General features: G+C 38.0%; 1 protein-coding gene across 1 annotated transcript; it reads right to left on the reverse strand.

Moving 5' to 3' along the window:
- Positions 1-27,103: 27,103 nt before the first annotated feature.
- On the reverse strand, positions 27,104-60,519 carry LOC148977474 (uncharacterized). The gene is given in 7 exon segments (XM_089135225.1): positions 27,104-28,425; positions 28,428-28,592; positions 34,358-34,436; positions 43,123-44,785; positions 44,787-45,771; positions 57,704-57,858; positions 60,515-60,519. Coding segments are annotated over 7 exon segments (4,374 nt in total).
- Positions 60,520-70,726: the final 10,207 nt, after the last annotated feature.

A 70,726-nucleotide genomic window follows, 5' to 3' on the forward strand; every position in this document is an offset into this window, starting at 1 on the left:
CTCCATTTTTGCACTTAGGTTAAAGTCTCATGGCCCTCTATCAGAATCCAGAGTTTTGAGAAGATTGGAGAAACTTAATTTTTCGCCCGAAAAAAAAAACACGAAAGGGGTACCACTGTGGGGTTTTTTTTTCGGGTCGAATTTTTGAGTTTCGATATCATAGCTCTGGAAGGGTCTAGAGCCTCCATTTTTGCACTCAGGTTAAAGTCTCATGGCCCTCTATCAGAATCCAGAGTTTTGAGAAGATTGGAGAAACTTAATTTTTCACCCAAAAAAAAAACAAAAAACGAAAGGGGTACCACTGTCGTTTTTTTTTTTTCGGGTCGAATTTTTGAGTTTCGATATCTCAGCTCTGGAAGGGTCTAGAGCCTCCATTTTTGCACTTAGGTTAAAGTCTCATGGCCCTCTATCAGAATCCAGAGTTTTGAGAAGATTGGAGAAACTTAATTTTTCGCCCGAAAAAAAAACAACACGAAAGGGGTACCACTGTCGTTTTTTTTTTTCGGGTCGAATTTTTGAGTTTCGATATCTCAGCTCTGGAAGGGTCTAGAGCCTCCATTTTTGCACTTAGGTTAAAGTCTCATGGCCCTCTATCAGAATCCAGAGTTTTGAGAAGATTGGAGAAACTTAATTTTTCGCCCGAAAAAAAAAACACGAAAGGGGTACCACTGTGGGGTTTTTTTTTCGGGTCGAATTTTTGAGTTTCGATATCATAGCTCTGGAAGGGTCTAGAGCCTCCATTTTTGCACTCAGGTTAAAGTCTCATGGCCCTCTATCAGAATCCAGAGTTTTGAGAAGATTGGAGAAACTTAATTTTTCACCCGAAAAAAAATAAACGAAAGGGGTACCACTGTCGTTTTTTTTTTTCGGGTCGAATTTTTGAGTTTCGATATCTCAGCTCTGGAAGGGTCTAGAGCCTCCATTTTTGCACTCAGGTTAAAGTCTCATGGCCCTCTATCAGAATCCAGAGTTTTGAGAAGATTGGAGAAACTTAATTTTTCACCCGAAAAAAAATAAACGAAAGGGGTACCACTGTCGTTTTATTTTTTTCGGGTCGAATTTTTGAGTTTCTATATCTCAGCTCTGGAAGGGTCTAGAGCCTCCATTTTTGCACTCAGGTTAAAGTCTCATGGCCCTCTATCAGAATCCAGAGTTTTGAGAAGATTGCAGAAACTTAATTTTTCGCCCGAAAAAAAACCAAAAAACGAAAGGGGTACCACTGTCGTTTTTTTTTTCGGGTCGAATTTTTGAGTTTCGATATCTCAGCTCTGGAAGGGTCTAGAGCCTCCATTTTTGCACTCAGGTTAAAGTCTCATGGCCCTCTATCAGAATCCAGAGTTTTGAGAAGATTGGAGAAACTTAATTTTTCGCCCAAAAAAAAAACGAAAGGGGTACCACTGTCGTTTTTTTTTTTCGGGTCGAATTTTTGAGTTTCGATATCTCAGCTCTGGAAGGGTCTAGAGTCTCCATTTTTGCACTCAGGTTAAAGTCTCATGGCCCTCTATCAGAATTCAGAGTTTTGAGAAGATTGGAGAAACTTAATTTTTCGCCCGAAAAAAAAAAAAAACGAAAGGGGTACCACTGTCGTTTTTTTTTCGGGTCGAATTTTTGAGTTTCGATATCTCAGCTCTGGAAGGGTCTAGAGCCTCCATTTTTGCACTCCGGTTAAAGTCTCATGGCCCTCTATCAGAATCCAGAGTTTTGAGAAGATTGGAGAAACTTAATTTTTCGCCCCAAAAAAAAAACGAAAGGGTTACCACTGTCGTTTTTTTTTTTTCGGTTCGAATTTTTGAGTTTCGATATCTCAGCTCTGGAAGGGTCTAGAGCCTCCATTTTTGCACTCAGGTTAAAGTCTCATGGCCCTCTATCAGAATCCAGAGTTTTGAGAAGATTGCAGAAACTTAATTTTTCGCCCGAAAAAAAACCAAAAAACGAAAGGGGTACCACTGTCGTTTTTTTTTTTCGGGTCGAATTTTTGAGTTTCGATATCTCAGCTCTGGAAGGATCTAGAGCCTCCATTTTTGCACTCAGGTTAAAGTCTCATGGCCCTCTATCAGAATCCAGAGTTTTGAGAAGATTGGAGAAACTTAATTTTTCGCCCGAAAAAAAAAAACGAAAGGGGTACCACTGTCGTTTTTTTTTTTCGGGTCGAATTTTTGAGTTTCGATATCTCAGCTCTGGAAGGGTCTAGAGTCTCCATTTTTGCACTCAGGTTAAAGTCTCATGGCCCTCTATCAGAATTCAGAGTTTTGAGAAGATTGGAGAAACTTAATTTTTCGCCCAAAAAAAAACAAAAAACGAAAGGGGTACCACTGTCGTTTTTTTTTTTCGGGTCGAATTTTTGAGTTTCGATATCTCAGCTCTGGAAGGGTCTAGAGCCTCCATTTTTGCACTCAGGTTAAAGTCTCATGGCCCTCTATCAGAATCCAGAGTTTTGAGAAGATTGGAGAAACTTAATTTTTCGCCCGAAAAAAAAACAACACGAAAGGGGTACCACTGTCGTTTTATTTTTTTCGGGTCGAATTTTTGAGTTTCGATATCTCAGCTCTGGAAGGGTCTAGAGCCTCCATTTTTGCACTCAGGTTAAAGTCTCATGGCCCTCTATCAGAATCCAGAGTTTTGAGAAGATTGGAGAAACTTAATTTTTCACCCGAAAAAAAATAAACGAAAGGGGTACCACTGTCGTTTTTTTTTTTCGGGTCGAATTTTTGAGTTTCGATATCTCAGCTCTGGAAGGGTCTAGAGCCTCCATTTTTGCACTCAGGTTAAAGTCTCATGGCCCTCTATCAGAATCCAGAGTTTTGAGAAGATTGGAGAAACTTAATTTTTCACCCGAAAAAAAATAAACGAAAGGGGTACCACTGTCGTTTTATTTTTTTCGGGTCGAATTTTTGAGTTTCGATATCTCAGCTCTGGAAGGGTCTAGAGCCTCCATTTTTGCACTCAGGTTAAAGTCTCATGGCCCTCTATCAGAATCCAGAGTTTTGAGAAGATTGCAGAAACTTAATTTTTCGCCCGAAAAAAAAAAAAAAAACGAAAGGGGTACAAATGTCGTTTTTTTTTTCGGGTCGAATTTTTGAGTTTCGATATCTCAGCTCTGGAAGGGTCTAGAGCCTCCATTTTTGCACTCAGGTTAAAGTCTCATGGCCCTCTATCAGAATCCAGAGTTTTGAGAAGATTGGAGAAACTTAATTTTTCGCCCGAAAAAAAAAACACGAAAGGGGTACCACTGTGGGGGTTTTTTTTCGGGTCGAATTTTTGAGTTTCGATATCTCAGCTCTGGAAGGGTCTAGAGCCTCCATTTTTGCACTCAGGTTAAAGTCTCATGGCCCTCTATCAGAATCCAGAGTTTTGAGAAGATTGGAGAAACTTAATTTTTCACCCGAAAAAAAATAAACGAAAGGGGTACCACTGTCGTTTTATTTTTTTCGGGTCGAATTTTTGAGTTTCGATATCTCAGCTCTGGAAGGGTCTAGAGCCTCCATTTTTGCACTCAGGTTAAAGTCTCATGGCCCTCTATCAGAATCCAGAGTTTTGAGAAGATTGGAGAAACTTAATTTTTCACCCGAAAAAAAATAAACGAAAGGGGTACCACTGTCGTTTTTTTTTTCGGGTCGAATTTTTGAGTTTCGATATCTCAGCTCTGGAAGGGTCTAGAGCCTCCATTTTTGCACTCAGGTTAAAGTCTCATGGCCCTCTATCAGAATCCAGAGTTTTGAGAAGATTGGAGAAACTTAATTTTTCACCCGAAAAAAAATAAACGAAAGGGGTACCACTGTCGTTTTATTTTTTTCGGGTCGAATTTTTGAGTTTCGATATCTCAGCTCTGGAAGGGTCTAGAGCCTCCATTTTTGCACTCAGGTTAAAGTCTCATGGCCCTCTATCAGAATCCAGAGTTTTGAGAAGATTGGAGAAACTTAATTTTTCACCCGAAAAAAAATAAACGAAAGGGGTACCACTGTCGTTTTTTTTTTTCGGGTCGAATTTTTGAGTTTCGATATCTCAGCTCTGGAAGGGTCTAGAGCCTCCATTTTTGCACTCAGGTTAAAGTCTCATGGCCCTCTATCAGAATCCAGAGTTTTGAGAAGATTGGAGAAACTTAATTTTTCACCCGAAAAAAAATAAACGAAAGGGGTACCACTGTCGTTTTATTTTTTTCGGGTCGAATTTTTGAGTTTCGATATCTCAGCTCTGGAAGGGTCTAGAGCCTCCATTTTTGCACTCAGGTTAAAGTCTCATGGCCCTCTATCAGAATCCAGAGTTTTGAGAAGATTGCAGAAACTTAATTTTTCGCCCGAAAAAAAAAAAAAAAACGAAAGGGGTACAAATGTCGTTTTTTTTTTTCGGGTCGAATTTTTGAGTTTCGATATCTCAGCTCTGGAAGGGTCTAGAGCCTCCATTTTTGCACTCAGGTTAAAGTCTCATGGCCCTCTATCAGAATCCAGAGTTTTGAGAAGATTGGAGAAACTTAATTTTTCGCCCGAAAAAAAAAACACGAAAGGGGTACCACTGTGGGGTTTTTTTTTCGGGTCGAATTTTTGAGTTTCGATATCTCAGCTCTGGAAGGGTCTAGAGCCTCCATTTTTGCACTCAGGTTAAAGTCTCATGGCCCTCTATCAGAATCCAGAGTTTTGAGAAGATTGGAGAAACTTAATTTTTCACCCGAAAAAAAATAAACTAAAGGGGTACCACTGTCGTTTTATTTTTTTCGGGTCGAATTTTTGAGTTTCGATATCTCAGCTCTGGAAGGGTCTAGAGCCTCCATTTTTGCACTCAGGTTAAAGTCTCATGGCCCTCTATCAGAATCCAGAGTTTTGAGAAGATTGGAGAAACTTAATTTTTCACCCGAAAAAAAATAAACGAAAGGGGTACCACTGTCGTTTTTTTTTTCGGGTCGAATTTTTGAGTTTCGATATCTCAGCTCTGGAAGGGTCTAGAGCCTCCATTTTTGCACTCAGGTTAAAGTCTCATGGCCCTCTATCAGAATCCAGAGTTTTGAGAAGATTGGAGAAACTTAATTTTTCGCCCCCCCCCCCAAAAAAAACGAAAGGGGTACTACTGTCGTTTTTTTTTTTCGGGTCGAATTTTTGAGTTTCGATATCTCAGCTCTGGAAGAGTCTAGAGCCTCCATTTTTGCACTCAGGTTAAAGTCTCATGGCCCTCTATCAGAATCCAGAGTTTTGAGAAGATTGGAGAAACTTAATTTTTCACCCGAAAAAAAATAAACGAAAGGGGTACCACTGTCGTTTTATTTTTTTCGGGTCGAATTTTTGAGTTTCGATATCTCAGCTCTGGAAGGGTCTAGAGCCTCCATTTTTGCACTCAGGTTAAAGTCTCATGGCCCTCTATCAGAATCCAGAGTTTTGAGAAGATTGTAGAAACTTAATTTTTCGCCCGAAAAAAAAAAAAAACCGAAAGGGGTACCACTGTCGTTTTATTTTTTTCGGGTCGAATTTTTGAGTTTCGATATCTCAGCTCTGGAAGGGTCTAGAGCCTCCATTTTTGCACTCAGGTTAAAGTCTCATGGCCCTCTACCAGAATCCAGAGTTTTGAGAAGATTGCAGAAACTTAATTTTTCACCCGAAAAAAAAAACAAAAACGAAAGGGGTACCACTGTCGTTTTTTTTTTTCGGGTCGAATTTTTGAGTTTCGATATCTCAGCTCTGGAAGGGTCTAGAGCCTCCATTTTTGCACTCAGGTTAAAGTCTCATGGCCCTCTATCAGAATCCAGAGTTTTGAGAAGATTGGAGAAACTTAATTTTTCGCCCAAAAAAAAACAAAAAACGAAAGGGGTACCACTGTCGGTTTTTTTTTTCGGGGCCAAATTTTTGAGTTTCGATATCTCAGCTCTGGAAGGGTCTAGAGCCTCCATTTTTGCACTCAGGTTAAAGTCTCATGGCCCTCTATCAGAATCCAGAGTTTTGAGAAGATTGGAGAAACTTAATTTTTCGCCCGAAAAAAAAAAAACGAAAGGGGTACCACTGTCGTTTTTTTTTTTTCGGGTCGAATTTTTGAGTTTCGATATCTCAGCTCTGGAAGGATCTAGAGCCTCAATTTTTGCACTCAGGTTAAAGTCTCATGGCCCTCTATCCGAATCCAGAGTTTTGAGAAGATTGGAGAAACTTAATTTTTCGCCCGAAAAAAAAAACACGAAAGGGGTACCACTGTGGTTTTTTTTTTTCGGGTCGAATTTTTGAGTTTCGATATCTCAGCTCTGGAAGGGTCTAGAGCCTCCATTTTTGCACTCAGGTTAAAGTCTCATGGCCCTCTATCAGAATCCAGAGTTTTGAGAAGATTGGAGAAACTTAATTTTTCACCCGAAAAAAATAAACGAAAGGGGTACCACTGTCGTTTTATTTTTTTCGGGTCGAATTTTTGAGTTTCGATATCTCAGCTCTGGAAGGGTCTAGAGCCTCCATTTTTGCACTCAGGTTAAAGTCTCATGGCCCTCTATCAGAATCCAGAGTTTTGAGAAGATTGCAGAAACTTAATTTTTCGCCCGAAAAAAAAACAAAAAACGAAAGGGGTACCACTGTCGTTTTTTTTTTTCGGGTCGAATTTTTTAGTTTCGATATCTCAGCTCTGGAAGGGTCTAGAGCCTCCATTTTTGCACTCAGGTTAAAGTCTCATGGCCCTCTATCAGAATCCAGAGTTTTGAGAAGATTGGAGAAACTTAATTTTTCGCACGAAAAAAAAAACACGAAAGGGGTACCACTGTGGGGTTTTTTTTTCGGGTCGAATTTTTGAGTTTCGATATCTCAGCTCTGGAAGGGTCTAGAGCCTCCATTTTTGCACTCAGGTTAAAGTCTCATGGCCCTCTATCAGAATCCAGAGTTTTGAGAAGATTGCAGAAACTTAATTTTTCGCCCGAAAAAAAAAAAAAACGAAAGGGGTACCACTGTCGTTTTTTTTTTTCGGGTCGAATTTTTGAGTTTCGATATCTCAGCTCTGGAAGGGTCTAGAGCCTCCATTTTTGCACTCAGGTTAAAGTCTCATGGCCCTCTATCAGAATCCAGAGTTTTGAGAAGATTGGAGAAACTTAATTTTTCGCCCCCCCCCCCCCCCCCCCCAAAAAAAAACGAAAGGGGTACTACTGTCGTTTTTTTTTTTCGGGTCGAATTTTTGAGTTTCGATATCTCAGCTCTGGAAGGGTCTAGAGCCTCCATTTTTGCACTCAGGTTAAAGTCTCATGGCCCTCTATCAGAATCCAGAGTTTTGAGAAGATTGCAGAAACTTAATTTTTCGCCCGAAAAAAAAAAAAAAACGAAAGGGGTACCACTGTCGTTTTTTTTTTTCGGGTCGAATTTTTGAGTTTCGATATCTCAGCTCTGGAAGGGTCTAGAGCCTCCATTTTTGCACTCAGGTTAAAGTCTCATGGCCCTCTATCAGAATCCAGAGTTTTGAGAAGATTGGAGAAACTTAATTTTTCGCCCAAAAAAAAAACAAAAAACGAAAGGGGTACCACTGTCGTTTTTTTTTTTTCGGGTCGAATTTTTGAGTTTCGATATCTCAGCTCTGGAAGGGTCTAGAGCCTCCATTTTTGCACTTAGGTTAAAGTCTCATGGCCCTCTATCAGAATCCAGAGTTTTGAGAAGATTGGAGAAACTTAATTTTTCGCCCGAAAAAAAAACAACACGAAAGGGGTACCACTGTCGTTTTTTTTTTTCGGGTCGAATTTTTGAGTTTCGATATCTCAGCTCTGGAAGGATCTAGAGCCTCCATTTTTGCACTTAGGTTAAAGTCTCATGGCCCTCTATCAGAATCCAGAGTTTTGAGAAGATTGGAGAAACTTAATTTTTCGCCCGAAAAAAAAAACACGAAAGGGGTACCACTGTGGGGTTTTTTTTTCGGGTCGAATTTTTGAGTTTCGATATCATAGCTCTGGAAGGGTCTAGAGCCTCCATTTTTGCACTCAGGTTAAAGTCTCATGGCCCTCTATCAGAATCCAGAGTTTTGAGAAGATTGGAGAAACTTAATTTTTCGCCCAAAAAAAAAACAAAAAACGAAAGGGGTACCACTGTCGTTTTTTTTTTTTCGGGTCGAATTTTTGAGTTTCGATATCTCAGCTCTGGAAGGGTCTAGAGCCTCCATTTTTGCACTTAGGTTAAAGTCTCATGGCCCTCTATCAGAATCCAGAGTTTTGAGAAGATTGGAGAAACTTAATTTTTCGCCCGAAAAAAAAACAACACGAAAGGGGTACCACTGTCGTTTTTTTTTTTCGGGTCGAATTTTTGAGTTTCGATATCTCAGCTCTGGAAGGATCTAGAGCCTCCATTTTTGCACTTAGGTTAAAGTCTCATGGCCCTCTATCAGAATCCAGAGTTTTGAGAAGATTGGAGAAACTTAATTTTTCGCCCGAAAAAAAAAACACGAAAGGGGTACCACTGTGGGGTTTTTTTTTCGGGTCGAATTTTTGAGTTTCGATATCATAGCTCTGGAAGGGTCTAGAGCCTCCATTTTTGCACTCAGGTTAAAGTCTCATGGCCCTCTATCAGAATCCAGAGTTTTGAGAAGATTGGAGAAACTTAATTTTTCACCCAAAAAAAAAACAAAAAACGAAAGGGGTACCACTGTCGTTTTTTTTTTTTCGGGTCGAATTTTTGAGTTTCGATATCTCAGCTCTGGAAGGGTCTAGAGCCTCCATTTTTGCACTTAGGTTAAAGTCTCATGGCCCTCTATCAGAATCCAGAGTTTTGAGAAGATTGGAGAAACTTAATTTTTCGCCCGAAAAAAAAACAACACGAAAGGGGTACCACTGTCGTTTTTTTTTTTCGGGTCGAATTTTTGAGTTTCGATATCTCAGCTCTGGAAGGGTCTAGAGCCTCCATTTTTGCACTTAGGTTAAAGTCTCATGGCCCTCTATCAGAATCCAGAGTTTTGAGAAGATTGGAGAAACTTAATTTTTCGCCCGAAAAAAAAAACACGAAAGGGGTACCACTGTGGGGTTTTTTTTTCGGGTCGAATTTTTGAGTTTCGATATCATAGCTCTGGAAGGGTCTAGAGCCTCCATTTTTGCACTCAGGTTAAAGTCTCATGGCCCTCTATCAGAATCCAGAGTTTTGAGAAGATTGGAGAAACTTAATTTTTCACCCGAAAAAAAATAAACGAAAGGGGTACCACTGTCGTTTTTTTTTTTCGGGTCGAATTTTTGAGTTTCGATATCTCAGCTCTGGAAGGGTCTAGAGCCTCCATTTTTGCACTCAGGTTAAAGTCTCATGGCCCTCTATCAGAATCCAGAGTTTTGAGAAGATTGGAGAAACTTAATTTTTCACCCGAAAAAAAATAAACGAAAGGGGTACCACTGTCGTTTTATTTTTTTCGGGTCGAATTTTTGAGTTTCGATATCTCAGCTCTGGAAGGGTCTAGAGCCTCCATTTTTGCACTCAGGTTAAAGTCTCATGGCCCTCTATCAGAATCCAGAGTTTTGAGAAGATTGCAGAAACTTAATTTTTCGCCCGAAAAAAAAAAAAAAAACGAAAGGGGTACAAATGTCGTTTTTTTTTTTCGGGTCGAATTTTTGAGTTTCGATATCTCAGCTCTGGAAGGGTCTAGAGCCTCCATTTTTGCACTCAGGTTAAAGTCTCATGGCCCTCTATCAGAATCCAGAGTTTTGAGAAGATTGGAGAAACTTAATTTTTCGCCCGAAAAAAAAAACACGAAAGGGGTACCACTGTGGGGTTTTTTTTTCGGGTCGAATTTTTGAGTTTCGATATCTCAGCTCTGGAAGGGTCTAGAGCCTCCATTTTTGCACTCAGGTTAAAGTCTCATGGCCCTCTATCAGAATCCAGAGTTTTGAGAAGATTGGAGAAACTTAATTTTTCACCCGAAAAAAAATAAACGAAAGGGGTACCACTGTCGTTTTATTTTTTTCGGGTCGAATTTTTGAGTTTCGATATCTCAGCTCTGGAAGGTTCTAGAGCCTCCATTTTTGCACTCAGGTTAAAGTCTCATGGCCCTCTATCAGAATCCAGAGTTTTGAGAAGATTGGAGAAACTTAATTTTTCACCCGAAAAAAAATAAACGAAAGGGGTACCACTGTCGTTTTTTTTTTCGGGTCGAATTTTTGAGTTTCGATATCTCAGCTCTGGAAGGGTCTAGAGCCTCCATTTTTGCACTCAGGTTAAAGTCTCATGGCCCTCTATCAGAATCCAGAGTTTTGAGAAGATTGGAGAAACTTAATTTTTCGCCCCCCCCCCCCCCAAAAAAAACGAAAGGGGTACTACTGTCGTTTTTTTTTTTCGGGTCGAATTTTTGAGTTTCGATATCTCAGCTCTGGAAGAGTCTAGAGCCTCCATTTTTGCACTCAGGTTAAAGTCTCATGGCCCTCTATCAGAATCCAGAGTTTTGAGAAGATTGGAGAAACTTAATTTTTCACCCGAAAAAAAATAAACGAAAGGGGTACCACTGTCGTTTTATTTTTTTCGAGTCGAATTTTTGAGTTTCGATATCTCAGCTCTGGAAGGGTCTAGAGCCTCCATTTTTGCACTCAGGTTAAAGTCTCATGGCCCTCTATCAAAATCCAGAGTTTTGAGAAGATTGGAGAAACTTAATTTTTCGCCCGAAAAAAAACAAAACGAAAGGGGTACCACTGTCGTTTTTTTTTTTTCGGGTCGAATTTTTGAGTTTCGATATCTCAGCTCTGGAAGAGTCTAGAGCCTCCATTTTTGCACTCAGGTTAAAGTCTCATGACCCTCTATCAGAATCCAGAGTTTTGAGAAGATTGGAGAAACTTAATTTTTCACCCGAAAAAAAATAAACGAAAGGGGTACCACTGTCGTTTTATTTTTTTCGGGTCGAATTTTTGAGTTTCTATATCTCAGCTCTGGAAGGGTCTAGAGCCTCCATTTTTGCACTCAGGTTAAAGTCTCATGGCCCTCTATCAGAATCCAGAGTTTTGAGAAGATTGCAGAAACTTAATTTTTCGCCCGAAAAAAAACCAAAAAACGAAAGGGGTACCACTGTCGTTTTTTTTTTTCGGGTCGAATTTTTGAGTTTCGATATCTCAGCTCTGGAAGGGTCTAGAGCCTCCATTTTTGCACTCAGGTTAAAGTCTCATGGCCCTCTATCAGAATCCAGAGTTTTGAGAAGATTGGAGAAACTTAATTTTTCGCCCAAAAAAAAAACGAAAGGGGTACCACTGTCGTTTTTTTTTTTCGGGTCGAATTTTTGAGTTTCGATATCTCAGCTCTGGAAGGGTCTAGAGTCTCCATTTTTGCACTCAGGTTAAAGTCTCATGGCCCTCTATCAGAATTCAGAGTTTTGAGAAGATTGGAGAAACTTAATTTTTCGCCCGAAAAAAAAAAAAAAAACGAAAGGGGTACCACTGTCGTTTTTTTTTCGGGTCGAATTTTTGAGTTTCGATATCTCAGCTCTGGAAGGGTCTAGAGCCTCCATTTTTGCACTCCGGTTAAAGTCTCATGGCCCTCTATCAGAATCCAGAGTTTTGAGAAGATTGGAGAAACTTAATTTTTCGCCCCAAAAAAAAAACGAAAGGGTTACCACTGTCGTTTTTTTTTTTTCGGTTCGAATTTTTGAGTTTCGATATCTCAGCTCTGGAAGGGTCTAGAGCCTCCATTTTTGCACTCAGGTTAAAGTCTCATGGCCCTCTATCAGAATCCAGAGTTTTGAGAAGATTGCAGAAACTTAATTTTTCGCCCGAAAAAAAACCAAAAAACGAAAGGGGTACCACTGTCGTTTTTTTTTTTCGGGTCGAATTTTTGAGTTTCGATATCTCAGCTCTGGAAGGATCTAGAGCCTCCATTTTTGCACTCAGGTTAAAGTCTCATGGCCCTCTATCAGAATCCAGAGTTTTGAGAAGATTGGAGAAACTTAATTTTTCGCCCGAAAAAAAAAAACGAAAGGGGTACCACTGTCGTTTTTTTTTTTCGGGTCGAATTTTTGAGTTTCGATATCTCAGCTCTGGAAGGGTCTAGAGTCTCCATTTTTGCACTCAGGTTAAAGTCTCATGGCCCTCTATCAGAATTCAGAGTTTTGAGAAGATTGGAGAAACTTAATTTTTCGCCCAAAAAAAAACAAAAAACAAAAGGGGTACCACTGTCGTTTTTTTTTTTCGGGTCGAATTTTTGAGTTTCGATATCTCAGCTCTGGAAGGGTCTAGAGCCTCCATTTTTGCACTCAGGTTAAAGTCTCATGGCCCTCTATCAGAATCCAGAGTTTTGAGAAGATTGGAGAAACTTAATTTTTCGCCCGAAAAAAAAACAACACGAAAGGGGTACCACTGTCGTTTTATTTTTTTCGGGTCGAATTTTTGAGTTTCGATATCTCAGCTCTGGAAGGGTCTAGAGCCTCCATTTTTGCACTCAGGTTAAAGTCTCATGGCCCTCTATCAGAATCCAGAGTTTTGAGAAGATTGGAGAAACTTAATTTTTCACCCGAAAAAAAATAAACGAAAGGGGTACCACTGTCGTTTTTTTTTTCGGGTCGAATTTTTGAGTTTCGATATCTCAGCTCTGGAAGGGTCTAGAGCCTCCATTTTTGCACTCAGGTTAAAGTCTCATGGCCCTCTATCAGAATCCAGAGTTTTGAGAAGATTGGAGAAACTTAATTTTTCACCCGAAAAAAAATAAACGAAAGGGGTACCACTGTCGTTTTATTTTTTTCGGGTCGAATTTTTGAGTTTCGATATCTCAGCTCTGGAAGGGTCTAGAGCCTCCATTTTTGCACTCAGGTTAAAGTCTCATGGCCCTCTATCAGAATCCAGAGTTTTGAGAAGATTGCAGAAACTTAATTTTTCGCCCGAAAAAAAAAAAAAAAACGAAAGGGGTACAAATGTCGTTTTTTTTTTCGGGTCGAATTTTTGAGTTTCGATATCTCAGCTCTGGAAGGGTCTAGAGCCTCCATTTTTGCACTCAGGTTAAAGTCTCATGGCCCTCTATCAGAATCCAGAGTTTTGAGAAGATTGGAGAAACTTAATTTTTCGCCCGAAAAAAAAAACACGAAAGGGGTACCACTGTGGGGTTTTTTTTTCGGGTCGAATTTTTGAGTTTCGATATCTCAGCTCTGGAAGGGTCTAGAGCCTCCATTTTTGCACTCAGGTTAAAGTCTCATGGCCCTCTATCAGAATCCAGAGTTTTGAGAAGATTGGAGAAACTTAATTTTTCACCCGAAAAAAAATAAACGAAAGGGGTACCACTGTCGTTTTATTTTTTTCGGGTCGAATTTTTGAGTTTCGATATCTCAGCTCTGGAAGGGTCTAGAGCCTCCATTTTTGCACTCAGGTTAAAGTCTCATGGCCCTCTATCAGAATCCAGAGTTTTGAGAAGATTGGAGAAACTTAATTTTTCACCCGAAAAAAAATAAACGAAAGGGGTACCACTGTCGTTTTTTTTTTCGGGTCGAATTTTTGAGTTTCGATATCTCAGCTCTGGAAGGGTCTAGAGCCTCCATTTTTGCACTCAGGTTAAAGTCTCATGGCCCTCTATCAGAATCCAGAGTTTTGAGAAGATTGGAGAAACTTAATTTTTCACCCGAAAAAAAATAAACGAAAGGGGTACCACTGTCGTTTTATTTTTTTCGGGTCGAATTTTTGAGTTTCGATATCTCAGCTCTGGAAGGGTCTAGAGCCTCCATTTTTGCACTCAGGTTAAAGTCTCATGGCCCTCTATCAGAATCCAGAGTTTTGAGAAGATTGGAGAAACTTAATTTTTCACCCGAAAAAAAATAAACGAAAGGGGTACCACTGTCGTTTTTTTTTTTCGGGTCGAATTTTTGAGTTTCGATATCTCAGCTCTGGAAGGGTCTAGAGCCTCCATTTTTGCACTCAGGTTAAAGTCTCATGGCCCTCTATCAGAATCCAGAGTTTTGAGAAGATTGGAGAAACTTAATTTTTCACCCGAAAAAAAATAAACGAAAGGGGTACCACTGTCGTTTTATTTTTTTCGGGTCGAATTTTTGAGTTTCGATATCTCAGCTCTGGAAGGGTCTAGAGCCTCCATTTTTGCACTCAGGTTAAAGTCTCATGGCCCTCTATCAGAATCCAGAGTTTTGAGAAGATTGCAGAAACTTAATTTTTCGCCCGAAAAAAAAAAAAAAAACGAAAGGGGTACAAATGTCGTTTTTTTTTTTCGGGTCGAATTTTTGAGTTTCGATATCTCAGCTCTGGAAGGGTCTAGAGCCTCCATTTTTGCACTCAGGTTAAAGTCTCATGGCCCTCTATCAGAATCCAGAGTTTTGAGAAGATTGGAGAAACTTAATTTTTCGCCCGAAAAAAAAAACACGAAAGGGGTACCACTGTGGGGTTTTTTTTTCGGGTCGAATTTTTGAGTTTCGATATCTCAGCTCTGGAAGGGTCTAGAGCCTCCATTTTTGCACTCAGGTTAAAGTCTCATGGCCCTCTATCAGAATCCAGAGTTTTGAGAAGATTGGAGAAACTTAATTTTTCACCCGAAAAAAAATAAACTAAAGGGGTACCACTGTCGTTTTATTTTTTTCGGGTCGAATTTTTGAGTTTCGATATCTCAGCTCTGGAAGGGTCTAGAGCCTCCATTTTTGCACTCAGGTTAAAGTCTCATGGCCCTCTATCAGAATCCAGAGTTTTGAGAAGATTGGAGAAACTTAATTTTTCACCCGAAAAAAAATAAACGAAAGGGGTACCACTGTCGTTTTTTTTTTCGGGTCGAATTTTTGAGTTTCGATATCTCAGCTCTGGAAGGGTCTAGAGCCTCCATTTTTGCACTCAGGTTAAAGTCTCATGGCCCTCTATCAGAATCCAGAGTTTTGAGAAGATTGGAGAAACTTAATTTTTCGCCCCCCCCCCCAAAAAAAACGAAAGGGGTACTACTGTCGTTTTTTTTTTTCGGGTCGAATTTTTGAGTTTCGATATCTCAGCTCTGGAAGAGTCTAGAGCCTCCATTTTTGCACTCAGGTTAAAGTCTCATGGCCCTCTATCAGAATCCAGAGTTTTGAGAAGATTGGAGAAACTTAATTTTTCACCCGAAAAAAAATAAACGAAAGGGGTACCACTGTCGTTTTATTTTTTTCGGGTCGAATTTTTGAGTTTCGATATCTCAGCTCTGGAAGGGTCTAGAGCCTCCATTTTTGCACTCAGGTTAAAGTCTCATGGCCCTCTATCAGAATCCAGAGTTTTGAGAAGATTGTAGAAACTTAATTTTTCGCCCGAAAAAAAAAAAAAACCGAAAGGGGTACCACTGTCGTTTTATTTTTTTCGGGTCGAATTTTTGAGTTTCGATATCTCAGCTCTGGAAGGGTCTAGAGCCTCCATTTTTGCACTCAGGTTAAAGTCTCATGGCCCTCTACCAGAATCCAGAGTTTTGAGAAGATTGCAGAAACTTAATTTTTCACCCGAAAAAAAAAACAAAAACGAAAGGGGTACCACTGTCGTTTTTTTTTTTCGGGTCGAATTTTTGAGTTTCGATATCTCAGCTCTGGAAGGGTCTAGAGCCTCCATTTTTGCACTCAGGTTAAAGTCTCATGGCCCTCTATCAGAATCCAGAGTTTTGAGAAGATTGGAGAAACTTAATTTTTCGCCCAAAAAAAAACAAAAAACGAAAGGGGTACCACTGTCGGTTTTTTTTTTCGGGGCCAAATTTTTGAGTTTCGATATCTCAGCTCTGGAAGGGTCTAGAGCCTCCATTTTTGCACTCAGGTTAAAGTCTCATGGCCCTCTATCAGAATCCAGAGTTTTGAGAAGATTGGAGAAACTTAATTTTTCGCCCGAAAAAAAAAAAACGAAAGGGGTACCACTGTCGTTTTTTTTTTTTCGGGTCGAATTTTTGAGTTTCGATATCTCAGCTCTGGAAGGATCTAGAGCCTCAATTTTTGCACTCAGGTTAAAGTCTCATGGCCCTCTATCCGAATCCAGAGTTTTGAGAAGATTGGAGAAACTTAATTTTTCGCCCGAAAAAAAAAACACGAAAGGGGTACCACTGTGGTTTTTTTTTTTCGGGTCGAATTTTTGAGTTTCGATATCTCAGCTCTGGAAGGGTCTAGAGCCTCCATTTTTGCACTCAGGTTAAAGTCTCATGGCCCTCTATCAGAATCCAGAGTTTTGAGAAGATTGGAGAAACTTAATTTTTCACCCGAAAAAAATAAACGAAAGGGGTACCACTGTCGTTTTATTTTTTTCGGGTCGAATTTTTGAGTTTCGATATCTCAGCTCTGGAAGGGTCTAGAGCCTCCATTTTTGCACTCAGGTTAAAGTCTCATGGCCCTCTATCAGAATCCAGAGTTTTGAGAAGATTGCAGAAACTTAATTTTTCGCCCGAAAAAAAAAAAAAAACGAAAGGGGTACCACTGTCGTTTTTTTTTTTCGGGTCGAATTTTTTAGTTTCGATATCTCAGCTCTGGAAGGGTCTAGAGCCTCCATTTTTGCACTCAGGTTAAAGTCTCATGGCCCTCTATCAGAATCCAGAGTTTTGAGAAGATTGGAGAAACTTAATTTTTCGCACGAAAAAAAAAACACGAAAGGGGTACCACTGTGGGGTTTTTTTTTCGGGTCGAATTTTTGAGTTTCGATATCTCAGCTCTGGAAGGGTCTAGAGCCTCCATTTTTGCACTCAGGTTAAAGTCTCATGGCCCTCTATCAGAATCCAGAGTTTTGAGAAGATTGCAGAAACTTAATTTTTCGCCCGAAAAAAAAAAAAACGAAAGGGGTACCACTGTCGTTTTTTTTTTTCGGGTCGAATTTTTGAGTTTCGATATCTCAGCTCTGGAAGGGTCTAGAGCCTCCATTTTTGCACTCAGGTTAAAGTCTCATGGCCCTCTATCAGAATCCAGAGTTTTGAGAAGATTGGAGAAACTTAATTTTTCGCCCCCCCCCCCCCCCCCAAAAAAAAACGAAAGGGGTACTACTGTCGTTTTTTTTTTTCGGGTCGAATTTTTGAGTTTCGATATCTCAGCTCTGGAAGGGTCTAGAGCCTCCATTTTTGCACTCAGGTTAAAGTCTCATGGCCCTCTATCAGAATCCAGAGTTTTGAGAAGATTGCAGAAACTTAATTTTTCGCCCGAAAAAAAAAAAAAAACGAAAGGGGTACCACTGTCGTTTTTTTTTTTCGGGTCGAATTTTTGAGTTTCGATATCTCAGCTCTGGAAGGGTCTAGAGCCTCCATTTTTGCACTCAGGTTAAAGTCTCATGGCCCTCTATCAGAATCCAGAGTTTTGAGAAGATTGGAGAAACTTAATTTTTCGCCCAAAAAAAAAACAAAAAACGAAAGGGGTACCACTGTCGTTTTTTTTTTTTCGGGTCGAATTTTTGAGTTTCGATATCTCAGCTCTGGAAGGGTCTAGAGCCTCCATTTTTGCACTTAGGTTAAAGTCTCATGGCCCTCTATCAGAATCCAGAGTTTTGAGAAGATTGGAGAAACTTAATTTTTCGCCCGAAAAAAAAACAACACGAAAGGGGTACCACTGTCGTTTTTTTTTTTCGGGTCGAATTTTTGAGTTTCGATATCTCAGCTCTGGAAGGATCTAGAGCCTCCATTTTTGCACTTAGGTTAAAGTCTCATGGCCCTCTATCAGAATCCAGAGTTTTGAGAAGATTGGAGAAACTTAATTTTTCGCCCGAAAAAAAAAACACGAAAGGGGTACCACTGTGGGGTTTTTTTTTCGGGTCGAATTTTTGAGTTTCGATATCATAGCTCTGGAAGGGTCTAGAGCCTCCATTTTTGCACTCAGGTTAAAGTCTCATGGCCCTCTATCAGAATCCAGAGTTTTGAGAAGATTGGAGAAACTTAATTTTTCGCCCAAAAAAAAAACAAAAAACGAAAGGGGTACCACTGTCGTTTTTTTTTTTTCGGGTCGAATTTTTGAGTTTCGATATCTCAGCTCTGGAAGGGTCTAGAGCCTCCATTTTTGCACTTAGGTTAAAGTCTCATGGCCCTCTATCAGAATCCAGAGTTTTGAGAAGATTGGAGAAACTTAATTTTTCGCCCGAAAAAAAAACAACACGAAAGGGGTACCACTGTCGTTTTTTTTTTTCGGGTCGAATTTTTGAGTTTCGATATCTCAGCTCTGGAAGGATCTAGAGCCTCCATTTTTGCACTTAGGTTAAAGTCTCATGGCCCTCTATCAGAATCCAGAGTTTTGAGAAGATTGGAGAAACTTAATTTTTCGCCCGAAAAAAAAAACACGAAAGGGGTACCACTGTGGGGTTTTTTTTTCGGGTCGAATTTTTGAGTTTCGATATCATAGCTCTGGAAGGGTCTAGAGCCTCCATTTTTGCACTCAGGTTAAAGTCTCATGGCCCTCTATCAGAATCCAGAGTTTTGAGAAGATTGGAGAAACTTAATTTTTCACCCAAAAAAAAAACAAAAAACGAAAGGGGTACCACTGTCGTTTTTTTTTTTTCGGGTCGAATTTTTGAGTTTCGATATCTCAGCTCTGGAAGGGTCTAGAGCCTCCATTTTTGCACTTAGGTTAAAGTCTCATGGCCCTCTATCAGAATCCAGAGTTTTGAGAAGATTGGAGAAACTTAATTTTTCGCCCGAAAAAAAAACAACACGAAAGGGGTACCACTGTCGTTTTTTTTTTTCGGGTCGAATTTTTGAGTTTCGATATCTCAGCTCTGGAAGGGTCTAGAGCCTCCATTTTTGCACTTAGGTTAAAGTCTCATGGCCCTCTATCAGAATCCAGAGTTTTGAGAAGATTGGAGAAACTTAATTTTTCGCCCGAAAAAAAAAACACGAAAGGGGTACCACTGTGGGGTTTTTTTTTCGGGTCGAATTTTTGAGTTTCGATATCATAGCTCTGGAAGGGTCTAGAGCCTCCATTTTTGCACTCAGGTTAAAGTCTCATGGCCCTCTATCAGAATCCAGAGTTTTGAGAAGATTGGAGAAACTTAATTTTTCACCCGAAAAAAAATAAACGAAAGGGGTACCACTGTCGTTTTTTTTTTTCGGGTCGAATTTTTGAGTTTCGATATCTCAGCTCTGGAAGGGTCTAGAGCCTCCATTTTTGCACTCAGGTTAAAGTCTCATGGCCCTCTATCAGAATCCAGAGTTTTGAGAAGATTGGAGAAACTTAATTTTTCACCCGAAAAAAAATAAACGAAAGGGGTACCACTGTCGTTTTATTTTTTTCGGGTCGAATTTTTGAGTTTCGATATCTCAGCTCTGGAAGGGTCTAGAGCCTCCATTTTTGCACTCAGGTTAAAGTCTCATGGCCCTCTATCAGAATCCAGAGTTTTGAGAAGATTGCAGAAACTTAATTTTTCGCCCGAAAAAAAAAAAAAAAAACGAAAGGGGTACAAATGTCGTTTTTTTTTTTCGGGTCGAATTTTTGAGTTTCGATATCTCAGCTCTGGAAGGGTCTAGAGCCTCCATTTTTGCACTCAGGTTAAAGTCTCATGGCCCTCTATCAGAATCCAGAGTTTTGAGAAGATTGGAGAAACTTAATTTTTCGCCCGAAAAAAAAAACACGAAAGGGGTACCACTGTGGGGTTTTTTTTTCGGGTCGAATTTTTGAGTTTCGATATCTCAGCTCTGGAAGGGTCTAGAGCCTCCATTTTTGCACTCAGGTTAAAGTCTCATGGCCCTCTATCAGAATCCAGAGTTTTGAGAAGATTGGAGAAACTTAATTTTTCACCCGAAAAAAAATAAACGAAAGGGGTACCACTGTCGTTTTATTTTTTTCGGGTCGAATTTTTGAGTTTCGATATCTCAGCTCTGGAAGGTTCTAGAGCCTCCATTTTTGCACTCAGGTTAAAGTCTCATGGCCCTCTATCAGAATCCAGAGTTTTGAGAAGATTGGAGAAACTTAATTTTTCACCCGAAAAAAAATAAACGAAAGGGGTACCACTGTCGTTTTTTTTTTCGGGTCGAATTTTTGAGTTTCGATATCTCAGCTCTGGAAGGGTCTAGAGCCTCCATTTTTGCACTCAGGTTAAAGTCTCATGGCCCTCTATCAGAATCCAGAGTTTTGAGAAGATTGGAGAAACTTAATTTTTCGCCCCCCCCCCCCAAAAAAAACGAAAGGGGTACTACTGTCGTTTTTTTTTTTCGGGTCGAATTTTTGAGTTTCGATATCTCAGCTCTGGAAGAGTCTAGAGCCTCCATTTTTGCACTCAGGTTAAAGTCTCATGGCCCTCTATCAGAATCCAGAGTTTTGAGAAGATTGGAGAAACTTAATTTTTCACCCGAAAAAAAATAAACGAAAGGGGTACCACTGTCGTTTTATTTTTTTCGAGTCGAATTTTTGAGTTTCGATATCTCAGCTCTGGAAGGGTCTAGAGCCTCCATTTTTGCACTCAGGTTAAAGTCTCATGGCCCTCTATCAGAATCCAGAGTTTTGAGAAGATTGCAGAAACTTAATTTTTCGCCCGAAAAAAAAAAAAAAACGAAAGGGGTACCACTGTCGTTTTATTTTTTTCGGGTCGAATTTTTGAGTTTCGATATCTCAGCTCTGGAAGGGTCTAGAGCCTCCATTTTTGCACTCAGGTTAAAGTCTCATGGCCCTCTATCAGAATCCAGAGTTTTGAGAAGATTGCAGAAACTTAATTTTTCGCCCGAAAAAAAAAAAAACGAAAGGGGTACCACTGTCGTTTTTTTTTTTCGGGTCGAATTTTTGAGTTTCGATATCTCAGCTCTGGAAGGGTCTAGAGCCTCCATTTTTGCACTCAGGTTAAAGTCTCATGGCCCTCTATCAGAATCCAGAGTTTTGAGAAGATTGGAGAAACTTAATTTTTCGCCCCCCCCCCCCCCCAAAAAAAAACGAAAGGGGTACTACTGTCGTTTTTTTTTTTCGGGTCGAATTTTTGAGTTTCGATATCTCAGCTCTGGAAGAGTCTAGAGCCTCCATTTTTGCACTCAGGTTAAAGTCTCATGGCCCTCTATCAGAATCCAGAGTTTTGAGAAGATTGGAGAAACTTAATTTTTCACCCGAAAAAAAATAAACGAAAGGGGTACCACTGTCGTTTTATTTTTTTCGGGTCGAATTTTTGAGTTTCGATATCTCAGCTCTGGAAGGGTCTAGAGCCTCCATTTTTGCACTCAGGTTAAAGTCTCATGGCCCTCTATCAGAATCCAGAGTTTTGAGAAGATTGCAGAAACTTAATTTTTCGCCCGAAAAAAAAAAAAACGAAAGGGGTACCACTGTCGTTTTATTTTTTTCGGGTCGAATTTTTGAGTTTCGATATCTCAGCTCTGGAAGGGTCTAGAGCCTCCATTTTTGCACTCAGGTTAAAGTCTCATGGCCCTCTACCAGAATCCAGAGTTTTGAGAAGATTGCAGAAACTTAATTTTTCGCCCGAAAAAAAAAAAAAAAACGAAAGGGGTACCACTGTCGTTTTTTTTTTTCGGGTCGAATTTTTGAGTTTCGATATCTCAGCTCTGGAAGGGTCTAGAGCCTCCATTTTTGCACTCAGGTTAAAGTCTCATGGCCCTCTATCAGAATCCAGAGTTTTGAGAAGATTGGAGAAACTTAATTTTTCGCCCGAAAAAAAAAAAACGAAAGGGGTACCACTGTCGTTTTTTTTTTTCGGGTCGAATTTTTGAGTTTCGATATCTCAGCTCTGGAAGGGTCTAGAGCCTCCATTTTTGCACTCAGGTTAAAGTCTCATGGCCCTCTATCAGAATCCAGAGTTTTGAGAAGATTGGAGAAACTTAATTTTTCGCCCGAAAAAAAAAAACGAAAGGGGTACCACTGTCGTTTTTTTTTTTCGGGTCGAATTTTTGAGTTTCGATATCTCAGCTCTGGAAGGGTCTAGAGCCTCCATTTTTGCACTCAGGTTAAAGTCTCATGGCCCTCTATCAGAATCCAGAGTTTTGAGAAGATTGCAGAAACCTAATTTTTCCCCCGGCAAAAAAAAAAAAAAAACGAAAGGGGTACCACTGTCGTTTTTTTTTTTCGGGTCGAATTTTTGAGTTTCGATATCTCAGCTCTGGAAGGGTCTAGAGCCTCCATTTTTGCACTCAGGTTAAAGTCTCATGGCCCTCTATCAGAATCCAGAGTTTTGAGAAGATTGGAGAAACTTAATTTTTCGCCCGAAAAAAAAAAACGAAAGGGGTACCACTGTCGTTTTTTTTTTTCGGGTCGAATTTTTGAGTTTCGATATCTCAGCTCTGGAAGGGTCTAGAGCCTCCATTTTTGCACTCAGGTTAAAGTCTCATGGCCCTCTATCAGAATCCAGAGTTTTGAGAAGATTGCAGAAACCTAATTTTTCCCCCGGCAAAAAAAAAAAAAACGAAAGGGGTACCACTGTCGTTTTTTTTTTTCGGGTCGAATTTTTGAGTTTCGATATCTCAGCTCTGGAAGGGTCTAGAGCCTCCATTTTTGCACTCAGGTTAAAGTCTCATGGCCCTCTATCAGAATCCAGAGTTTTGAGAAGATTGGAGAAACTTAATTTTTCGCCCCCCCCCCCCCAAAAAAAAAACGAAAGGGGTACCACTGTCGTTTTTTTTTTCGGGTCGAATTTTTGAGTTTCGATATCTCAGCTCTGGAAGAGTCTAGAGCCTCCATTTTTGCACTCAGGTTAAAGTCTCATGGCCCTCTATCAGAATCCAGAGTTTTGAGAAGATTGGATAAACTTAATTTTTCGCCCGAAAAAAAAAAAAACGAAAGGGGTACCACTGTCGTTTTTTTTTTTCGGGTCGAATTTTTGAGTTTCGATATCTCAGCTCTGGAAGGGTCTAGAGTCTCCATTTTTGCACTCAGGTTAAAGTCTCATGGCCCTCTATCAGAATTCAGAGTTTTGAGAAGATTGGAGAAACTTAATTTTTCGCCCAAAAAAAAACAAAAAACGAAAGGGGTACCACTGTCGTTTTTTTTTTCGGGTCGAATTTTTGAGTTTCGATATCTCAGCTCTGGAAGGGTCTAGAGCCTCCATTTTTGCACTCAGGTTAAAGTCTCATGGCCCTCTATCAGAATCCAGAGTTTTGAGAAGATTGGAGAAACTTAATTTTTTGCCCGAAAAAAAAACAACACGAAAGGGGTACCACTGTCGTTTTTTTTTTTCGGGTCGAATTTTTGAGTTTCGATATCTCAGCTCTGGAAGGATCTAGAGCCTCCATTTTTGCACTCAGGTTAAAGTCTCATGGCCCTCTATCCGAATCCAGAGTTTTGAGAAGATTGGAGAAACTTAATTTTTCGCCCGAAAAAAAAACACGAAAGCGGTACCACTGTGGTTTTTTTTTTCGGGTCGAATTTTTGAGTTTCGATATCTCAGCTCTGGAAGGGTCTAGAGCCTCCATTTTTGCACTCAGGTTAAAGTCTCATGGCCCTCTATCAGAATCCAGAGTTTTGAGAAGATTGGAGAAACTTAATTTTTCACCCGAAAAAAAATAAACGAAAGGGGTACCACTGTCGTTTTATTTTTTTCGGGTCGAATTTTTGAGTTTCGATATCTCAGCTCTGGAAGGGTCTAGAGCCTCCATTTTTGCACTCAGGTTAAAGTCTCATGGCCCTCTATCAGAATCCAGAGTTTTGAGAAGATTGCAGAAACTTAATTTTTCGCCCGAAAAAAAAAAAAAAAAACGAAAGGGGTACCACTGTCGTTTTTTTTTTCGGGTCGAATTTTTGAGTTTCGATATCTCAGCTCTGGAAGGGTCTAGAGCCTCCATTTTTGCACTCAGGTTAAAGTCTCATGGCCCTCTATCAGAATCCAGAGTTTTGAGAAGATTGGAGAAACTTAATTTTTCGTCCGAAAAAATAAACGAAAGGGGTACCACTGTCGTTTTATTTTTTTCGGGTCGAATTTTTGAGTTTCGATATCTCAGCTCTGGAAGGGTCTAGAGCTTCCATTTTTGCTTTCAGGTTAAAGTCTCATGGCCCTCTATCAGAATCCAGAGTTTTGAGAAGATTGGAGAAACTTAATTTTTCGCCCGAAAAAAAAAACGAAAGGGGTACCACTGTCGTTTTTTTTTTCGGGTCGAATTTTTGAGTTTCGATATCTCAGCTCTGGAAGGGTCTAGAGCCTCAATTTTTGCACTCAGGTTAAAGTCTCATGGACCTCTATCAGAATCCAGAGTTTTGAGAAGATTGGAGAAACTGAATTTTTCGCCCCAAAAAAAAAAAAACGAAAGGGGTACTGTCGGTTTTTTTTTTTTTCGGGTCGAATTTTTGAGTTTCGATATCTCAGCTCTGGAAGGGTCTAGAGCCTCCATTTTTGCACTCAGGTTAAAGTCTCATGGCCCTCTATCAGAATCCAGAGTTTTGAGAAGATTGGAGAAACTTAATTTTTCGGCCGAAAAAAAAAAACGAAAGGGGTACCACTGTCGTTTTTTTTTTTCGGGTCGTATTTTTGAGTTTCGATATCTCAGCTCTGGAAGGGTCTAGAGCCTCCATTTTTGCACTCAGGTTAAAGTCTCATGGCCCTCTATCAGAATCCAGAGTTTTGAGAAGATTGGAGAAACTTAATTTTTCGCCCCAAAAAAAAAAAAACGAAAGGGGTAACACTGTCGTTTTTTTTTGTTTTTTTCGGGTCGAATTTTTGAGTTTCGATATCTCAGCTCTGGAAGGGTCTAGAGTCTCCATTTTTGCACTCAGGTTAAAGTCTCATGGCCCTCTATCAGAATCCAGAGTTTTGAGAAGATTGGAGAAACTTAATTTTTCGCCCGAAAAAACAAAACAAAAACGAAAGGGGTACCACTGTCGTTTTTTTTTTCGGGTCGAATTTTTGAGTTTCGATATCTCAGCTCTGGAAGAGTCTAGAGTCTCCATTTTTGCACTCAGGTTAAAGTCTCATGGCCCTCTATCAGAATCCAGAGTTTTGAGAAGATTGGAGAAACTTAATTTTTCGCCCGAAAAAAAAAACAAAAACGAAAGGGGTACCACTGTCGTTTTTTTTTTCGGGTTGAATTTTTGAGTTTCGATATCTCAGCTCTGGAAGGGTCTAGAGCCTCCATTTTTGCACTCAGGTTAAAGTCTCATGGCCCTCTATCAGAATCCAAAGTTTTGAGAAGATTGGAGAAACTTAATTTTTCGCCCGAAAATTGACTGTTCATGAAGCTGCACTCAAAGAAATGGTGATGGGCGTTTTTGTCATCAGATGTGAAGTTGGTGATGAATCTGCGGATGTTGGAGTCGTTCTTGAAGGAGTTACAGCACTAGAAGGGATTGGTAATGTAATTAATGGTGTAGCATTGCTGATTGGGATTATTTATACCCTAAATCTTAGTTATCCGAAGGAGATAACTTCGATACACCTTTGAACTCCTGCAAAAAGTGTTCCTGGAGCTTGATGGACACAAACTCTCCACCAAAGTTCAAGCCCTCAAGACCAAGCTTTTTACACATCACTAAAGGACTGAACACCTTGATATTTAACTTGAACATGTTTTGACTATTTGACACAAAAACACTTTCATCTATTATGTTCACACATTTTTAATGCCTTTATTGATTAGATTTTTTGTACATCAAGGCACTTAATGTGTGATAAGTGTTTGAAATGTTTTTGAAAAAAAAAAATTAAATAAAAAATAATAATTTATTACATACTTGCTGCCTCTGTAGTCATCATTGAATTATGGGGAAAACAGGTGATAGTAATTCGACTAAATGGGATTCATTGGAATTGATGATCAAGGATTAAATTTAAGATAACATGATTAATTGAAGTTCAATAAAAAGCATTAATTCAAGTTAAAAATAAGTATTTAAATCATGTTTAGTGAATGTGATCTGTTCATGTTAAATGAACACAAATATTTCAAGCTGGTTGAACATCATCCATTGTTGTTAAGATAATGTGGTGTAATCACGTGGAACCACTGTCCATGATTAAATCATGTTCAACCAATGTGCTATTTTTTTTTGAGTGTATACCACTACTGTACAGTAGTTTTTCCAGGAATAGTAGGCTATAATGCTTTCAAGTAACATTACGTCGGTTTTATTTTGACATTATGAATACAATTGCTGTCCTCAAATGTTAATCTGAACTCACATAAACCTTTGTTAATAACTACTTGTAAGAAATTACAGTCTGCTCCGATCAAACTTCCACTCCAATATAGATTATATTGAAAGGTTCCTTCACTTAAAATAGCTTATTTATCATAGAATCAATTCCTTACAATCTTAAAATAATCACATCACCTATAGTGTGGGAAGGACAGCAGGTATTCAAGAACCATCTTGATTAGGGGGCTTCAAAGAGATGTTATCGCCTTAAAAATTTGGCCGTTCTTATTTGAAAGAAGATTAAAGACAGAACACAGCTGTTACGACAAGAGCAACTTCATTTACATTAAGAGGCCAGTAACAGGATAAAAGGTTGAAGATTGGAATATTCGGGGTTCATTCTGACGCCGATGAATCCAAGGTGCTTTGTGTGCCTTGCCACTGCTATGCTGTAAATAAATTTCATTTTTGAGATCTTCGACGTCCACTTCATTTTTTCTTACATACTACAGCTCCATCATTGCTCAAAGTAAAAAAAAATATCATACTTTATGATGTTAGTTTTAATCGAAATATAATTAAAAAAATTAAATCAAGGAAATTTCTCTGTTATTTCTTTCTTTTTGCTGTATCGGAAACGTACCAAACCGTTCCGAACCGTGACACAAGTGCATCGTATGGAACCGAACCGTGAATTTTGTGAACCGTTACACCCCTAGACCGATATGCAGTGACAAGCATATATCCCTAGCAATAATTTTGATCAAAACTTGAAATATATTTATACATCTATGCCCCCGTCCCCACCAATTTTAAAATCAAACCCATGCCACTGCTTGTCTTAACATCTACTCTCGTGTAATGAAAACAGTTCAACACGTTTAAACTTACTTTAAAATACTTAATAAAATTAACATCTTATTTCATATATTTTATAAGCTTTATTTGTCATCAATTCTTTTTCTTTAAACTCATTTTAATTGGCAGACCGCTCATCACAAACATTATGGACGATACTGATCCATCTGAAAATCATATCCAACAATCTCTGTTCATAATTTCATCGTTCAGTGAACATTATCCAGCTATAATAATAACATCTCCTGGAAAATAATCCTATCAGTCACACCAAGCAGATTTTCGACATACACACACACACACACACATGGTTAAAGGTCACATACCACCTGTTATCATATCATATTTTTGTCGTAAAACAATTCATAAAACCATAAATCAGACTACTTATACCTAGCTGGAGAAATCAGTTCATGTCAGGAGAAATCATCTACTTAAAGTTATGCTTCTGAAAAAACCCATTCAGTTTATTGTCGAGTTGGTTTCCAATATCTTGCAAACATAAAGCCAGTTGCTGCTCTAGATTCTTAACGTTTGTTTCCTTGATATTTTCCTTGATCTCTTCGGTTTCCTTTCTAAGCTCATCTTCTCTTTTTTTAAATAAATTCTGCGTCACTTGTATTTCTTTCTCATATTCTTCCGCTTTTTTTCCCCTTGCTTCTTCATTTTTGCATTTCAGCTCTTTTTCTATAAGTCTCATCTTGTGTTTCTGCTCCACCTGCTGGAGTATCTCATTGATATAGGATTTCAAGTTAAAAGCTCGTTTGGATCTATATGCAAGTTTTGCTTCATCAACTTGTAACGCTGCAGTTTTTTCTGTCTTGTATTTTTGTCCAGTTTCTTTCAAACCTTCATCCACTTCTCTCTCAAGTTGTGCAAGATATTCATTCTCTGCTTGTTCTCTTGTCTCATGTTGAATTGTCTTTAGCAATTTTTTTTTGTCTTTCTCATGTTTTTCTTCCAGGTATTTTATGAAATTCTTTTGATGGTCTTCTAGAGCATTTTCTTGCCTTTTCTTCTCCTCTTCAAATAGTTTCTGCTGCTCCTCCAATTTTCTCTGCAACTCTTCTTGTAGATTCTCATCCGTTTCTTTCTTGATTTCCTCTTTTATGTTTTTGAACTTCTCACTTTTTTTCAATTCATTCTGCATCTCCTGGATTTCTCTCTCACTTTCTTTCTTCATTTGTTCGATTTCTGCTTCATATTTGGCTCTCAGCTCTTCCTTTTTTATATTGATCTCTTCTTCTCTCTCTTCCAGTAATGTATTTTGTTCCTCTTTGATGTTCTTGTCCACCCGCTGGAACATCTCATTGGTGTAGACATTTCCATTTGTTTTTACCATATGATCAATCTTCTCCAGCAGCTCAGAAACCTGTGTCTGATCTTCAGTCTCATTATTACTGAACACATGGTATCTCTTTCCACACTGATGGATGAGGTCCTGTAAGCTATCATTCTCTTCAATGAAATCTTGAATTCTTATTCCACTAAGTTCATCTCCTCTGGTGAAAAGCACCATGGTGTACATTCTAGTATTGTCTCCAAAAGTTTCCTGAATCATTTTCACTGCATCTTTCTCCTCTTGAGTGAATCGACCCAGTTGAATCACCAGCAGAAACACATGTGGACCAGGTGCTGCCATTGAGATGCATATCACAATCTCCTTTCTGATCTCGTCAATGTCAACTCCAGACATATCATACAGGCCTGGAGTGTCGATCACAGTAGTCTTCTGTTGAACATAGTTGATTCTTTCTGACACCCTCTGGTCACTGAAATTGATTTAATAGTTGATTTAAATGCTTTTCTTCTCAGTATGGTGTTTCCTGATGCACTTTTCCCAACACCCATCTTTCCCAGCAGTACAATCCTCACATCATTATCAACGTCATCATCATCATCATCATCGTGTGTTACACCTGCTAACAACAAAAGAAGGACAGTCACACACAAAACAATTATCTCATCAATTGTATTTGTATATTATTATATTGATTATAGAAATTCATGATGTTATATCTATAATCCCATGTGAAAAGAAAATATATTTCCATATATATGAATGATCAATATTACATGGTTTGACAGTATATTTGAAAATATACAGAATAATGTATTATGTTAATATATTACAATATACTGAATAATATATAAGGAATTACTGCTTTTCATGTATTGAATATTATGTGACAATATATTTAATATATCATAATTTATGTAAGTTAACATTAAGCAATACACTTCATAATATATGTGATCAGATATAGTACTGTATGTGGAATATATTGGATATACATTTACTCATGCACCCATTGTTGGGAAAGTTCACTTTCTACATGAACTAGTTCAAAGTTCAATTGGCTTTATGCACAGCTGCACTACTTACTGAACTTAAGCCAGCTCCTTGTTTCCTGTGTCTGCCATTATAACACAGTCTCATCCCAAGAAGTCATATAACTGACGTCTTGGGACGTCTTTTGACCATACGTCTAGGGCTGCAGCTATCGATTCTTTTTGTAATCGATTAATCTAGCACTTAATCGATCGATTAATCGAGTAATCGGATAATTTGTTTGTGTGTTTTTAAGCAACCAAAACAAATAATGTATTACGAAAATGATAAGGTGTTTGGCTTTTATTCCTTTAAAAAAATAGAGGTATTTATTCCAACTGCAACATTTGGCTCCACAACTAATTATTGCAATTTTTACCCATTTAGTGTTTATAAGTGCCAGTGCCAACAATCATATAACAATACAGTTAAAACAATACTGTAAAACCTGTTACATGTAGCCCATAACATGTAAAACTTTGAATACAAACTTAAATAGTAAAGCCCATTTGGCCTTAGTTTTGTCTTCTTAATACAACATTACAAAAAAAGGATTGCACCTTCTGCAAATTACCCACCTGTAAGCAAAAATAAATTAATATAAAATATCAACCCAAACAGGTACACAAATGTGTACAAATTATAAAAAAATAAATAAATGGAAATAAAACAGTTATAAATAAGAATCAGACTTTTTCAACTGTAATCTCAAGACAAACATCAGAGTGTGTGTGTGTGTGTCTCACAATATTTGTTCCTCCATCACGTCCCGGTGAATGTATGCTGAAATTTTTGTTGCGTGGCTACATAAAAGTTTAAGCATATGATGAATTGCCGCAATTGGTCTGACTGGCGCGTGAGAGAGACATGGGTGCACGCGCTTGCTTACCTCTCTGCCGTCGTGCGCGAGCCGCGGTTAGGAGCTCAACATCTCGCATATGCGCTCGCACTAGATTACAGCATATTTTAACTTGCGAATTAATATGCGGCGGTAAAACTAGTCGATCACGATGGCTCAACAGGTAGATAGACGAACTCATCTTTCAGGCATTTGACCGTAGGGATTGACACTTCAGCGTGAGAAATCGAATTGCGCGAGTGTCACGCTGAATGCGTGAGAGTTGGCAGCCCTGCCAGGTATACTTTGCAGACACATTGCATCTTGTTGTCTCCCTTTATAAACATATAATGATCACAAACTTTAGATATTCTCTGCCATTTATGAAGTCAAATGTATCATGCGCTATGGTGTGCTTCCTGAATAACGGTCCGTGTGAAACAATCAGATCCCTGCGTGCGCGTAAAGTGCGCGTCATAGGAATTTAACGAGGCTTCGAGGCAGATTTTTTGCCTCGAGGAATTTTTGTAATTGAGTAACTCGAATAACTCGAGAAATCGTTTCAGCCCTACATACGTCAACATCCGCCTTTTTAGGGTCCCCTTAAATGTCGGTTACAGGACGATCCCGGGCCGTCATACAACTGACGCTTTACCTTTAATGTCGGTTAGGGGTAGGTTTAGGTCTGGGGTAGGGTTAGGATCCGATAACCAGTGTTGGGAGTAACGCATTACAAAAGTAATACATTACAGTAACATATTACTTTTTGCTGTAACGCAGTAGTGTAAGGCATTACTAATCAATTTTCAGTAATATTTTACTCATTACATGTTCAGTGAGGCTTGTATTACAGTTGTATTACAGTGTATTGTCTGCTTTTACTTCTTAAAGGCAACAGACTATGTGAAAGTTTTAAAGCAGTCTTTTAGTGCCAGTTCAGAGCGGTCTCGTCTGTAACATTGTTTTTTCCTCATAAATGCGAACACGAAAACTAAAATAAAATGAATATTTTAAGTTCTATGGAGACTGGAGAGCCAACCCTTCCTCATCTGATTTGCGCAGTGTAATTAACAGAATTACAAAAAATATATTTTGCCTCCAATTTTTTTGTCACGCATGAATGTGTGTCTTTTCCCCAATATTAAAAATAAAACATAGACTGATATTTGCCTAATGTCTGGAGTCCTTTAAGGAAGTAGCCTATATACGTTTCAATACATGTATTTTCTGAGAATTTTTATTTCATGTTTTGACTGCAAATGTCATGTCCATAATGCTGGACTTCCCCAATTGGCTTTATGCCCAGCTGCACAAACTTCCTGAACTTCAGCCAGCTCCTTGTTTCCTGTCTGCCATTATTGGCCAAATTGATTCATTCAGGTGTGTCTGATTATTGTTGCCGTGACTACTGAGGTCAAGCACACCTGAATTAATCATTTTGACCAATAATGGCAGACAGGAAACAAGGAGCTGGCTGAAGTTCAGGAAGTAGTGCAGCTGGGCATAAAGCCAATTTTAAATAATTTATCCTCAACTAGTTTTTTGGTGTAGGTCTACGTATTTTATAATGTTAACTTCAAATAATACTAATAGCCTAATTTAAAGATAAGGCAGCATTGGATCTGGACGGTAAGGAGAATAACGCTGGGAGTTGGAAGAGGTGTGTCGTGATTCTGTAGGTTCGTGGATCTGAGTCGTGTGGCGAATGGCGATTTCGGTTTCATATTGCATATCGTTACAGCCCAAAAGTTAAGTTCTACTTAGTTATTTTGGTGAAAGTAACTCAAAACTAATACATGAGTAATGTAACGCATTACAATTCTGAGACAGTAATATTGTAAGGTAATGAATTACTTTTAAATAACAGCAACAAGTAATACCTAATGTATTACAGTTTGGAAGTAACTTGCACAACACTGCCGATAACGTCATCTAACCGATGTTTAAGGGTAGGCCTACCCTAAAAAGCCGGATGTTGACGTACTGTATGGTCAAAAGACGTCCAAAGACATCAGTTGAAGAGTTCAGATGCAAAAGCCTCTAAAATGATCATTTTTATCAAGCTTGTATATTTAAGTTCAGTGATTTCACTTAAATGGCAATGGTAATTACCTATTAATTGTTATTTAAGTGAAATTACTGAACTTAAATATACAAGTTTGATAAAAATCATCATTAAAGAAGAAAATTTCAAATGGCATTTAGAGGCTTTTGCATCTGAACTCTTCAGTTATATGACGTCTTGGGATGAGACTGCCCTGGCCATTATTGGACAAACTGATTAGTTCAGGTGTGCCTGACCTCAGTAGTCACGGCAACAATAATCAGACACACCGGAATTAATCAAGCTTGGCCAATAATGGCAGACAGCAAACAAGGATCTGGCTTAAGTTCAGGAGTGCAGCTGTGCATAAAGCCAGTTCGCACATTTTAAAATAAACTAGTTCATTCATAGTTCTTTTTTCCATAGGTTGCAAGTATTTTTTTTTTTATTGCCACAGCCCATATACAACCACAGACAACTATATTATCGACGGGCAATTTGCGCAGAAATGTAAGATTTCCCAGCTAGAAATATTTTGTTCTAAAAACGTTCTGGGAACATACATACCACAAAGTTCTAATAATGTTTTCAGTGGGTAGTTTTATTTTGGTTCCCAGAATTTCTCCTAGAAAAGGAACACAGCAAAAACTCCAGTGATAAAAGTTAATGAGATAATTAAGTGATTAATTTAGTGATGATTGAACATTATTGAAGACACCTGATGATAACAAGCAGAACCACTGAAGGAGAAAATCTAAAATTGTAAGCCACCGTTATGGTGATCAGTGTTTGCATTAGTTGGATTCTTGACCCTTATATTATTAAGTTGTTTTTTTTAAAACAAATCTTTCTTATAGGCACACACAGACCTCAAGATTCCGTCACCATGCCAACTATGGTGACGAGCAGAATATTTAATTAGGAAAAGTAAATTACATAGACAATTCAGATCATAATTTATTCACACCGCAATGCATGATGGGAGCCATTAATGAGTTTTGATTGGTGGCAACAAGGATTATTATTGTCACCACAGTTGAGATGCACAGGCTGATTATTGATGTCTGTGTTTCTAAATAAACATGAAAGTGATTTGATCAGAATAATTTTTATTAAATGTTTTATATTAAAAGAAAAATAGTGATTATCATATGCTGTAGAACCACTAAACTGTTGCTATAAAGTTAAACCAAATCATCTGAATAAGTTTCATTTTAAGATCACAGCATGATTATGTCAAAACATAACCATAACTTTTAGATCACACTTTTCTTTGTTCATTTGATTGTTATAAATCAATAACAGCAGACAAAAAAAAAACATAAAGTGAAAGCATAAGGGACAAGAGCCCAAATAAAGCAGACACTGATCTCCATAACGGTGGCTTACAATTTGTGATTTTCTCCTTCAGTGATTCTGCTTGTTAACATCAGGTGTCTTCAATAACGCTTTTGCTTCAGCATTTTGTGAACATTGATTTGATAATGTTCCTCCTTAGTTATTATCGAACATTGTTATATAATCTTTTATCTCAACAATTTTCCCAAAACATCCTCAAAATAGTACAGTTAAAACGTTATATCTTAGTTTACATTTAACCTTATAAAAAATGTATTTTAAATGAGAAAACATCCTAGAAACATTATTTGAACATTTCTTTAAAACATTAACCAAATAGGCAATGTTAGCCAATGTTCTAAGAATGTTCCCTGCTAGCTGGGTTGTCCCAGCCTCACCGACCTCTTCATAAAATCTGTTTAAATGATCATACAACGCCTCCTCGCTCGCTTCTTTTGTCGACGACGGCTACGGTGTGACACTGGTCTCTTGTGTTGCCAGATTGGGTGTTTTTTCACTACATACTTATGCCTGTTTACGTGTGTTTTAGATGGGTTTTCACCTGAAAGGTTCAGTAGAAATCTGGCACCCTATTGAACGAAATTAAACTGTGAGAGCATGCGTTCATAGACACCAGAATAAACACGTTCACAGTTACGTTCATCAGGCAGTAATTCAGTACGTTCAGTTCACGTTCGCCCAAAATACGAACGCGTTCATGCAACACTGCATGCAGCATAAACACACATTTAAAGAGATATTGTGTAATATGTCTTATATTTTTTTTATTGTTTACATTATAAATGTTCCATATTTTCAAGCTAGCAAACAAAAGTACAAGCACTCCTGCATGGACTTAGAATGACTATGTCAGACTTCGTACTTCCGCTCAATTTCAGTTAGCTTCTGTACTTAGTCTGAGATATCAACATGTCTCTCAGTTTTCCTCCGGCCTGAAAACAGCCGGCCAAACAACGAACAGAGCCGTGATGTAAAAATCACGGGAAATAAAATGATTAAATAAATGTTTTTCTTCAAAACACATTGGCCACAATTATTGGCACCCTTTTATTAATTACTTTTTGCAATCTCCTTTTGCTAAAAACAACAACAACAACAACAAACACCTGACAAGAGATCAGAGACAATTCCTCCTCACAGAATCTCTCCAGATCCTTCAGATTTCCAGATCCTGATGGAAGATCCAACAACTGCCCATTATACACAGCAAAAACTCCAGTGTTAAATTAACTCTCCTGGGAGTTTATATGACTCCACACTCAAGAGTGTTAAATTAACTCTGAAGCAGTGTTAAAGTTAATGAGATAATTAAGTGATTAATTGAGCAATGATTGACCAACATTGAAGACACCTGATGTTAACAAGTAGAATCACTGAAAGTGAAAAATCAAAATTATAAGTCACCATTATGGAGATCAGTGTTTGCTTCAGTGGGGCAGTCTGTCAACCCTTACATTTTATACTTTAGATATTGTTTTTGTCACAAAAGTCTGATGGGGCTGATCCACTGAGGGGCTGGAATGAAAGTTTTCATGACATCTTTTTGTGACGTGTTCGGCACGTCCGATATAGACATTAATGGATCCTTCGTACAAGGTTAAAAACAAGTTCAACATGTTTTCAACATAACTCATGGTCTTATTTAGACAATTTAAACTGTTTCTGGACCGAAGAAACACTCTCAGGATGCATTAAATTTACAATTTGAAATAAATTAGTTTATTTACATTGTTTAGATGTGGTTTAGATGGTGATATTTGTTTCATTTTAAGTCACCATTGTGGTGATGCGTGTTTGCTTTAGTTGGGCTCTTGGTCCCAATTCTTCTTACTTTAGCTTTTCTTTGGCTGTTGTAACTGTTTGCATAACACCATTGATTGTGCAGAGAAAGCCAAGAAAATTAAAAATTAGATGTCTTCAGATGCTTGCTGATGATGACAAAATCATCTAAACTTATGTTTTTATATCTGAAATTTATAATTATTCATCTCGTAGAACTGCATTATTTGGACCAGTAACTTTATAATGACCAATGCATACAATATGTTTTAAGAAATTGAAACACATAGTCACACACAGATATCAAGATTTTGCATATGATTCTCAACGACGGTGACAACCAAAACAAAAAAGCCTGGGAATCGAGGATGTTTTGTACTATGAAAGCTACCCATCATGCATTGCGGCATGAAGCATTTTTTTTATTTATTGTCACCATTTTTGTGAATCATATGCAAAATCTTGATGTCTGTGTGTGACTAGATGGTACATTTTCTCAAAACATTGTGTAAATTTGCTTTTTGTCCAACTACTAGGCCAAATAATGCAGTTCCACAAGATTGGTGGTTATAAACTCCAGATACAAACACAAAAGTCTAAACACAACGTTAAATGCCCACTTTATATTGATTTCATCATCATCATCATCATCATCATCATCATCATCATCGTCAACAACCGACAAGGAGCTGATGAGAGCCAATTTTCTTGGCTTTCTCTGTCACAACAATGGTGTTATTCAAACACACAGTTACAACAGCCAAAGAAAAGCTAGAATACCAATTATTGGGACCAAGAGCCCAACTAAAGCAAACACTGATCACCACAATGGTGACTCAAAATGAAATAAATATCACCATCTAAACAATGTAAGGAAAAAAAATAAACATAAGTTTTAATTTAATGCATCCTGAGAGTGTTTATTTGGTCCAGAAACAGTATAAACCAGTATAGACCATAAATAATGTTGAGAATGGCCACATTTGAACTAGTTTTTAACCTTGCACGAAGGATCCATTAACGTCTTTTTCAGATGTCCAGAACATGTCAAAAAAGACGTCATAAAAACTTTCATTCTGGCCCCTTAGTGGAAGTCTTTTCAAACTCTGCCTTTTGTGACAAAGACATTGAAAAACATCTTTTGGACATCATTTTGCTTAGTGAGTTATGTCAAACCATAATCAGCACCACCTGATCACCTTTTCTCTAAGCAAATAATGATCACCATTATGGTGACTTCGAAAATGAGATTTTTCTTCTTCAGCGATTCTGCCTGTGATCATCAGGTGTCTTCAATGATGGTCAATTATCACTAAATTAATCACTTAATTAGCTCATTAACTTTAACACTCTTGAGTGTTAATTTAACACTCATATTTTAACACTTTAACACTCTTGAGTCTGGAGTCAAATAAACTCCCAGGAGAGTTAATTTAACACTGGAGTTTTTGATGTGTAGGATTTCTAGCAGAAGGCGTCAGGTTTTGATTTTTTATCTATTGATATTTGATAGAATCCACAATGCCATGCATCTGAACAAGTCCAGGACCTCCAGCAGAAAAATATGCTCACAACATTAACCCTCTGGGGTCGCCGGTGTGATTGGCTTGCTTTTTTTCTTATGAGTGAAAAAAACCCCTCAAATAACTCAGTCGATTTTTGTCATGCATATAAGTATTGTACATCATTAGATGCTGACAAGTGTCTATATTTTTTTGTAGATATTCACAATAAAAACAAATTGTTGTGCTTTTGTCAAATAAAGAAAAATACACATCATGCGAGTTCTGCGTTCTCTGTCAGCGAATTCTGAAACGCATCTGAAAATGAACTGTAACTCAGAGAATACTCAGAGCACCCACCCACCTGAAGGAGGTACTGGAATACACATATGTACTAACCCGTGGGGTAGTGAAACATAATGGCAGTCCCTGAGGTAGTCCCAGCCCAAGTGGTGGGAGCGTACCCAGCAGGGACAACAGAACACGTCTATTGAGGGAAAGACACGGAGCTAACCCGGAGTGTAGCTGGAACTTGAAAAAAAATGGGTCGCCGTTTGGACCACTGTAAGGCCACCCAGTCTAATAACAACTCTATGAGAGGTAATAGACCTGGCGCCGGGCGAACTGCCTCACCTGGTGCCGGAGGGGTGTTTGTTTAAATAAACAAATAAACAAGGTTAACCGTATGTTGGGGCACCAATGGAGCAAAAAGACGCACATATCCGGCCTATGGGGCAGGAATGGCGTAGCAAGCCGACATGACCTAATTCCTTGCTCTACTGTGGCCTCAGATCACTTGGACGATCATTACGCCCGCGCCCTCAGATCAGTTGGACGTGGCTGTGGTTACAAGAGGTAAAACCGATATAAATACCATTCATTTTCTCACACAAACCGCCCGTTTCGTGTCTTAGGCCATCAATGTGTACTTACGTTTACGAGTCATTAAATCATGTTTAATTTTGACTTCTCTGTGCATGCTGAGGTGGTGACCATAGACCTGCATTATATGACTGACAGACACGAACGGTTTGACCTAAAAATATCAAAATTGAAAATACTGTGGAAACAAAGACACCTACATCTTGGATGCCCTTGAGGTAAGCTAAAACATACCAAAAAATAATTGCAAAGTGAACTATCCCTTTAAGCTTGAGGTAACAAAGCACTGTTTCACTTCCTCTAACAGTTACACTATCACACTAAACAGCATTTGAGTGTCTTAAATGTTGGTAGTTAGGTTGTTTGTTAGCTATACAAGACTAGCAGTAAACTAGATCAACATTAGAATAACATACATTCTTATTATATAATTATTATATTCTAATAACGATTAAGAATAACGATTATATTCTAACATTTTGTCATGTTGAACTAAATAACATTGATTGGTTTTATGTATGTAAACATATGTGGACTATCGAAATAAATTGTTACCCATGATGATTCAAATGAATGATTCACAGTTAGTTAATCTTGACAGCTGTTATAGTAAAAACGTAGTAAACATACTCAAGAGGGTTCCACATGTAATACTTATTTCATATGCATGATGTTAGCAAATCACAGCATTGGGCATTTACACTGAAGTCTCACAGCCAATCACAACAGTGGGCATTTACACTGAAGTCTCACAGCCAATCACAACAGTGAAGTCTCACAGCCAATCACAACAGTGGGCGTTTACACTGAAGTCTCACAGCCAATCACAACAGTGGGCCTTTACACTGACGTCTCACAGCCAATCACAACAGTGGGTGTTTACACTGAAGTCTCACAGCCAGTCACAACAGTGGGCGTTTACACTGAAGTCTCACAGCCAATCACAACAGTGGGCGTTTACACTGAAGTCTCACAGCCAGTCACAACAGTGGGCGTTCACACTGAAGTCTTACAGCCAATCACGGCAGTGGGTGTTTACACTGAAGTCTCACAGCCAATCACAACAGTGGGTGTTTACACTGAAGTCTCACAGCCAGTCACACCAGTGGGCGTTTACACTGAAGTCTCACAGCCAATCATAACAGTGGGCGTTTATACTGAAGTCTCGCAGCCAATCAAAACAGTGGGCGTTTTCACTGAAGTCTCACAGCCAATCACAACAGTGGACGTTTAGACTGAAGCCTCACAGCCAATCACAGCAGTGGGCGTTTACACTGAAGTCTCACAGCCAATCACAACAGTGGGCATTTACACTGAAGTCTCACAGCCAGTAACACCAGTGGGCGTTTACATTGAAGTTTCACAGCCAATCACAACAGTGGGCGTTTACACTGAAGTCTTACAGCCAATCACAACAGTGGGTGTTTACACTGAAGTCTCACAGCCAATCACAACAGTGGGCATTTACACTGAAGTCTCACAGCCAGTTACACCAGTGGGCGTTTACATTGAAGTTTCACAGCCAATCACAACAGTGGGTGTTTACACTGAAGTCTGACAGCCAATCACAGCAGTGGGCGTTTACACTGAAGTCTCACAGCCAATCACAACAGTGGGCATTTACACTGAAGTCTCACAGCCAGTAACACCAGTGGGAGTTTACATTGAAGTTTCACAGCCAATCACAACAGTGGGCGTTTACACTGAAGTCTTACAGCCAATCACAACAGTGGGCATTTACACTGAAGTCTCACAGCCAATCACAACAGTGGGCGTTTTCACTGAAGTCTCACAGCCAATCACAACAGTGGGCGTTTACACTGAAGTCTCACAGCCAATCACAACAGTGGGCGTTTACACTGAAGTCTCAAAGCCAGTCACAACTGTGGGCGTTTACACTGAAGTCTCACAGCCAATCACAACAGTGGGCGTTTACACTGAAGTCTCAAAGCCAGTCACAGCAGTGGGCATTTACACTGAAGTCTCACAGCCAATCACAACAGTGGGTGTTTACACTGAAGTCTCACAGCCAGTAACACCAGTGGGCGTTTACATTGAAGTTTCACAGCCAATCACAACAGTGGGCGTTTACACTGAAGTCTCACAGCCAATCACAACAGTGGGTGTTTACACTGAAGTCTCACAGCCAGTAACACCAGTGGGCGTTTACATTGAAGTTTCACAGCCAATCACAACAGTGGGCATTTACACTGAAGTCTCACAGCCAATCACAACAGTGGGCGTTTTCACTGAAGTCTGACAGCCAATCACAACAGTGGGCATTTACACTGAAGTCTCACAGCCAATCACAACAGTGGGTGTTTACACTGAAGTCTCACAGCCAGTAACACCAGTGGGCGTTTACATTGAAGTTTCACAGCCAATCACAACAGTGGGCGTTTACAGTGAAGTCTCACAGCCAATCACAACAGTGGGCGTTTACACTGACGTCTCACAGCCAATCACAACAGTGGGTGTTTACACTGAAGTCTCACAGCCAGTCACAACAGTGGGCGTTTACACTGAAGTCTCACAGCCAATCACAACAGTGGGCGTTTACACTGAAGTCTCACAGCCAGTCACAACAGTGGGCGTTCACACTGAAGTCTTACAGCCAATCACGGCAGTGGGTGTTTACACTGAAGTCTCACAGCCAATCACAACAGTGGGGGTTTACACTGAAGTCTCACAGCCAGTCACATCAGTGGGCGTTTACACTGAAGTCTCACAGCCAATCATAACAGTGGGCGTTTATACTGAAGTCTCGCAGCCAATCAAAACAGTGGGCGTTTTCACTGAAGTCTCACAGCCAATCACAACAGTGGACGTTTAGACTGAAGCCTCAGAGCCAATCACAGCAGTGGGCGTTTACACTGAAGTCTCACAGCCAGTAACACCAGTGGGCGTTTACATTGAAGTTTCACAGCCAATCACAACAGTGGGCGTTTACACTGAAGTCTTACAGCCAATCACAACAGTGGGTGTTTACACTGAAGTAGAGGTCTGCACCCCCGCGGGACTCCCGCGGGACCCGCGGGTCGCGACGCAAAACAGTGCGGCGCGGGAGAAATTTTGAAAGGTCAATGCGGGAGCGGGCGGGATGATGAGGTGCACTTGCGGGTGCGGTCGTGAGGGATGATGCGCTGCACTCCCGCAAATTAAATATGAGTGTAAAATAAAATATATAAATGAATAAAGTAGCGTACATAATTTGTAGTTGTGAGGGAGATTCTGATTGGCAGCAATAAAAACGTTTTAAGCAGCCTAAACTTGTGAATATTGTCGGGTAGGGCGGGGCATAATCTCACGCACAGTCGCACACTTGTTTAGAGACAATTCCTTCCCGCTGCTCCGTGTTCGAATTCGAAAGCTAGTTCAAGTTCAAAATAGACAGCATGGACGAGGAACAGAGCGCCTCTAGTGCTTCAGATAGAGGCCTAAGCGCTTCAGATGTAAGTTACGTTACTTCTCTAAAGTACTTGTGGTAGGCACACGGGCTATTTCATTTTAACACCTGCACTGAGCGGCTCAAAGCCCACATAGTTTTTTAGTCACAATGTTTTAGTTCATGGCTAGCCTATAATGTGACAGGAACATTATCTGCTTCTTTTACCTTTATTTTGATCATTTTCATTTAGACATGCTGGTAGCGACCTGCTGAGTTTTTTTTTTCTTCTTCTTATTATTATTATTCATATTATTCTATTCATATTCATATTATTATTATTATTATATTATTATTATTAAAATTAAAAGGTAGGCACACAGGCTATTTTCAGTTTAACACCTGCACTGAGCGGCTCAAAGCCCAAATAGTTTTTTAGTCGCAATGTTTCATGGCTAGCCTATAATGTGACAGGAGCATTATCGAATTATATATATTAGATAGATAATAATATTACCTAATCGAATATATATATATATATATATATTTTGTTACATGTTAAGCCTAATGGAATTTCGGCCGATTAATGTTATCTTTGTTGGCGTTCGTTACTGATGCCTGTTTAATGTTTTGTATGGTTGATTATGCAGGCTTACCAATAAATATGTTACCAAGTATTGGTAAGGAATTTTGTGAGCACGCATTTTTTTTCCCCAGGGCCAAGACCTTTCGTCAGAAAGTGCGGGCGGGAGCGGGACATTATATCACAGATGCGGGCGGGAGCGGGACTAAAAATGACAAATCTTTGCGGGAGCGGGAGGGAGCGGGACTGAACACTGCGGGAGCGGGCGGGAGCGGGTCTGAAAATTGTGTCCCGCGCAGGTCTCTACACTGAAGTCTCACAGCCAATCACAACAGTGGGCATTTACACTGAAGTCTCACAGCCAATCACAACAGTGGGCGTTTTCACTGAAGTCTCACAGCCAATCACAACAGTGGGCGTTTACACTGAAGTCTCACAGCCAATCACAACAGTGGGCGTTTACACTGAAGTCTCAAAGCCAGTCACAACTGTGGGCGTTTACACTGAAGTCTCACAGCCAATCACAACAGTGGGCGTTTACACTAAAGTCTCAAAGCCAGTCACAGCAGTGGGCGTTTACACTGAAGTCTCACAGCCAATCACAACAGTGGGTGTTTACACTGAAGTCTCACAGCCAGTAACACCAGTGGGCGTTTACATTGAAGTTTCACAGCCAATCACAACAGTGGGCGTTTACACTGAAGTCTCACAGCCAATCACAACAGTGGGTGTTTACACTGAAGTCTCACAGCCAGTAACACCAGTGGGCGTTTACATTGAAGTTTCACAGCCAATCACAACAGTGGGCATTTACACTGAAGTCTCACAGCCAATCACAACAGTGGGCGTTTTCACTGAAGTCTGACAGCCAATCACAACAGTGGGCATTTACACTGAAGTCTCACAGCCAATCACAACAGTGGGTGTTTACACTGAAGTCTCACAGCCAATCACAACAGTGGGCATTTACACTGAAGTCTCACAGCCAATCACAACAGTGGGTGTTTACACTGAAGTCTCACAGCCAGTAACACCAGTGGGCGTTTACATTGAAGTTTCACAGCCAATCACAACAGTGGGCGTTTACACTGAAGTCTCACAGCCAATCACAACAGTGGGCATTTACACTGAAGTCTCACAGCCAATCACAACAGTGGGTGTTTACACTGAAGTCTCACAGCCAGTAACACCAGTGGGCGTTTACACTGAAGTCTCAAACACACAAACACCTTCAGAGCGTTCAAATCAGAGGCTAAAATCTGGGTAGAAAATTGCAATTTATTTCTAAATTATGACCATTTTTATGTACAAATCATAAGATTATGATCCTTTAATTTTGTATTGATTTGCTCCTACACTCTTGAATATTTTCTTTTGTTTTGATTAAGACTGCTTGCGATTAGATCCATGCCTCAACTCTGGCCTTTTATCAACTGTAACAGAATGGGATGTACCTGAGGTAAATATCAAGTATCTGAATACTGTATAATGTGATGTTTACATTGCAAAAAAATAATTCCCACAGCACTGGTGTGAAAATGACAGTTAAAAAAGTATAGCAAATGTATCAAAAGTTGTATTTTGTATACTTTGCTGAAAGACACATTTTATTCTAATCAACAACAGAATAAATAATTAAAACTTTCAATAAGGTGAGAATCATTTAATTTATAAAGTATGTCTAACCCACTATCATAGCAGGGCAAATTTCAAAACAGTCACTTAATAAATGGATTTCTTCATACCTCTGTAATGACTCTGATCACGTCACTCTCTCTTGTGTAGTTGAGTTTCCCCAGCGCTGCACATTTCATCTCATACTCAGTTTCTTCTCTCAGATCAGTCAGAATAACAGTGTGTTGATCCTTCAGCAAAGGTTTAGATGTCCAGACTGTGTCCTGCTTCTGTTTATACAGTAATCTGAGCTCCACTGTAGCAGAATATGATGGAGGAACCTTCATAACCACGTTCTGACCTTTGACCTCTTCAATGATTGGACAGGCTGGTTTGGATGGAGGTCTAAAGCAAACAGGTTCATCACATCCATTTTTATACAAGAGAATGCAGGAACCAGGATGTGTTTTGTGGTCTTTTGAGGAAAAAACAAATTTAGTGGACTGGCTGCCGTGTGATGTCATCAGCTCCCTAAACATGATTAAATTTTCTCTCATTTTCTCCCTGATGGTTCCAGTGAGCCACATCACTGTTCGAGGAGTCGATCGAGGATTCTTCCACATTGTTTGAGTTTTCAGGTAATTTTCTTGTTCTGAAATCAACTCGTCTGGCTGTTCAAGGGAACTAAACGTGTAGCAAACCACATTCTCCACCTTAATATCTGACAAAACTGTATCTAAGCTTGTATTCACTTCAGCTCCAAAGTCCAATAATTGTTGACAAAACTCCCCAACTGTGTTTAATTCTCTTTCTTTCTCTCTGATCCACTCCATTAGATCCTGTTTGTTAAATGGAGACCCATCATGAGCTTGCAGAAGATTGGTCAATGCACATGTCTCTTCTTCACAGGCTTGAACTGACCGGATCAGTGACTGACTTATGTCACTGAAATCTTGCCTGTAGATTTGGCAGAATCGCTTCATATCCTCAATCTTCGTGGGAAATGCACTAAATGTGTCTATCAAAAGTTCACTGCACTTGTTTTCAGTAAACTTCAGATGTTCAATTACAGAATCTATTTCTGTAATGAGCTTCTTCTCAATGACCCGCAGATGGATAGCACCACTGCAAACGGTGTAGTTGATTTTCCCCAGCGCTGCACATTTCATCTCATACTCAGTTCCTTCTCTCAGATCAGTCAGAATAACAGTGTGTTGATCCTTCAGCAAAGGTTTAGATGTCCAGACTGTGTCCTGCTTCTGTTTATACAGTAATCTGAGCTCCACTGTAACAGGACACGGTGGAGGAACCTTCATTACCACACTCTGACCTTTGACCTCTTCAATGATTGGACAGGCTGGTTTGGATGGAGGACTAAAGCAAACCGGTTCATCACATCCATTTTTATACAGGAGAATGCAGGAACCAGGATTATTCTCCATTTCCTTTGAGGACACAATAAACTTGGCTGGTTTGCAATCTTTTGATTCAATTAGGTTCTTAAATATCTTCAAGTTGCTCCTCATGGTCGTTTTAATCTCAGTACTGAGCCAAGACGTCCGCTTCACATGAGGACACTTCTCGTCAGTTTCTCCTTTTGTTGAAAGAGTCAGATTGGAAGTTTGATGAAGAAGCAGCACATCTGAGCATTCGAATGATGTGAATGTGTAACTGACCAGATTCCCAACGTCCAGGTCCATCAAGATGGCATCTATGTTGTCGGCCACCTGCGCACCATAATCCATCAGCTGTCTGAGGACTGATTTAATGACCTCAGACTCCTTTTCTCTCTCTCAGCCATTCTGCAAGATCACGTCCTCTGAATGGAGATACATCATGTTCTTGTAGAAGATCATTCAGAGCGGTTTCCTTCTCCACATTCCCACGGATGTTTGGCAGTAGGGAGCCGAGATTCTTCACCAGTCTCAATTTGTACTCACAGCAGTTTTGCTTCATTTGCAGAATTGTATCATGAAATGCAACAAACGTCAGAGCGGGAGAGTCTTTCAGAAGGTCACTGCATTTCATCTCAGCTGTATTTAAACTTTCAATCACTGATTCAATCTTTATGATTAGACCCATGCTGATGTCTTTCTGGAGTTTTGAAGCTCTTGAGTGAAGTTTGTCCAGAGGATAAAGCCAAACTCTCAGAGGAACTGCCAGCTCTTGGTTTTCTTTATGCAGTTTTGGAAGCTCAGCGAAAACCTTCAATGCATCTTCAAAAGAGGTCGGGTTAGATGCTAGCTGGAAGTCACCATAAAATATGCACATGAATTTTTTGACTGCAGCTTTCTGATTGTCATTCATGCTGAAATCAACGTTAGCATCTACTGAAACGATGCCCTGCAGTTTCTCAAGGGCCAGTTTTACTTCTCCTTCTACTGTACTTTTGTCCTCATCTGATGAAACTTCTCTGTCAAACACAAAGCAGGCGTCTGCCCCATACAGTATTGCTGCCACTACATGTGTGGCTATATTATCATCAGGGATATTTTCAGAAGGCAACTGATTCACGGTCAGTTCTTCAAACCTGCTGGTTGAATGATAATGTAGCGTCAGTCTCTGCTGTTTGAAAGATGTCTTTGTGTCTTTGAGATATTTTGCTGCTCCACTAACATGGATAAGATCACCTAAAAGACTTAGTTTCAGTCCACCATCAATATTCAGTAATACAGATTTTTTCTGAATTGAATCTGAAGCTGTGACTTTGAATCCTGTGTTAATTTGGGGATGATCTATAATATTCTGCTGCAGCTGCTCTTTATTCCAAAGTCTGATTCCTGTGGGGGGAAAAAAGTGTTTTAACTCAACAGTGAATTTACTACAATTTTATACTCAAAAACTCTTTTATGTCTGGTCTGTCTTGCTTCCAGTTGGTAGGATGTTTTTTGTGATCCGATCAAAAGTGTTTCAACGATAAATACAGGTGCAAGTGGGGGCTAAACTGTTTAGAGATCGGATCACTGAAACCAAATATCTAACTTATTTTTAGCGCAAGAATGTATGTGGCTACTTAGTAGTTTAAATGCATTTTTTCAGTATTTTTATTTGTACAAAAACAGTCTGTTATTCTGCTTAACATTGCAAACTTGTATTATCAAATAATTCCCTTACCAATGCCCTAAACACACTGGTTTGTAGCGCAAATAATTGAAGAGCTCTTTTCCAAAACGCTATAAATCCATTTCAATAGTTTTCAGGAAAACTACATTTTTTACCTAGACCCACACATTTTGTGAATATTCAAATTATCCTGTTTAAATGTTTTATTGGTTCAGTCTGAACATTTTGAACAATAATTATTAAATCAAACAACAATATTGTTAATGATAATTTAAAAGTTAATTTTATTTTTTTCCAAAACGCTATAAATACATCCTTTTTTGCATCATTTTTAGTAAAGTCATTTTTAGTAAAGTGTCAAACCTCAAACAAATAGTACCAATTTCAACATATGCATGAAAAAAAAAAACGAATTATTAAAAATGATCAATATATGATAACGATATTCAAAAAAGGGATGGGCACCCCTCCAGCACATGCACACACACACACAGGCTACATAACATGTGAGCAAAGCGGAGCAGCATGACGCTTAAATATAAGTAACAAAAAAACAAAAAACAAAATAAACATAGGCTACGTTTCACATTTGTGTTTAATAATATTACATTACTTATTTTTATTATTTCATCTATGTTGAGTAGGCTATGAAAAGGGAACCGCATGAGATGAGTAAGATAGGATCAAAATTCAAAAGCTGCCCAATATCGGAAAATATTTGGAGTACGTCAGACATGATTTTGACCACTTATTAAGTTCTGTTTTGTAGAAAGCTTGTAAATTTCGTTTCATATAAATTGTATCTTCATTTTAACAAATATTTCATCGACAAATTGACTGGATTAATACATTAGAAGTAAATATCAGACAATATAATCAGGACACAGAGGCGCGCAGGTGAACCGGAGCACGTCTCATATATAAACCAAAACACCGCGACGCTTGCCTCACACAGGCCTGAGAACTAGGCTACAGAAAGCTTTAAATATCTACTTTTAAACAAAACAATTAAAAACTAAAATAAATCGGCAACTCTCTGCGTACAGGCTAATTCAAAGTATGCGTTTCTCTAGGCCTATGCGCGTTCACTGCGAAGATGGCGAGTAAGCATCAACTTTATCTTTGCTGCTGACACTAACAGAAAACACTAGTTATTAATAAACAATTCAAATGTTTCATGCATAATCATTACTTTTGCCGGTTCTTTGTGGCAAGCTTTATGCATACGTTGAGATGCGGAATAGGCAATTAAAAACGCTCATATGGTTTCTCTGCCATTTAATTAAATCTGTGATTACTGATAATACAAATGGCTTAAATGATCTACTACTAGTCGACTACTAGGACTCATTTTGAGGAATGAATGAACATAATAAACCTCTGTTCAGAGTGCCGCCGTGCTGGATTGCGTAGAGCGCTCATTGAATTTGATGATTTATCGCATTTAGCCTAAAAACAGGGCTGGCGCTTATTGCGTTTTGGAAAGAAACTGTATCTTGCAGTACATTTTAAACAAGGAAATATACCGATTTGGCATGAAACGTTGATGGAGCAGTGAAAGGGTTCTGTCCACAGCAGAATGACACGACAAACTCATTTTTTTTAAAAATGGCGTTTATCGCGGTTTGGAAAAGAGCTCTTCAATTGTAAAATGTATGCACTATATGCTTTTAGTTATACCTATAGCAGCTAATGAATCAAAAGTCAAATTAAAAAAAAAGAATCAAAAGAAAATAGCAAACTTCCACATGGACAGAGGGTCCTATCCATGTACAGTCCTGTACAGGTTCTTTCCCTTTCAAGGGAACTTCGAGCTGCGTCAAACGTTGTGCGTCATGAAGCACGTGTGAAATCTGCCCAATGGCTAGATGGAACGTCATAGGCGGGTGACGTCATCGACCAGAAAACTATAAAGCACCCTAAAAACACAAGGGCATCAGCTTCTGTGCTTTCAGTCGCGCTATGAATGTAAACACTGCACATTAAATTCCCTGGTGTTAAATTAACACCGCTCGGTGTTCATATGGGAACCACCAGCAGGGTGTTAAAAGTAATACTGAGGCAGTCTTAGAATTGTTTGATTATTGAAAACACCTGATGATAACAAGCAGAATCACTGAAGAAAAGAGAAACACAAGAACTACAACTGACTTCCAGATAGGGCTGGGCGATATATCGCACGATATTGTTATGCACATCTAATCAATGAAGCCGGTTCCTTGATTAGTAGTAAATCACCTTCACCTGCTTTCAGATGGACGATATGAGTGTTAAAGTTAATGAGATAATTAAGTGATTAATTTAGTGATGATTGAGCATTATTGAAGACACCTGATGTTAACAGGCAGAATCACAGAAGGAGAAAATCTAAAATGGGAAGCCACCGTTATGGTGATCAGTGTCTGCTTTAGTTGGGCTCTTGATCCTTATAGTTTCACTTTAAACTTTGTCCGTCTGTTGTTATTGATTTATAGCAGTTAAATGAACAAAGAAAACTGTGATCTAGTATTGTTGGTTATGTTATGACATAATCATGCATGCTATTATCTGAAAAATGAAGCTTTTCAGATGAATTGGTTTAACTTGTTAGTAACACTTTAGTGATTGTACAGCATATCTGTATTTTTCTTATAACCTAAAATATTTAATAAAAACTATTCTGATCAAATCACTTTAATCTTTATTTAAAAAGGCAGACATCAATAATCAGCCTGTGTATCTCAACTGTGGTGACAATAATAATCCTTGTAATTTACTTTTCCTGATTGAATATTCTGCTCGTCACCATCGTTGAGAAGCATTGACCGAATCTTGAGGTTTGTGTGTACCTATAAAAAAGGTATACAAAAATTTTGAGTTTCTCAGTTTATTTTTGAAACTCTGGATTCTGATAGAGAGCCATGAGACTTAGACCTGAGTGCAAAAATGGAGGCTCTAGACCCTTCCAGAGCTGAGATATTTATGATGGCATAAATGTTACGTGGGCCTTTAGAGTTTTGAGAAGATTGGAGAAACGTATTTTTTCGGACCGAGAAAAAAAACCTAAAGGGGTACTGCTGTCATTGTTTTTTTGTTCTGTTTTGTTTTTTAGTTGAAATTTTGAGTTTCTCTGATCTTCTTGAAACTCTGGATTCTGATAGAGGGCCATGAGACTTAGACCTGAGTGCAAAAATGGAGGCTCTAGACCCTTCCAGAGCTGAGATATTTATGATGGCATAAATGCTACGTGGGCATTTAGAGTTTTAAGAAGATTGGAGAAACGTATTTTTTCGGACCGAGAAAAAAAAAACTAAAGGGGTACCGCTGTCGTTTTTTTTTTTTTTTTTGAGTTGAAATTTTGAGTTTCTCTGATCTTCTTGAAACTCTGGATTCTGATAGAGGGCCATGAGACTTAGACCTGAGTGCAATAATGTAGGTTTTTTTTTAAAAACTTGTAGAAATCCATTATATTATATCTAACATTCTCTATAGTATCCAGCTGCAGACCCGCAGCACACCAGTTTCAGAACCCCAACTCCAGAACCCCAGCCCCAGAACCGGAAGTAAGGGGCGGAGTTACGTTCTAACCGACACCAGCGCTAGGGCCGTAAGTGAGGGGCGGAGCTTAGGTTTGAAACCTAATAACACCACCTAACGTAATTTGGAAGGTATTTTACACATGAACTATATGCATGTTATGATGCTACATTACAGTACAATAATCATTTTAAAACATTGATTTTGTGTAAAATAATTGTACATAGTTTCAGTTATCCGTTTCATTGTATTATGAGTTACTTCCTGATCAAGAAAAAATAATACTTATGGGCATTTTAATGTATAACAGTTTAATAATTTTAGCTAAGCAGTTTATACACAGGCTATGTGTAGATTTACGAAGGTAAGACCTTTGTTTTTTAGGTTTTTTTTATGAAGGAGTTAACTTTGTATAATAATGCTCATGAGTGGTCGTCCAGCCTAAGGTATGTGGCAGGACCATCATCTATCATGGCATATAAATTGTCTAGAGATGCTGGCAGTGTTTCAGGCTCTGAAACACTTCCTAGTAGTGTTGCACGATGCACCGATACTTCAAAAGTATCGTGATACTCAGACATTTTTTATACTTACTTAATACTTTTATGAATGACCGCGTTCTAGATTTGTGAGAGACGTATTTCATGTTGGTATGTGCAACGCACGCTTCCAGTCCCGATAGTGTTTCAAGGCCGCAGGGCCCGCTCTGATAGTTATACAGTAGGTAGACAACCAGAATGTGGTTTTTACCACCGCAGGTTTGCCGCGGCGGTAAAAGTTGAGGTGTATTTGCTGCCTTTGGCCGCTAAGAGGCGCAACAATCACAGACTTTGAAAAGTGTCCGTTTTTTGTGTAATCTTCAACTGCGCCGCGGCTCTTTCAGAGCGATTGAAAGATGGTAGCAGATTAATTCAAGTGAAACGTAGTTAAATTAATTAATTAATCACAATACTGAAATTAAATTGAAAAAATAATGAAACCTTAAAACATTGCAGTCAAAACATATTAGGCTACATCAATGAGGCTTTACAATTGTATAAGACGACAGCGCATTAGAAGTCCAGCGATAGCTGTGTGGTTAACGCATCATCCTCAACCTCATATACCTCCATACGACGCAAGATCGAACCTCGTTACATGCTGTTGGCCGACAGCTTTTATGTTTTAGCCTACCGTTCTTGAAGCTTAAATAGGTAGCTTTTGCAATCCGTCCCCTCAATTTATAAACTGTAGGCTACTCACGGATTCTTAAACTGTTCCCTCGGTTTAACAATTCGTGCCCACGGATTAATAAACCGTAGCCACGAGTTCCTAATCCCTGCTCTCAGATTTGTAAACCGTGCCCTCAGTTTTTGAAATATGTACTGTACCCACAAATTCATAAACCGTGCCCACGCTTTCGCAATCCGTAGGCTACTCACGGGTGTGTAATCCGGACTCGCGGATTTGTGGCATTGTTTTTAAAAGGACTTCACTTACAAATAAATAAATAAATAAATAAATATAGCCTAAGACAAACACAAAGTTATAGGTCTATAAAAATAAAACATTCATAAATTGTTTTACATATTCCTGTCTTAAGTGAACTCATTTAAAGTTATAAACGCAAATAATAGGCCTAATAATAATATGCTATTATTATTACATTTAGGCTACATATTTAGATATAAGACGCTTTTATTAAAAAAAAAAAGAAACAAAGCAATTCGTCAAATGTCAGTCATAATAGGCCTACTGGTTAGACAATAATAAAACAGGGCTGAGATTATCACAAATAGGCCTAAACACAAGATTTTGACGCATAGGCTGACTTTTTGCCTTTATTAAACATTTAAAATATTCACAAATTAATATGAAAAAAAAAATGATTTTGCTATCTAAAAACTATATTTTGCCCGCAGTGCTAAATGAGAAGAGCATGTGAGAGATGATTTATAGGTGATTTATAGGCTTGTGTCTGAAAAATAACGACGTTTTCTTGTTATTGTGAGTTTACACAAATAAAAGTAGTTGCAAATAATGTATTATGTATTTTTTTTTCCGTATGACCAGAAATGCTAGATTATTTTAAATTGTTCCACTGTTTACAGGAACATGCAAGTGTTTGCGGCCGCGGCAGTGACATGCACACAAACAGTTGGATATACGTTAAAACCTGTGTTTGTTTGTTAGAATCGTAGCCTATTATTATTGTCTAAGACTGACATTTGACGAATTGCTTTGTTCTTTTTTGTGGATAAAAGCGTCTTCTAAATAGGCCTGTAGCCTAAATGCATTTTTATTTGCATTACTACTATGAATGAGTTCACCGACGACAGTAATATATTTAACATAAAATAATTTATAACTTATAACCAAACCTTTTACAGTTTTTGAACTGTTATTATTCTTATGATTACTATTATTATTTTCGCTTATTATAGTACTGAGCTTTTTCCTCTAAAAATTTACTTTAAAGATAAAAGTATCCTAAATGTATTTATTTTTTTAAATGCAAGAAATTATCCATTTTAAAAAAGGATTTTAAAAACAATGCAATGCATCCCGCATCTAAACAGGAGGCTTGGTTGAATCATGCGGCACACTCTGGGGGACGAGCCACAAACCCGTGAGTCCGGATTACAAACCCATACGGATTGCGAAAGCGTGGGCACGGTATATGAATTTGTGGGTACAGATTGCAAAAACTGAGGGCACGGTTTACAAATCTGAGAGAGCACGGATTAGGAACTCGTGGGTACGGTTTATTAATCCGTTGTGATAAAGTGCAGTTATGTTTCTAACGTTAGTGTTTTTGGAGCAACTGAATGCCTTCAAACAAAAGCTACCGAGGAATCGTCAAGAAAAGTATACAAGGCCAGTTTTAAAGTTTTACAAAAAATAAACCATGTTCAATTTGTAGCCTATAGCCTATTTTGTTCTTGAATTGTTGGAAGAAAAAAGGGACATACTAAAACACGCCAGGCGTGGAAAAACGCTTTGGTGGACACACGGGCTTTCAAGTGGGGGAGGGCGCATATTTGCATTTGAATGTTGTGTTACATTCTAAAACATTTAACGTGTGACGCACACACACACACACACACACACAACTGCACATGCACACACACAGGGCTTACATTCTGTTTGACTGTGTTGTTGTTGCAAACATGCTGCTCTAAACTCTAGTAAACTTGTGTTTTCTGTGTCAGCAGCAAAGATAAAGTTGATGATGCTGACTCGCCTTCGCAGTAAACGCGCATAGGCCTAAACGCATAGGCTACTTCGAATTAGCCTACTTACGCAGAGAGTTGTCAATTTATTTTCGTTTTTAAATGTTTTGTTTAAAAGTACACATTTAAAGCTTTCTAGTTCATATCGCACCTCTGTGTCCTGATTATATTGTCTGATATTTACTTAATGTGTTAATCCAGTCAATTTGTTGATGAAACATTTATTACAATGAAGATAGAATTTATCCGAAACAAAATTTACAAGCTTTCTACAAAACAAAACTTAATTGGTGGTCAAAATCATGTCTGACCCACTCAAATATTTTCCGATATATTGGGTAGCTTTTGATCCTTATATCATGCGGTTCACTTTTTATATAGCCTAATCAACATAGACGAAATAATAAAAATAAGTAACATAATATTATTAAACATAAATGTGAAACGTAGCCTATGTTTTTTTTTTTTTTTTACTTATATTTATCCGTCATGCCGGCTTTGCTCACATTCTATGTAGCCTATACATGCATGTGTGTGTGTGTGTGTGTGTGTGCATGTGCTGGAGGGGGGCCCATCCCTACTTTTGAATATCGTTATCATTATTGATCATTTGTAATAATTAGTTTTTTTCATGCATATGTAGAAATTGTACTATTTTTTTCAGGTTTGACACTTTACTAAAAATGACTCTGAATGTAGGCTATTAAATAACTTTACATAACATTACTATCATTACTTTTTTCAGGTTGTTTTACTAAATTTAATTTATATTAATTTATAGCATGAGCCCCTGATTATGTTGCACGTTCTCTTGTTTTTTTTCTTCTTTTCTTTTAAAGACAAACCTTATTTTTACAAAAAAAAAAAGATGGATTTATATAGCGTTTTGAAAAAAAAAACTTTTAATTTATCATTAACAATATTGTTGTTTGATTTAATAATCATTGTTCAACAGAACCAATAAAACATTTAATTTGAATATTCACAAAATGTGCATGGGTCTAGGTTAAAAATGTAGTTTTCCTGAAAACTATTGAAATGGATTTATAGCGTTTTGGAAAAGAACTCCTCGTATTTTTTTTTTTTTTTTTTTTTTTTTTACGGAACTGCTTTTGAAATTACCATTGGTATTATTATAGATGTAAAGAAGTCATTCTGTTGGATACTATTTTGTTCCTTCCTTAGTGTAAAATGGAAATATATATATTTTTTTATAAATACAAGGAAAAAAAACAAACAAAAAAAACCTAAATGGTGTAACAGTTTTAGAACTAGACAAATCTTTCTGCATAAATACCTAAATATAAAATTTAACTACAGTTATCCATGTTGCATCGGGCTTCGAACCCATGTCATTATCATGTTCTAACCGTAAGTTCTACCACTCAGCTATGTGTTCACTTAGGCGCAAATACCCAAACATATGTTTCTCCAGTGTGAGTATTCGCTCATGAGCAGGAAAACGTTTTGTCGTTTACCTATTGTGAGTGTAAGCCTACTTTACACGAAAACGTACACCTTTTACAGTTTAAAAGATGATTTTATTTTAGCTGTTATGAGAAAAATAAATTCAAGTGAACACCGCCGCGTTTGTCGAACACAATTAATGCCAGAATAAAACCTGATTTTAGAATAGGCCTACACTGGGCGTGGTGTGTCAAAAAAAAATACTCAATTATAAACTTCAATATTTCAATATTTCGTTCAAAACCACCTCAAAACAATTCGTGACATTTTAAAAAGCCGTGAATCAATGTATTAAGGCCACTGAAACTGAAACTGACATCTCTCAAATACAGGAGCAGAAGCGCTGGTTCAGATTTTATTATTCGTTGTTTAAACATGCCTGTTGCATATTTAAAAATAAATAAATAAATATATTTGATATGGTCTAGGCTAATTATAGCATTGATTACTGTGGAGGGGGGGGGGGTGTTTTTTAATTTTACATGGAACCCCATTAAGTTTTATTTTCTATATTTTTTGCATAACTGCTTTTGAAGATGTAAATTCAGTCAATCTGTTGGAAGAGATTTGTTCCTTAGTTTAAAATAGAAATGCATGGTCATTTTATTTTATAAATATAAGCAAAAAAACTAAATGGTGTAACAGAGTTTTAGAACAAATCTTTCTGCATTAATAGCCTAAATATAAAATATAACTATATTATCCATGTTTGAGCAAGCTTCGAACCCATATGTTTGTAATGGTAAAACCGCAGGCCTATGCTCTACCACTCAGCCATGTGTAGGGCTGTCGCGGTAACCGCAATATTGTAGTACCGCGCTTCTGACAAGTCAACCGCAGAGGATAGCACGTAACCGCAGCAACCGCGATATTCACGTTTTTTTTTTTTATAAGGCTATACCCTTCTTGTTTTGAACTTAATGCATGTGTATTGAATGTTAAACAAGTTCATAACGATAACAAGACTGTTTATCATGGTGATGTGTAGCTTACAGGCTTCACATAGACAGTGAATGAAAGAGATCGGCAGAGCGCGTCACGCGCTGCGCGTGCAATTACCTGCGTCTGTCTTTGAAGTCGTGAAAAGCTTGTCGTGTCAAAGGGAAGCGAAAAAATTTGTCGAATCATCATTTTAACGTTCTCTTCACGGGTATTTTCCCATAAATCCGCGTCAGCAGCAGCTCTGGTCAGCATCCCACAACACAAGGAAGCCGAAATAAAATCAGTGAGTCACGCATTGAATCAATGGGTCTCTAATAAGTGAAGCATCAGCTTTAGCATTGCCTATGCGACGCATTGCTGCTCCGCTGAGCCTTGAAAAGTTGAATCTCAAAGTTAAAAATAAATAACATCTTGTTATATCAGCTTTTTTAAACGTGTTCGTTGAATGAACGGTTCAATGATTCGCTCAAAGTCCGTTGTCATAACAATATGCGCGCTGAGTGAAAGTCTTTCAATGCGCATATATGTAGACGCTGTTTAGTTTCGGTTACATTGGTTACTGAAAATGTCCTCGTTTTTGTCCACATCGTAAACATTATTTATATAGCAACAAAAACATATAATTAATTAAATAAATAAATAAATAAATGGCGGGAATACCGCATATCGCGCTATTGAGCCACTCAACATTACCGCAAGGGAAATTCCATAACCGCGACAGCCCTAGCCATGTGTTCTGTTTAATGTATAGTAAATAAATTCAAGTCACCACCGCCGCGTTTGTCGAACAATAGGCTATTAAGGCCACTGAAACTGAAACGCGCGCTGCATGTTATGTGTCAATACAGGCGCAGAAGCGCTGGTTCAGATTTTATTAGGCTATCTGTTGTTTAAACGTGCGTGTTGCATATTTAAAAATATATATACACATATTTGATATTGTCTATTTAGGCGAATTATAGCATTGATTACTGTGGAGGGGGAAATACCCCACCGGCAAATCGCAACTTGCTTAGCTTGGTTATGTTTTTTTTTTTTTTATCTACATGGAATTTTTTTATCATAACTGCTTTTGAAGATGTAAATTAAGTCAATCTGTTGGAAGAGATTTGTTCCTAAATGTAAAATAGAAATGCAAGGTAATTTTAATTTTAATACATGTTTATGCGGGATTCGAAACAGTGTCATCAAAATAATTGTACCAAAGTTCTACCACTCGACCACGACTTTTCTCACTGCCAAAAGCCCAGAAGTTCGGTTGTTCAGCAGTCAGTGTGCGCACGCGAGAGAAGCGCTCTTCAGTCTTCGCATTCCTCAATAGCGTCATTGAAAGCAGCACTTTATTTTCGCTGACTGCGAGATAGGCCTATTTTAACTTTTGATTAATAAAATGTTCTCCTATAGCCTAAAAGTTTCTATTCTAGTTAAAGCTATATTCTATTTAAAATGTAGGCTACTTTTACATAATTACGTTTTGCTTCGCTAAATGTCCCTTTGCGCCACCTGGTGGTCATTTCACCACCGACTTTGAAATACGGCTGGTTTATTTTTGCCTCGGTAGATTTACCGCGGCACTTGCCGCGGCGGTAAACGACATTCTGGTTGTCCACCTACTGTACTTTGCAAGTTCTTAGCAACAACACCATCCGGCGGCCTGTACACAATAGTATCTGTGACGACGATAGAATGAAGCGCGCATCCGCATGAAGACGGTGCGCGAGCCGCAAAAGACCATGCAACTGATAGCAGCGAAAAAAAACGCTCCGCTTGATTTAAAAAACAACAGATTTTAGCACTAGATCTCTTATTTAGTAACGAAATAAATTAATTATCTGCTATTTAACTGGAGATGTTTAATTTATTTTGTATTAGCTTTACAACTTTCACCCCAACTTTCATAGATAGCATAAATAATTTGCAAGCTGCTAAAATAAAGCATACAAAACATCAGCAAAAATGATTTATAGGCTATATGATTATAATCAGAGCATGTGCATGTTTGTCAGTGATTTATTTATAGTAGGTTATTACAGCATTTAAACAGCACAGACCTACGCAAAGGAGGTGCATGTGAAACACCCTGTAAGAAATACTTTCCTTTTCAGGAAAGGTATCGAAAAAGTATCGAAATCGCGATTCTTGACTTGGTATCGGTATTGAAACAATAATTTTGGTATTGTGACAGCACTACTTCCAAGCAGACCTGAGAGGTCATCATGTGTTAGTTCAGTCAGACAACATGTCAGTGGTCTCTTGTATAAATCATCAGGGGGGCCTGCGGTCACGCCGGCTTTACAAGTTGGCCCGTTAGGTCCTCCTGTGGTCCCTAGGGAAGTTACTATCACTGAGAGCAATGAGCTTCCTGGGTATTTGAACTTGGGTATTTGAACCGACTTTCTGCAGGAGACACTCGTCTTTGTTGTAAAATAAAGTCTAATATTTCTGGCATCAAAGATCTTTGAGAAGTGATTTCCCAAAAAGATTGAAACCACAACAGTATCTATTTTGGTACCTGGTATCAACAAGTCTTTTCTGCAGTCATACAGCATGCCGAGCTGGAAGGATCTCCCAAGAGCTGCTGTTTCAATCACATTCACTCCCACTGAATGCAGACAAAACACATCATAGGAGAAACAGATCAGTGGGGTTACAGTAAATATGAACACACTGTAAAAAAACAAATTTAGATGTCTTACATTTTTTAATGGTGACTGGTTTCATTAATTTTTTTTCAATTGGCCTAACTGTATTTCTGTGCACTAAATGTTATCAAGTGTGGCAACAGTCTGTTAGCATTGGTTCAGGCAACGTTTACACAAAGCCGGGTATTTAGAGAAACGAATATTTCCCCCGCCTCCGTTTTCAATAATAACATTGTGTACACACCCGCCTAAATACGCTGTCGAGCGCCATCATAACTATGCCAAACCTATGGGCGGCAGTGTAGGGAGAAGGATAAGGCCATGCAAGCCAATCAGAATCCTCAGAATCGACAAGAGAGAACCTAAAACGCAGTTTCTCCCAGTGTACATGGCAACACATAACCGGCGTTTTCAGAAATCTCCACTTTGGCCAGTGTTTTTAAAAATAATCGTTTTCTGTGATAAAAACAGGGTTTTCATGTAAATGAGAGGCCAAACCGCAGGGAAATATCCGTGTCTTCCCTTCGTGTAAACAGGGAAGACACAGTTTTGAAAATGTACAACTTACTTGTGAAAATAATACCAAAGCGAAAAAAAAAAACCTGTAAGTTCCTTGTCCTGATAGGAAATCTGTATTGCTATACCCCACCTGACACCAAGTCTAACCACCTTTACAAGTGAGCCCAAATTTGTATTACACAATAAACCCCGGGTCCTAGCTTTAATTATACCGGTACCAGTGCTCGAAGTGGGGCGTTACTCACCGGCACGCAGTACCACCACTTCTACATTTTACTCTTAAAGTCCCTGTAAAGTCAAAATTAAGTATGTGTTCTGAGTTTGTCACACCACAGAAAAATGTGTTATTAGCCACCCAGTCAAATTTGAATAATTAAAAAATCCGGCAAGTACATAAAATAAGCTATCAAAATCTTGAAAAAATTAGCAAAATCTCTGTTCTCAAACGCTGGGGGCGTGTCCGCTGGCTGTGCTGAAACCACACCCACTAGCGGGAAAGCTGTCGACGGTGATATTAGCTGATACTGCTTTCGGGACGGGAGGATGAAAACTGAGGCAGGAGATAGTCGTTTCGGCCCTGTTCACCAGTAACAGCGGATCATCAGTGAATCCCAGTTGTCTCTGAGGAAAGTTTATAAAACTATCCAGTGTAAAATGATCACTATAGGTGGTGTTGGCGGTGATCCTCAGCTCTTCATCAAGGTTGGGTCTCTAAAAACCTCTTCTTGATGTGATGGTTTTTAAGGAAATTAAATGAAGATACCGATCTGTTTTGTACATGATCGCATCCAGGGAATAGCCTAGCCTATGCATTTCTGTGTCGAAGACATAGCTAGCTAGAAAACTGTAGGCTCAGCTGTAGTAACTAATTGTACTGACAGTTGTACTGACTAGTAGTCAATGGGGAATGAGATCTGTTTGATTAAAACATTCTTCCAAATATCTTCCTTTGTGTTCAGCAGAACAAATAAACACATAGAGGTATGGAACAACATGAGGCAACATGAGGGTGAGTAAATACTGACAGAATTTTCATTTTTGGGTGAACTAACCCTTTAAATTAACACTGAAGAGTGTTCAAGTTAATGTGCTATTTAAGTTGTTGATTGAGTGATGATTGAGCATTATTAAAGACACCTGATGATCACAAGCAGAATCACTGAAGGAGAAAATCACAAATTGTAAGCCACCGTTATGGAGATCAGTGTTCGCTTTAGTTGGGCTCTTGACACTTTTACTTACAATTTAAACTTTTTTTGACTGCTGTTATTGATTTATACCAGTCAAATGAACAAAGACATCTGTGATCTGAGAGTGTAGGTTGTGTTTTTGCATAATCATGCTGTGATCTGTAAAATGAAATTTTTCATATAATTTGGTTTAACTTGATAACAGCATTTTAGTGGTTATAAAGCATATGATTATCAATATTTTTCTGATATTCCGAAATATTTCATATAAATTATTCTGATTAGAGTTGTGACGTTCGCGAACGAACCGATTCTTTTGAACGGCTCATAAACATGAACGATGGGAGCAGAGTCGCGGCTGGAGGAGAGTCGTTCTTTCTGTCGTTCTTTTTTTCCTGTGCGTGTTTTACACAGATGCACATAAATTATGAAGATGCTCCTCAGTTAAAGGGGAAGGGGCGCCCAGCGCAGGGGTAATAGTTGTGATAGTTGTGCACGCGCATGCATCTTTTACTCTTACGTTATCTTTTATAACCCTACGTGCCTATGTCATTGGGTAGGAGCGGAGCCAAAACTTGTTGTGCACGCCGCCATCACATGGTTACTCCAGTTTAAAAAAAAGCCATAAAGTAAGGAACTGCTTGTATTTATTTACATTGCATTTTGTGTTCATGTTAATGTTATTGTATCTACAGTATATATTTACAACTTAATTTTTTTTAGTTTTTTATCAAAATGTTCTTGTGGTATTGTATGAAAAACATTAGTCAACAGCTTTACACATACACTCACTTTGTACTAAAGGTAAATCCAAAATAGTGATGTCACGTTCTAAGCAGATGGATGTTGTGCAACCCTATGGAATATAGTCCACACATGACAAATGAGGTAATAATCAATATTTCAGAATAATTCAAACTCAGATATTGATGCCTGATATCTAAGTTTGAATTATTTGACTACAAATCTCACCTCATCATTCCTCCCGGTGATTATACTAAATATTTAAAAAGAGCCAAAAGAGCCATTCTTTTGAACGGCTCTATGAAATGAACGGATCGCCCAAAGCTGGATCCCCTCAAAGAGCCATAAATCCCATCACAAATTCTGATAAAATCACTTTCAAATGCATTTATTTAGAAACACAGACATCAATAATCAGCCTGTGAATCTCAACCGTGGTGACCACATAATCCTTGTTGCCACCAATCACAACTCATTCATGGCTCCCATCATGCATTGCGGTATGAATAAATTATGATCTGAATTGTCCATGTAAATTACTTTTCCTAATTGAATATTCTGCTCGTCACCATTGTTGAGAAGCATTGACTGAATCTTGAGGCCTGTGTGTGCTTTACACAAAGATTTTTTTTTTTTTTTACAACTTTTAAGAAATTCTTTACATTATAAATTCTCAATATTTATGCAGAATCTCAGTTATGCTGTAACCAACAAAATAAATCACAAATTTTAAATTCAAATGACAATTGTCACAATATAATAGTGATGGGAAGTTCGGATCATTTTACTGATTCGGATCTTTGAGTCTCGTTCAGTAAAATGAACGAATCTTTTATCGAGTCATTTCGTTCAAAATAAGACTTTTAAAAAAAGAAAAAAACACGAATACATGTTATATTGCACCACATAAATACAATTAAGAAAAAAAGCAGTCAACCCCCCCTTTAAATAGTACATTAACTTTAACACTCTTCGCTGTTTAATTAACACTCAATTTAACACTTTAACACTCTTCAGTCTTTAACACTCTTGACTTTTTGTTGTGTAGTAACATTCAGTAAACTGGACATTTTTATGTTCTTGTAATGTTATCAATCAACATTACTATCATGTAGAAATTTTAATCAAAAATTACGTTTAAAGAACGTTTGAGGAACATTATATTCCGGATGCGGAATGCACTGCTACTGCACTGCATTCAACTGTGCCTTCAGTTGCGGTTGCCAACTTTAATTTCAGAAAACCATTCTAAAATTATGTTAGACCTCCTGGGGTTTAATCAACGATGTTTTCCCTATTATTATTATTTTTTTTAAATCCAAGAATTCTAAAATAACTACAATTTAGAAATATATCACAATCATATTAACAAGTTCACACAATTTGGTTATGTTCACACAAAAAATCGCTCGAGCAGAGCTGCTGATCTTCCGTGAATCTCTTATATGAACAACCAGTAATAAATAACAGCATATACAATGATGAATAAACACTTACTCTTAGTCATTTCTCACAACTCTGGCAGGATTTAAGAGGAAGCAGCACAAACCATTCCAGCCGTTTCTCAATATGCGTTCTTGTCTGTACTTGTGTTCTTGTGGACTTGTGAAACGTCAGCAGTCACTGCCCAAGTACTGTTCCAATTCAAAGTTCACATCTAGCCAAGTCCATTTCAAATCCCCGGATGTGTTCTTGATCCGCCCCCCCAGATAGCACAAGGCTATTTGATGTGCATGCTATTTACATCTGGAAGACGTATTTTTAAGAGTCTTTGCTCATCTGCAAGACGTCTAGGACGTTTCCTAACGCATGTTAAATTGACATCTTCTAAACATCCATTTGACATCTGCAGGAAACGTCCTATAGACAAATATAAAAATACTGTTATTGTGTCATGAAATGTAATTTTAAGAGTGTTTCAGGCAAGAATGTGGTTGTTTAAATCTCAAATCTGTGGTTTATTTATAAAGATAGCGCCTATTTGAAATATGCATCTTCGGAGTTCTGACATCCAAGCCTTCAGCAGACACTCAGCGAGATCAACCCCGACTGGAACAGCTTTTCCTCGGCTAGTGCTTCTGACGTTTGCTGCTGGCTCTGATCTCTCAAGTCTAGTGGATTTTTTATTTATTTATTTAGAAAAGGGACAGTGTACATTAATAAACATTCTTAAATGTAAATGTACCCAAATTAGCCCAAAGGCTAGTTTTCATCGGTAGTCCCTTTGCCAGATGTTATTAGGCTCTTAACTAGAAAAAAAAAGAGTTAAACATTACAGCAATACAACAGTCATAAAACTAGAAGTATACAAAAAGACAATATATATATATATATATATATATATATATATATATATATATATATATATATATATATAATGAATAGGTCTATAATAAAATTAATAATAAGGTTAGTAATAATAATAATAATAATAATAATAATAGAGGAGTAGCGTTAATGTTCACAGTGTTGGTTATGTAGTAGCCATTTCTTCAAATTAAGCTTATAAGGAACTCCCGCACACTATCATTACTTGCACTTTTAAATCAAGTTTATTCACACACAACGTTTCGGTCACACGACCTTCGTCAGGAGTATACAAAATGTTCAAAAACATCTCTTTTTAAATGCGCACATGACCACTCCACAGAACTCCATCTGTAAACAATTAAGCTCATTAGGAGTACATAATTAGCCCCACATCACAGACAACTACAAATTGTAATAGATTACAAAAATTAGTTAAGATCACCCTGTAGAATAGATCAACAAGATCATAAAAAAAAACATTATTATCAAACAATATCAAATTGTACTTCCAAACAATTGTAACAGTCAAGCTCCTTAGCCACCCAAACTCCTTGCAAATCCATAATAAAGAAGAGGGAGAAAAAAAATAAAAATAAAAATAAATAAATAAATAAATCAACACATCATTATCCAACAATATCAAGTTGTACTTCCAAACAATTGTAACAGTCAGGCTCCTTAGCCACTAAAACTCATAGCAAATACATAAAAGAAAAAAAAAAATTAATTACAAAATCACTATAACATTACATTAAATAATGCTTCGTCATTCATACCCTTAGGTGATAAAGTTTAAAGAGTGTAAATCCAGAACTCACGTCTCTGTATGAGTAATTCTATGTCGCCCTCTCTAGGTGGCAAAGTCACTTTCTCGATCCCACAAAACCGTAAAGAAGTAACATCGTGATTCAAAGTTACTTATTCAAAGTATGACAGCAAATGCCAGTGTTTTTTAAAAATTGATTTAATCATAAAGGACTTTATAATACAGGAAATACAGGAAAAAGAGATTTTTTGATTTTTTTGTCTTCATTTTTAACAGTTCAGAGCGTGTCTTTTTAAAGGCTGCATTGAATGCTTCCTCAACTCAATCTAAAGGGTAACCTCTGTTCAAAAAATATTTTTCATGATTTTAGATTTCTCAAAAAAGTCGTAGTCAGAATGACAAATTCTCCTCAATCTGTAGAACTGACTGTGTTAATGGTTTTGGGCTAAAAGTGGATCTGTTCAAATGTTTTAGACAAATGAAACTACAGTACTTTTTCTCCAAATCAGAGTCTGGTGCATCTAGTACACCCTTTAGACCTAAAAGTAATTTCTGCCCTAATGTGTCTAATCACACCATTCATACTTTTTGTCGTTTGGTCGAACAAGATGTGATAGAAACTTGTTCTTCTAGTAATAATATCTCCCATAATCTTTCATTGAATGAGAAAAAACTTTGACCGAATTGATAAGTGACCCAACCCACTGAGCAAAGTGATGTCCAAAAGACGTCTTTTTAACGTCTTTGTCACAAAAGTCGGACGTTGAAAAGACGTCCACTGAGGGGCCGGAATGAAAGTTTTTATGACGTCTTTTTGTGACGTGTTCTGGACGTCCGGTATAGACGTTAATGGGTCCTTCGGACAAGATTAAAAACTAGTTCAAATGTGGCCATTGTGGACATGTTTTCAACATAACTTATGGCCTCATTTAGACAATTTATACTGTTTCTGGACCAAATAAACACTTTCAGGATGCATTAAATTAAAACTCATGGTTAATTACATTGTTTAGATGTGGTTTAGATGGTGATATTTGTTTCATTTTAAGTCACCATTGTGGTGATGAGTGTTTACTTTAGTTGGGCTCTTGGTCCCAATTCTTCTTACTTTAGCTTTTCTTTGACTGTTGTAACTGTTTGCATAACACCATTGATTGTGCAGAGAAAGCCAAGAAAATAAAAGATCATCTGTCTTCAGCTGCTTGTTGATGATGACAAACGCAATGCAATCATTAAACAACATCTAAACTTCTGTTTTTATATCTGAAATAATTATTCACCTTTTAGAACTGCATTATTTGGACCAGTAACTTTATAATGACCACTGTGTATAATATGTTTTAAGAAAGTGAATCACATAGTCACACACAAGATATCAAGATTTTGCATATGATTCTCAACGACGGTGACAACCAAAACAAAAAAGCCTGGGAATCGAGGATGTTTTGTACTATGAAATCTACCCATCATGCATTGCAGCATGAAGCATTTTTTTATTTATTGTCACCATTTTTGTGAATCATATGCAAAATCTTCATGTCTGTGTGTGACTCTATGGTAGATTTTCTCAAAACATTGTGTAAATTTGCTTTTTGTCCAACTTCCATGCTACTAATTAGTGATGGCCGGTTTGTGAACGAATCGTTCTTTTGAACCGGTTCTTTTTAGTGAACCGGTCGAACCAGTACACTAAATCGGACTGAATCGTTTGAAACAGTTCGCGTCTTGCGTCAGCGCTAAACCACAAGTTACTAAAGTTACTCACTTTCAGACATGCCTGACAGTCCCTCCGAATCGAAATAAATCAATATCCATTAGTACATTGTATTCAGTAACTGGTTTTTTGAACCGGTTCATTAAAACGAACTGTCCGAAAGAACCGGTTCGCGGAAAAGAACCGGACTTCCCATCACTACTACTAATGCAGTTCAACAACATTGGTGGTTATAAACTCCAGATACAAACACAAAAGTCTAAACACAACGTTAAATGCCTTTATGTTGATTTCATCATCACCATCCTCATCATCAACAACAACAACAACAACAACAACAAGGAGCTGATGAGAGTCAATTTTCTTGGCTTTCTCTGTCACAACAATGGTGTTATTCAAACACACAGTTACAACAGCCAAAGAAAAGCTAGAATACAAATTATTGGGACCAAGACCCCAACTAAAGCAAACACTGATCACCACAATGGTGACTCAAAATAAAATAAATATCACCATCTAAACAATGTAAGGAAATTACATTGAAATAAACTTGAGTTAATTTAATGCATCCTGAGAGTGTTTATTTTGGTCAAGAAACAGTATAAATTGTCTAAATGAGACCATAAATAATGTTGAGAATGGCCACATTTGAACTAGTTTTTAACCTTGTACGAAGGATCCATTAACATCTTTCAGACGTCCAGAACACGTCAAAAAATACGTTATAAAAACTTTCATTCCAGCCCCTCAGTGGACGTTTTTTCAACGTCCGACTTTTGTGACAAAGACGTTGAAAAGACGTCTTTTGGACATCATTTTGCTCAGTGGGAAGTATCATTATAAAACCAGCTGATAAAGGAGGGGCGATTGTATTTAGCCAAGATTCGGAAAAATACCAACACGAAATTCTTGCACAATTACAGAATATTAAGTTTTATTAAAAAAAAAAAACTCCCTGGGGATCCTATCGATCAGAGATATTGTCATTTTAACAAATGCTAAAACGGAGGGTTGGATATCTCAATCGGAGTTTAAATTCTTGTATTGTCAACATCCGATAAACCAGTTTTTTACACTCTTCCTAAAATTCATAAGAGACTTATTGACCCTCGGTCGTCCGATTGTGGCACAGACTTAATTCTCTCTTATCCCCTTTATCGCAGTACGTTGATTTTTTTTTATAAAACCTTTTGTTCATTCGTTACCATCTTACATTCGAGATTCTACTGATTTCATCAATAAGAGCTCTGAGTTGCATGATTTACCGGACGTCTCTGTATTGTTAACTTTAGACATAACAAGTTTATAACATTTTGCATGAAAAAGGACTTATTGCCCTCGGACATTATCTTTCGTTACGCAAGGACTCTAGCCCACCTTTGGACTTTATTATCCAGATGGCTTCCTACCTTTTGAAATATAATTATTTTAGTTTTGATAATGATTTTTTTCTTCAGATAAGTGGGACAGCAATGGGCTCGAACTTTGCCCCTAACTATGCCAATCTATTTATGTTTTTTTTTAAGAAAGTTATATATTTAATACAGAGAATAACCCTTTTTATTCACAGATCATCAAATGGTACAGATACATCAACGATGTATTTTGTATTTTTTTGGGTGATCACGAGGATGCTCGAGAATTTGTTACATTTTCGAACAACTTGGTTGATGATTTGGAATTCACCTCTGAAATCAATTCTGTTAAAGTACACTTCCTTGATATGTGGGTACAGAAGAACGAAGGTTGTTTGACTACTACTCTCTTTACTAAAGAGACTGATCGTAACACACTGTTACTTGCTACCAGTTTTCATCCTATTTTTCAAAAAAAAGGACTGCCTAAGAGTCAGTTCTAGAGATTGAGGAGAATTTGTCATTCTGACTCCGACTTTTTTGAGAAATCTAAAATCATGTAAAATAATTTTTTGAACAGAGGTTACCCTTTAGATTGGGTCAAGGAAGCATTCAATACAGCCTTTAAAAAGACACGCTCTGAACTGTTAAAAAAGAAGACAAAAAATAAAAAAAATACTCTTTTTCCTGTATTACAACACATTCACCTAAGTCCTTTATGATTAAATCAATTTTTAAAAAACACTGACATTTGCTGTCATCTGATCCGGAGTTGAGTGATATTTTTAAACATCCTCCTCTGATTGTATACAAACGTGCTAGGAATTTAAAAGACAGCTTGGTACATGCTCGTTTTCAGAGTACTAGTCCTCGTACATCTCAGAGCCTACACTGTTAGACCTTACCAGTTATTTTACAGTAAAATACTGGCAACACTGTTGCCAGTTATTTACTGTAGAAATGCACTAAAACTCAAGTTAACTAAAAAAAATACAACTTATTAGTTTTAGTGCATTTTACAGTAAATAACTGGCAACAGTGTTGCCAGTTATTTACTGTTAAAATGGACTAAAACTCGAGTTAACTAACTTCACTTGCAGAAACCAACTTAAACGAATCAACTAAATGTATAATGCATTAATAATGTGAGCAAGGTATTATTGTGAACTTATTTAATTAGTAACAACAAAAATTAACTTTTGTAAATAAAGAGATTTCCACCAGATTCTGCGACTAACACAGACAGTGCCTTTTTAAACAAAGCAACATGCAGCATATCATCAATGTTTGTATCTTCTCCTGGACTGAAGCTCAGGCTTTACTCTTCAGCACAACGGTGACCCAAAAAACAAGATTTTACAGTAAACCACAGTATAAACCTGTTTTATAACTTACAGTTTATTACTGTTAAAATACATTTTGTGGGAGTGTCTTTTTATCTTACACTGTTAACCCTTTCTACCCCACAGGAAAATCCACACTACAAAGAGTAAAAAGTAACATTGATGCAGTGTTGCAGTGAGATAATTAAGGGAATATGTAAGTGATTGTTGAGCATGAACACCTGCTGTTAACAAGCAGAATCACTGAAGGAAAGAGGAACAACAAGAACAGAAAATAGAGAAACACAAGAACTACAACTGACTTCAGCCATTACACATTATTACACTTATTATTTACCAGTATGGCTTTATTTCTGTCATACATCTATAGAAGATGTTGTTGAGATGTTTAACCTCCTAAGACCCGAGTTTTGGGTGGAAAAGTCCAGGGGTCAGAAAGTAAAAGTACTGCCACATTTTTATTCCACCCACAGCAAAAACTCCAGTGTTAAATGAACTTTACTGGGAGTTTCTTTGGATACAGACTCAAGAGTGTTAAAGTTAACTAGATAATTAAGTGACTAATTGAGTGATGATTGAGATATTATTGAAGACACCTGATGATAACAAGCAGAATGACTGAAGGAGAACATCACATTTTTAAAGTCACCATTATGGAGATCAGTGTCTGCTTTAGTTGGGCTCTTGACTCTTAAATCATTAACTGTAGATGTTGTATGGCTGCTGTACATGAGATATAACAGCCAGATGAACAACAAGGAAAGCTGATGCGCTGAGGTTGGTTATGTTTTGACAAAATCATCATTTGTCACGAAACTCATTTGTAGAGTTTAACCTTTTTGATTTCACAGTATAACATTTTCAAAAATGTAAATATTATCCAAAAAAATTTCTTAAAAGCTGTTCTATTCTAAATACTTTATGGGCTCACCTGTGATTCTCAACAATGCTGATAATTATAAAGCATGTTGCAGTTCATTCTGGGTGCCACCAATCAAAACTGATTCATGGCTCCCATCATGCATTGCGGTATGAATAAATAATGATCTGAATTGTCTTAGTAATTTCCTTTACCTATTTGAATATTCTGCTTGTAACCATTGTTGAGATTCATACACTGAATCTTGATGTCTGTGTATGCCTAAAAGAAAGATTTTTATTTTTCAGAACAACGTTTAAGATTAAATTTGGTTTATTTTGAAAAATCTGGATCTAATGTTATAAACACAGTGATGCTGTTATGATCATTGTACTTTTAAATCAGAGAGTAGGCTTTAAATGAGTTCAGTGATTCAGATCTAATGATGATTATGTCCTAACATGATCTTGAACATCTGATCTGATCTCTTTGTTCATCCAGCTGTTAAAACAGCTAAACAAAATCTTTAGTAAAGCGTTTAAAGGTCACCTGCCCAACTAAAGCAAACACTGATCACCATAACGGTGACTAAAAATATAGATTTTCTCCTTCAGTGATTCTGCTTGTTATCATCAGGTGTTTTCAATAATATCTCAATCATCACTCAATTATTCACTTAATTAATTCTCATTAACTTTAACACTATTGAGTCTGGATCCAAAGAAACTCCCAGTAAAGTTCATTTAACACTGGAGTTTTTGCTGTGGGTGGAATAAACTTATGGCAGGACTTTTACTTTCTGACCCCTGGACACACAACCAATAATGTGATGTCCACGTATGTGGACAACCAGGTCTTAGGAGGTTAATCAAAAATGTTTGGTTTGAAGCTACCATTATAGAGATCAGTGTTTGCTTTAGTTGGTATGCTGATGGTGTAACATGAGATTTTCTTTTGACGTTGGGACAGTGTTGCCAACTTAGCGACTTTGTCGTTATATTTAGCGAGTATTCAGACCCCCCTAGCGACAAATTTTCAAAAAAGCGACTAGCGACAAATCTAGCGACTTTTTCTGGTGTTATTAGAGACTTTTGGAGACTCTCTGATGTGAAGTCACATATCGTTTTTCCTCATCTCAACGAGTGCTGCCGTGGGTCCCACCCCGTCCCAAATCACTCACAGGTGGCCCAGTCCTCGCGCAGCAGCCCCTCAGAGCAGGAGATGTTCTCATCCGCGTACAAACTGCAAAACAATCGCGCAAATGATTCGCTATTTTTAGCGACTTTTCAGACCCCGACTTTTTGCTTTTCTCCCTTTGCTTTCATTCACTCTACGTCTACCCTGTTTAGTGAATGGCTGAGAGGATCAGCTCATCTGTTGAAAGCCACTGACAGAGGTGAATGAGCAGAGTTTTTCCACGGACCTATCACTTATCTGCTTTCTTTAAATAATAATGTTTTTCCACGCACCTATCACCTGCAGGTGTGCGATGGAGTTTGGTCACTTAAAATTAAGCTTAAAAGAGTTAAATGATGAGCACTCTCTAATTGGTTGAGGTACAGTATTCCACTGATGTGAAGCTTTGTATGAGAAAACAGCTTGACCGAACAACGTTTTCCTACGTGGAATTATACAATCTGCTTTAATTGCACCTCTTGTAATTCTGTTTTCAACAGATTTAGATTTAATAAAATCTGCCAAAGGAGGTGGAGCCAAACCATGCATAATCCTATAAACTAAACAAACATTTTTAAATTTGATACGATTTTCCCAGTTAAACAGGTTATACTTATTTAAAATGTGACAGTGATGAAAACTAAATTGTTTTTTATCAAAAAATTTTAGTGCTTGTTTGTATAGTGATTCTAATGGTTTTAGGACTGTCAAATGTGTGTTTGACCAGCTTGTTGAACAATATGTGACATGAGAAAGAATCATAGAATGGAAATATATCTTTGCTGCCTGATTTGATAAACTATTTCTAATAAACCTAAAATTAACCAAGTTAAATGTAATCTTTTTGCAAACTTTTTTAACGTGAGTTTTAAAACCAAGATAGGAGTCCAGATGTACCCCTACACTCTTAAAATGGA

Source organism: Pimephales promelas, chromosome 9, assembly GCF_988280905.1.
Source record: "Pimephales promelas chromosome 9, fPimPro1.hap1.1, whole genome shotgun sequence".
NCBI classification, from domain to species: domain Eukaryota; kingdom Metazoa; phylum Chordata; class Actinopteri; order Cypriniformes; family Leuciscidae; genus Pimephales; species Pimephales promelas.